Source organism: Ambystoma mexicanum, chromosome 4p (assembly GCF_040938575.1).
Source record: "Ambystoma mexicanum isolate Mex_15411 chromosome 4p, UKY_AmexF1_1, whole genome shotgun sequence".
NCBI lineage: Eukaryota > Metazoa > Chordata > Amphibia > Caudata > Ambystomatidae > Ambystoma > Ambystoma mexicanum.
In genome coordinates this window covers 924,907,575-924,979,663 of record NC_090927.1, presented here as the reverse complement: position 1 = coordinate 924,979,663, position 72,089 = coordinate 924,907,575, and positions in this window count along the sequence as shown.

Below are 72,089 nucleotides of genomic sequence, written 5' to 3'. Positions count from 1 at the left end.
TGCTATCTCTAATGCATGGCGCAGGCAACACAATTGGCTCAGTGGGATTAGAATGCAATTGGGCACTCTTAGTAATGCATAAAACAGGCAACCCAATAGGCTCAATAAAAGCACAACGCAATTGGGCACTATCTCTATTGCATGGAACAGGCAACACAATTGGCTCAATAGAAGCACAATGCAATTGGGCACTATCTCTAATGCATGGAACAGGCAACATAATTGGCTCAATGGAAACAGAAAGCAATTGAGCACAATCTCTGATGCATGGAACAAGCAACACAATTGGCTCAATAGAAGCAGAATGCAATTGGGCACTATCAGTAATGCATGGAGCAGGCAACACAATTGGCTCCTTGTGATTAGAATGCAATTGAGCACTATTAGTTATGCATAAAACAGGCAATAGAAATGCCTCAGTAGAAGCAGAATGCAATTAGGCACTATCTATAATGCATGGAATAGGCAACATAATTGGCTCAATGGAAACTAAATGCAATTGAGCACTATCTCTAATGCATGGAACAGGTAACATAATTGGCTCCATGGGAGGAGAATGCAACTGGGCAATATCTCTAGTGCATGGAACAGGCAACATAAGTGGCTCAATGGAAACAGAATTCAATTGAGCATTATCTCTAATGCATGGAAAGGCAACACAATTTGCTCAATAGAAGCATAATGCAACAGGGCACTATCTCTAATGCATGGAGCAAATAACACAATGGGCTCAGTGGGAGTAGAATGCAATTGGGCACTATCTCTAATGCATGGAAAAGGCAACACAATTGGCTCAATAGAACCAGAAAGCAATTAATCACTATCTCTAACGCTTGGAACAGGCAACACAATTGGCTGAGTGGGATTAGAATGCAATCGGGCACTATTAATAATGCATAAAACAGGCAACACAATTGGCTCAATAGAAGCAGAATGCAATAGGGCACTATCTCTAATGCATGGCGCAGGCAACACAATTGGCTCAATAGAAGCAGAATGCAATTGGGCAATTTCTCTAATGCATGGAACAGGCAACAAACTTGGCTCAATGGGACTAGAATACAATTGGGGACTGTCTCTAATGCATGGAACAGGCAACACAATTGGCTCAATAGAAACAGAATGCAATAGGGCACTATCTCAAATGCATGGCGCAGGCAACACAATTGGATCAATAGAAGCAGAATGCAATCAAGCACTATCTCTAATGCATAGAACAGGTAACGCAATTGGCTGAATGGGAGCAGAATGCAACTGGGCAATATCTCTAGTGCATGGAACAGGCAACATAATTGGCTCAATAGAAGCAGAATGCAATAGGGAACTCTCTCTAATGCATGTAACAGGCAACACAATTGGCTCAATGGGAGCAAAATGCAATTGGGCACTATCAGTAATGCAGGGAGCAGGCAACACAATTGGCTCAGTGGGAGCAGAATGCAATTGGGCACTATCTCTAATGCATGGAACAGGCAACACAATTGGCTCAGTGGGAGTACATTGCAATTGGACACTCTCTCTAATGCATGGAAAAGGCAACACAATTGGCTCAATAGAAGCAGAAAGCAATTGTGAACTATATCTAATGCATGAAACAGTCAACATAATTGGCTCAATGGAAGCGAAATGCAACTGGGCGCTATCTCTAATGCATGGAACAGGGAACACAATTGGCTCAATGGAAGCAGAATGCAACTGGGTGCTATCTCTAATGCATGGCGCAGGCAACACAATTGGCTCAATAGAAGCACAATGCAATTGGGCACTATCTCTAATGCATGGAACAGGCAACATAATTGGCTCAATGGAAACAGAAAGCAATTGAGCACAATCTCTGATGCATGGAACAAGCAACACAATTGGCTCAATAGAAGCAGAATGCAATTGGGCACTATCAGTAATGCATGGAGCAGGCAACACAATTGGCTCCGTGTGATTAGAATGCAATTGAACACTATTAGTTATGCATAAAACAGGCAATAGAAATGCCTCAATAGAAGCAGAATGCAATTAGGCACTATCTATAATGCATGGAATAGGCAACATAATTGGCTCAATGGAAACTAAATGCAATTGAGCACTATCTCTAATGCATGGAACAGGTAACATAATTGGCTCCATGGGAGGAGAATGCAACTGGGCAATATCTCTAGTGCATGGAACAGGCAACATATTTGGCACAAAGGAAACAGAATGCAATTGAGCACTATCTCTAATGAGTGGAACATGCAATACAATTGGCTCAACAGAAGCAGAATGCAATAGGGAACTCTCTCTAATGCATGGAACAGGCAACACAATTGGCTCAATGGGAGCAAAATGCAATTGGGCACTATCAGTAATGCAGGGAGCAGGCAACACAATTGGCTCAGTGGGAGCAGAATGCAATTGGGCACTATCTCTAATGCATGGAACAGGCAACACAATTGGGTCAGTGGAAGTCGATTGCAATTGGACACTCTCTCTAATGCATGGAAAAGGCAACACAATTGGCTCAATAGAAGCAGAAAGCAACTGGGTGCTATCTCTAATGCATGGCGCCGGCAACACAATTGGCTCAGTGGGATTAGAATGCAATTGGGCACTATTAGTAATGCATAAAACAGGCAACCCAATAGGCTCAATAAAAGCACAACGCAATTGGGGACTATCTCTAATGCATGGAATAGACAACACAATTGGCTCAATAGAAGCACAATGCAATTGGGCACTATCTCTAATGCATGGAACAGGCAACATAATTGGCTCAATGGAAACAGAATGCAATTGGGCACTATCAGTAATGCATGGAGCAGGCAACACAATTGTCTCAATGGGAGCAGAATACAACTGGGCAATATCTCTAGTACATGGAACAGGCAACATAATTGGCTCAATTGAAACAGAATGCAATTGAGCATTATCTCTAATGCATGGAACAGACAACACAATTGGCTCAATAGAAGCAGAATGCAACAGGGCACTACCTCTAATGCATGAAGCAAATAACACAATTGGCTCAGTGGGAGTAGAAATCAATTGGGCACTATCTCTAATGCATGGAACAGGCAACACAATTGGCTCAATAGAACCAGAAAGCAATTGATCCCTATCTCTAACGCTTGGAACAGGCAACACAATTGGCTCAGTGGGATAAGAATGCCATTGGGCACTATTAATAATGCATAAAACAGGCAACACAATTGGCTCAATAGAAGCAGAATGCAATTGGGCACTTTCTCTAATGCAGGGAACAGGCAACATACTTGGCTCAATGGGAGCAGAATGCAATTGGGCACTATCTCTAATGTATGGAACAGGCAACACAATTGGGTCAGTGGAAGTCGATTGCAATTGGACACTCTCTCTAATGCATGAAACAGGGAACACAATTGGCTCAATGGAAGCAGAATGCAACTGGGTGCTATCTCTAATGCATGGCGCAGGCAACACAATTGGCTCAGTGGGATTAGAATGCAATTGGGCACTCTTAGTAATGCATAAAACAGGCAACCCAATAGGCTCAATAAAAGCACAACGCAATTGGGCACTATCTCTATTGCATGGAACAGGCAACACAATTGGCTCAATAGAAGCACAATGCAATTGGGCACTATCTCTAATGCATGGAACAGGCAACATAATTGGCTCAATGGAAACAGAAAGCAATTGAGCACAATCTCTGATGCATGGAACAAGCAACACAATTGGCTCAATAGAAGCAGAATGCAATTGGGCACTATCAGTAATGCATGGAGCAGGCAACACAATTGTCTCAATGGGAGCAGAATACAACTGGGCAAAATCTCTAGTACATGGAACAGGCAACATAATTGGCTCAATTGAAACAGAATGCAATTGAGCATTATCTCTAATGCATGGAACAGACAGCACAATTGGCTCAATAGAAGCAGAATGCAACAGGGCACTACCTCTAATGCATGAAGCAAATAACACAATTGGCTCAGTGGGAGTAGAATGCAATTGGGCACTATCTCTTATGCATGGAACAGGCAACACAATTGGCTCAATAGAACCAGAAAGCAATTGATCACTATCTCTAACGCTTGGAACAGGCAACACAATTGGCTCAGTGGAATAAGAATGCCATTGGGCACTATTAATAATGCATAAAACAGGCAACACAATTGGCTCAATAGAAGCAGAATGCAATTGGGCACTTTCTCTAATGCATGGAACAGGCAACATACTTGGCTCAATGGGAGCAGAATGCAATTGGGCACTGTCTCTAATGCATGGAACAGGCAACACAATTGGCTCAATAGAAGCAGAATGCAATTGGTCACTATCAGTAATGCAAGGAACAGCCAACAAAATTTACTCAGTGGGATTAGAATGCAATTGGTCACTATTAGTTATGCATAAAACAGGCAACACAAATGTCTCAATAGTAGCACAATGCAATTGCGCACTATCTCTAATGCATGGAACAGGCAACACAATTGGCTCAATAGAAGCAGAATGCAATTGGGCACTATCTATAATGCATGGAACAGGCAACATAATTGGCTCAATGGAAACAGAAAGCAATTGAGCACTTTATCTAATGCATGGAACAGGTAACACAATTGGCTCAATGGGAGCAGAATGCAACTGGGCAATATCTCTAGTGCATGGAACAGGCAACATAATTGGCGAAAAGGAAACAGAATGCAATTGAGCACTATCTCTAATGCGTGGAACATGCAACACAATTGGCTCAATAGAAGCAGAATGCAATAGGGAACTCTCTCTAATGCATGGAACAGGCAATACAATTAGCTCAATGGGAGCAAAATGCAATTGTGCACTATCAGTAATGCAGGGAGCAGGGAACACAATTGGCTCAGTGGGATCAGAATGCAATTGGGCACTATCAGTAATGCATGGAGAAGGCAACACGATTGGCTCAATGGAAGCAGAATGCAATTGGGCACTATCTATAATGCATGGAACAGGCAACACAAATTGGTCAGTGGGAGTAGATTGCAATTGGACACTCTCTCTAATGCATGGAAAAGGCAACACAATTGGCTCAATAGAAGCAGAACGCAATTGTGAACTATCTCTAATACATGAAACAGGGAACATAATTGGCTCAATGGAAGCAAAATGCAACTGGGCGCTATCTCTAATGCATGGAACAGGCAGCACAATTGGCTCAGTGGGATTAGAATGCAATTGGGCACTATTAGTAATGCATAAAACAGGCAACCCAATTGGCTCAATAGAAGCACAATGCAATTGGGCACTATCTATAATGCATGGAACAGGCATCGCAATTGGCTCAATAGAAGCACAATGCAATTTGGCACTATCTCTAATGCATGGAACAGGCAACATAATTGGCTCAATGGAAACAGAAAGCAATTGAGCACCATCACTGATGCATGGAACAAGCAAAACAATTGGCTCAATCGAAGCAGAATGCAAGTGGGCACTATCAGTAATGCATGGAGCAGGCAACACAATTGTCTCAATGGGAGCAGAATGCAACTAGGCACTATCTCTAGTACATGGAAAAGGCAACATAAGTGGCTCAATGGAAACAGAATGCAATTGAGCATTATCTCTAATGCAAGGAAAGGCAACACAATTTGCTCAATAGAAGCATAATTCAACAGGGCACTATCTCTAATGCATAGAACAAATAACACAATGGGCTCAGTGGGAGTAGAATGCAATTGGGCACTATCTCTAATGCATGGAAAAGGCAACACAATTGGCTCAATAGAACCAGAAAGCAATTGATCACTATCTCTAAGGCTTGCAACAGGTAACACAATTGGCTGAGTGGGATTAGAATGCAATCGGGCACTGTCTCTAATGCATGGAACAGGCAACACAATTGGCTCAATAGAAGCAGAATGCAATAGGGCACTATCTCTAATGCATGGCGCAGGCAACACAATTGGCTCAATAGAAGCAGAATGCAATTGGGCAATTTCTCTAATGCATGGAACAGGCAACAAACTTGGCTCAATGGGACTAGAATACAATTGGGGACTGTCTCTAATGCATGGAACAGGCAACACAATTGGCTCAATAGAAACAGAATGCAATAGGGCACTATCTCTAATGCATAGAACAGGTAATGCAATTGGCTGAATGGGAGCAGAATGCAACTGGGCAATATCTCTAGTGCATGGAACAGGCAACATAATTGGCTCAATAGAAGCAGAATGCAATAGGGAACTCTCTCTAATGCATGTAACAGGCAACACAATTGGCTCAATGGGAGCAAAATGCAATTGGGCACTATCAGTAATGCAGGGAGCAGGCACCACAATTGGCTCAGTGGGAGCAGAATGCAATTGGGCACTATCAGTAATGCATGGAGCAGGCAACACAATTGGCTCAATGGGAGCAGAATGCAATGGGCACTATCTCTAATGCATGGAACAGGCAACACAATTGGCTCAGTGGGAGTACATTGCAATTGGACACTCTCTCTAATGCATGGAAAAGGCAACACAATTGGCTCAATAGAAGCAGAAAGCAATTGTGAACTATCTCTAATGCATGAAACAGTCAACATAATTGGCTCAATGGAAGCGAAATGCAACTGGGCGCTATCTCTAATGCATGGAACAGGCAGCACAATTGGCTCAGTGGGATTGGAATGCAATTGGGTACTATTAGTAATGCATAAAACAGGCAACACAATTGGCCCAATAAAAGCACAATGCAATTGGGCACTATCTCTAATGCATGAAATAGGCAACGCAATGGGCTCAATAGAAGCACAATGCAATTGGGCACTATCTCTAATGCATGGAACAGGCAACATAATTGGCTCAATGGAAACAGAAAGCAATTGAGCACAATCTCTGATGCATGGAACAAGCAACACAATTGGCTCAATAGAAGCAGAATGCAATTGGGCACTATCAGTAATGCATGGAGCAGGCAACACAGTTGTCTCAATGGGAGCAGAATACAACTGGGCAATATCTCTAGTACATGGAACAGGCAACATAATTGGCTCAATTGAAACAGAATGCAATTGAGCATTATCTCTAATGCATGGAACAGACAACACAATTGGCTAAATAGAAGCAGAATGCAACAGGGCACTACCTCTAAAGCATGAAGCAAATAACACAATTGGTTCAGTGGGAGTAGAATGCAATTGGGCACTATCTCTAATGCATGGAACAGGCAACACAATTGGCTCAATAGAACCAGAATGCAATTGATCACTATGTCTAACGCTTGGAACAGGCAACACAATTGGCTCAGTGGGATAAGAATGCCATTGGGCACTATTAATAATGCATAAAACAGGCAACACAATTGGCTCAATAGAAGCAGAATGCAATTGTGCACTTTCTCTAATGCATGGAACAGGCAACATACTTGGCTCAATGGGAGCAGATTGCAATTGGGCACTATCTCTAATGCATGGAACAGGCAACACAATTGGGTCAGTGGAAGTCGATTGCAATTGGACACTCTCTCTAATGCATGAAACAGGGAACGCAATTGGCTCAATGGAAGCAGAATGCAACTGGGTGCTATCTCTAATGCATGGCGCAGGCAACACAATTGGCTCAGTGGGATTAGAATGCAATTGGGCACTATTAGTAATGCATAAAACAGGCAACCCAATAGGCTCAATAAAAGCACAACGCAATTGGGCACTATCTCTAATGCATGGAACAGGCAACACAATTGGCTCAATAGAAGCACAATGCAATTGGGCACTATCTCTAATGCATGGAACAGGCAACATAATTGGCTCAATGGAAACAGAAAGCAATTGAGCACAATCTCTGATGCATGGAACAAGCAACACAATTGGCTCAATAGAAGCAGAATGCAATTGGGCACTATCAGTAATGCATGGAGCAGGCAACACAATTGTCTCAATGGGAGCAGAATACAACTGGGCAATATCTCTAGTACATGGAACAGGCAACATAATTGGCTCAATTGAAACAGAATGCAATTGAGCATTATCTCTAATGCATGGAACAGACAACACAATTGGCTCAATAGAAGCAGAATGCAACAGGGCACTACCTCTAATGCATGAAGCAAATAACACAATTGGCTCAGTGGGAGTAGAATGCAATTGGGCACTATCTCTAATGCATGGAACAGGCAACACAATTGGCTCAATAGAACCAGAAAGCAATTGATCACTATCTCTAACGCTTGGAACAGGCAACACAATTGGCTCAGTGGGATAAGAATGCCATTGGGCACTATTAATAATGCATAAAACAGGCAACACAGTTGGCTCAATAGAAGCAGAATGCAATTGGGCACTTTCTCTAATGCATGGAACAGGCAACATACTTGGCTCAATGGGAGCAGAATGCAATTGGGCACTGTCTCTAATGCATGGAACAGGAAACACAATTGGCTCAATAGAAGCAGAATGCAATTGGTCACTATCAGTAATGCAAGGAACAGCCAACACAATTGACTCAGTGGGATTAGAATGCAATTGGTCACTATTAGTTATGCATAAAACAGGCAACACAAATGTCTCAATAGTAGCACAATGCAATTGCGCACTATCTCTAATGCATGGAACAGGCAACACAATTGGCTCAATAGAAGCAGAATGCAATTGGGCACTATCTATAATGCATGGAACAGGCAACATAATTGGCTCAATGGAAACAGAAAGCAATTGAGCACTTTATCTAATGCATGGAACAGGTAACACAATTGGCTCAATGGGAGCAGAATGCAACTGGGCAATATCTCTAGTGCATGGAACAGGCAACATAATTGGCGCAAAGGAAACAGAATGCAATTGAGCACTATCTCTAATGCGTGGAACATGCAACATACTTGGCTCAATGGGAGCAGAATGCAATTGGGCACTATCTCTAATGCATGGAACAGGCAACACAATTGGGTCAGTGGAAGTCGATTGCAATTGGACACTCTCTCTAATGCATGAAACAGGGAACGCAATTGGCTCAATGGAAGCAGAATGCAACTGGGTGCTATCTCTAATGCATGGCGCAGGCAACACAATTGGCTCAGTGGGATTAGAATGCAATTGGGCACTATTAGTAATGCATAAAACAGGCAACCCAATAGGCTCAATAAAAGCACAACGCAATTGGGCACTATCTCTAATGCATGGAACAGGCAACACAATTGGCTCAATAGAAGCACAATGCAATTGGGCACTATCTCTAATGCATGGAACAGGCAACATAATTGGCTCAATGGAAACAGAAAGCAATTGAGCACAATCTCTGATGCATGGAACAAGCAACACAATTGGCTCAATAGAAGCAGAATGCAATTGGGCACTATCAGTAATGCATGGAGCAGGCAACACAATTGTCTCAATGGGAGCAGAATACAACTGGGCAATATCTCTAGTACATGGAACAGGCAACATAATTGGCTCAATTGAAACAGAATGCAATTGAGCATTATCTCTAATGCATGGAACAGACAACACAATTGGCTCAATAGAAGCAGAATGCAACAGGGCACTACCTCTAATGCATGAAGCAAATAACACAATTGGCTCAGTGGGAGTAGAATGCAATTGGGCACTATCTCTAATGCATGGAACAGGCAACACAATTGGCTCAATAGAATCAGAAAGCAATTGATCACTATCTCTAACGCTTGGAACAGGCAACACAATTGGCTCAGTGGGATAAGAATGCCATTGGGCACTATTAATAATGCATAAAACAGGCAACACAATTGGCTCAATAGAAGCAGAATGCAATTGGGCACTGTCTCTAATGCATGGAACAGGCAACACAATTGGCTCAATAGAAGCAGAATGCAATTGGTCACTATCAGTAATGCAAGTAACAGCCAAAACAATTGACTCAGTGGGATTAGAATGCAATTGGTCACTATTAGTTATGCATAAAACAGGCAACACAAATGTCTCAATAGTAGCACAATGCAATTGCGCACTATCTCTAATGCATGGAACAGGCAACACAATTGGCTCAATAGAAGCAGAATGCAATTGGGCACTATCTATAATGCATGGAACAGGCAACATAATTGGCTCAATGGAAACAGAAAGCAATTGAGCACTTTATCTAATGCATGGAACAGGTAACACAATTGGCTCAATGGGAGCAGAATGCAACTGGGCAATATCTCTAGTGCATGGAACAGGCAACATAATTGGCGCAAAGGAAACAGAATGCAATTGAGCACTATCTCTAATGCGTGGAACATGCAACACAATTGGCTCAATAGAAGCAGAATGCAATAGGGAACTCTCTCTAATGCATGGAACAGGCAATACAATTAGCTCAAAGGGAGCAAAATGCAATTGGGCACTATCAGTAATGCAGGGAACAGGGAACACAATTGGCTCAGTGGGATCAGAATGCAATTGGGCACTATCAGTAATGCATGGAGAAGGCAACACGATTGGCTCAATGGGAGCAGAATGCAATTGGGCACTCTCTATAATGCATGGAACAGGCAACACAAATTGGTCAGTGGGAGTAGATTGCAATTGGACACTCTCTCTAATGCATGGAAAAGGCAACACAATTGGCACAATAGAAGCAGAACGCAATTGTGAACTATCTCTAATACATGAAACAGGGAACATAATTGGGTCAATGGAAGCAAAATGCAACTGGGCGCTATCTCTAATGCCTGGAACAGGCAGCACAATTGGCTCAGTGGGATTAGAATGCAATTGGGCACTATTAGTAATGCATACAACAGGCAACCCAATTGGCTCAGTAGAAGCACAATGCAATTGGACACTATCTATAATGCATGGAACAGGCATGGCAATTGGCTCAATAGAAGCACAATGCAATTGGGCACTATCTCTAATGCATGGAACAGGCAACATAATTGGCTCAATGGAAACAGAAAGCAATTGAGCACCATCTCTGATGCATGGAACAAGCAACACAATTGGCTCAATCGAAGCAGAATGCAAGTGGGCACTATCAGTAATGCATGGAGCAGGCAACACAATTGTCTCAATGGGAGCAGAATGCAACTAGGCACTATCTCTAGTACATGGAAAAGGCAACATAAGTGGCTCAATGGAAACAGAATTCAATTGAGCATTATCTCTAATGCATGGAAAGGCAACACAATTTGCTCAATAGAAGCATAATGCAACAGGGCACTATCTCTAATGCATGGAGCAAATAACACAATGGGCTCAGTGGGAGTAGAATGCAATTGGGCACTATCTCTAATGCATGGAAAAGGCAACACAATTGGCTCAATAGAACCAGAAAGCAATTAATCACTATCTCTAACGCTTGGAACAGGCAACACAATTGGCTGAGTGGGATTAGAATGCAATCGGGCACTATTAATAATGCATAAAACAGGCAACACAATTGGCTCAATAGAAGCAGAATGCAATAGGGCACTATCTCTAATGCATGGCGCAGGCAACACAATTGGCTCAATAGAAGCAGAATGCAATTGGGCAATTTCTCTAATGCATGGAACAGGCAACAAACTTGGCTCAATGGGAGTAGAATACAATTGGGGACTGTCTCTAATGCATGGAACAGGCAACACAATTGGCTCAATAGAAACAGAATGCAATAGGGCACTATCTCAAATGCATGGCGCAGGCAACACAATTGGATCAATAGAAGCAGAATGCAATCAAGCACTATCTCTAATGCATAGAACAGGTAACGCAATTGGCTGAATGGGAGCAGAATGCAACTGGGCAATATCTCTAGTGCATGGAACAGGCAACATAATTGGCTCAATAGAAGCAGAATGCAATAGGGAACTCTCTCTAATGCATGTAACAGGCAACACAATTGGCTCAATGGGAGCAAAATGCAATTGGTCACTATCAGTAATGCAAGGAGCAGGCAACACAATTGGCTCAGTGGGAGCAGAATGCAATTGGGCACTATCAGTAATGCATGGAGCAGGCAACACAATTGGCTCAATGGGAGCAGAATGCAATTGGGCACTATCTCTAATGCATGGAACAGGCAACACAATTGGCTCAGTGGGAGTACATTGCAATTGGACACTCTCTCTAATGCATGGAAAAGGCAACACAATTGGCTCAATAGAAGCAGAAAGCAATTGTGAACTATCTCTAATGCATGAAACAGTCAACATAATTGGCTCAATGGAAGCGAAATGCAACTGGGCGCTATCTCTAATGCATGGAACAGGGAACACAATTGGCTCAATGGAAGCAGAATGCAACTGGGTGCTATCTCTAATGCATGGCGCAGGCAACACAATTGGCTCAATAGAAGCACAATGCAATTGGGCACTATCTCTAATGCATGGAACAGGCAACATAATTGGCTCAATAGAAGCAGAATGCAATAGGGAACTCTCTCTAATGCATGTAACAGGCAACACAATTGGCTCAATGGGAGCAAAATGCAATTGGGCACTATCAGTAATGCAGGGAGCAGGCAACACAATTGGCTCAGTGGGAGCAGAATGCAATTGGGCACTATCTCTAATGCATGGAACAGGCAACACAATTGGCTCAGTGGGAGTACATTGCAATTGGACACTCTCTCTAATGCATGGAAAAGGCAACACAATTGGCTCAATAGAAGCAGAAAGCAATTGTGAACTATATCTAATGCATGAAACAGTCAACATAATTGGCTCAATGGAAGCGAAATGCAACTGGGCGCTATCTCTAATGCATGGAACAGGGAACACAATTGGCTCAATGGAAGCAGAATGCAACTGGGTGCTATCTCTAATGCATGGCGCAGGCAACACAATTGGCTCAATAGAAGCACAATGCAATTGGGCACTATCTCTAATGCATGGAACAGGCAACATAATTGGCTCAATGGAAACAGAAAGCAATTGAGCACAATCTCTGATGCATGGAACAAGCAACACAATTGGCTCAATAGAAGCAGAATGCAATTGGGCACTATCAGTAATGCATGGAGCAGGCAACACAATTGGCTCCGTGTGATTAGAATGCAATTGAACACTATTAGTTATGCATAAAACAGGCAATAGAAATGCCTCAATAGAAGCAGAATGCAATTAGGCACTATCTATAATGCATGGAATAGGCAACATAATTGGCTCAATGGAAACTAAATGCAATTGAGCACTATCTCTAATGCATGGAACAGGTAACATAATTGGCTCCATGGGAGGAGAATGCAACTGGGCAATATCTCTAGTGCATGGAACAGGCAACATATTTGGCACAAAGGAAACAGAATGCAATTGAGCACTATCTCTAATGAGTGGAACATGCAATACAATTGGCTCAACAGAAGCAGAATGCAATAGGGAACTCTCTCTAATGCATGGAACAGGCAACACAATTGGCTCAATGGGAGCAAAATGCAATTGGGCACTATCAGTAATGCAGGGAGCAGGCAACACAATTGGCTCAGTGGGAGCAGAATGCAATTGGGCACTATCTCTAATGCATGGAACAGGCAACACAATTGGGTCAGTGGAAGTCGATTGCAATTGGACACTCTCTCTAATGCATGGAAAAGGCAACACAATTGGCTCAATAGAAGCAGAAAGCAACTGGGTGCTATCTCTAATGCATGGCGCCGGCAACACAATTGGCTCAGTGGGATTAGAATGCAATTGGGCACTATTAGTAATGCATAAAACAGGCAACCCAATAGGCTCAATAAAAGCACAACGCAATTGGGGACTATCTCTAATGCATGGAATAGGCAACACAATTGGCTCAATAGAAGCACAATGCAATTGGGCACTATCTCTAATGCATGGAACAGGCAACATAATTGGCTCAATGGAAACAGAATGCAATTGGGCACTATCAGTAATGCATGGAGCAGGCAACACAATTGTCTCAATGGGAGCAGAATACAACTGGGCAATATCTCTAGTACATGGAACAGGCAACATAATTGGCTCAATTGAAACAGAATGCAATTGAGCATTATCTCTAATGCATGGAACAGACAACACAATTGGCTCAATAGAAGCAGAATGCAACAGGGCACTACCTCTAATGCATGAAGCAAATAACACAATTGGCTCAGTGGGAGTAGAAATCAATTGGGCACTATCTCTAATGCATGGAACAGGCAACACAATTGGCTCAATAGAACCAGAAAGCAATTGATCCCTATCTCTAACGCTTGGAACAGGCAACACAATTGGCTCAGTGGGATAAGAATGCCATTGGGCACTATTAATAATGCATAAAACAGGCAACACAATTGGCTCAATAGAAGCAGAATGCAATTGGGCACTTTCTCTAATGCAGGGAACAGGCAACATACTTGGCTCAATGGGAGCAGAATGCAATTGGGCACTATCTCTAATGTATGGAACAGGCAACACAATTGGGTCAGTGGAAGTCGATTGCAATTGGACACTCTCTCTAATGCATGAAACAGGGAACACAATTGGCTCAATGGAAGCAGAATGCAACTGGGTGCTATCTCTAATGCATGGCGCAGGCAACACAATTGGCTCAGTGGGATTAGAATGCAATTGGGCACTCTTAGTAATGCATAAAACAGGCAACCCAATAGGCTCAATAAAAGCACAACGCAATTGGGCACTATCTCTATTGCATGGAACAGGCAACACAATTGGCTCAATAGAAGCACAATGCAATTGGGCACTATCTCTAATGCATGGAACAGGCAACATAATTGGCTCAATGGAAACAGAAAGCAATTGAGCACAATCTCTGATGCATGGAACAAGCAACACAATTGGCTCAATAGAAGCAGAATGCAATTGGGCACTATCAGTAATGCATGGAGCAGGCAACACAATTGGCTCCTTGTGATTAGAATGCAATTGAGCACTATTAGTTATGCATAAAACAGGCAATAGAAATGCCTCAGTAGAAGCAGAATGCAATTAGGCACTATCTATAATGCATGGAATAGGCAACATAATTGGCTCAATGGAAACTAAATGCAATTGAGCACTATCTCTAATGCATGGAACAGGTAACATAATTGGCTCCATGGGAGGAGAATGCAACTGGGCAATATCTCTAGTGCATGGAACAGGCAACATAAGTGGCTCAATGGAAACAGAATTCAATTGAGCATTATCTCTAATGCATGGAAAGGCAACACAATTTGCTCAATAGAAGCATAATGCAACAGGGCACTATCTCTAATGCATGGAGCAAATAACACAATGGGCTCAGTGGGAGTAGAATGCAATTGGGCACTATCTCTAATGCATGGAAAAGGCAACACAATTGGCTCAATAGAACCAGAAAGCAATTAATCACTATCTCTAACGCTTGGAACAGGCAACACAATTGGCTGAGTGGGATTAGAATGCAATCGGGCACTATTAATAATGCATAAAACAGGCAACACAATTGGCTCAATAGAAGCAGAATGCAATAGGGCACTATCTCTAATGCATGGCGCAGGCAACACAATTGGCTCAATAGAAGCAGAATGCAATTGGGCAATTTCTCTAATGCATGGAACAGGCAACAAACTTGGCTCAATGGGACTAGAATACAATTGGGGACTGTCTCTAATGCATGGAACAGGCAACACAATTGGCTCAATAGAAACAGAATGCAATAGGGCACTATCTCAAATGCATGGCGCAGGCAACACAATTGGATCAATAGAAGCAGAATGCAATCAAGCACTATCTCTAATGCATAGAACAGGTAACGCAATTGGCTGAATGGGAGCAGAATGCAACTGGGCAATATCTCTAGTGCATGGAACAGGCAACATAATTGGCTCAATAGAAGCAGAATGCAATAGGGAACTCTCTCTAATGCATGTAACAGGCAACACAATTGGCTCAATGGGAGCAAAATGCAATTGGGCACTATCAGTAATGCAGGGAGCAGGCAACACAATTGGCTCAGTGGGAGCAGAATGCAATTGGGCACTATCTCTAATGCATGGAACAGGCAACACAATTGGCTCAGTGGGAGTACATTGCAATTGGACACTCTCTCTAATGCATGGAAAAGGCAACACAATTGGCTCAATAGAAGCAGAAAGCAATTGTGAACTATATCTAATGCATGAAACAGTCAACATAATTGGCTCAATGGAAGCGAAATGCAACTGGGCGCTATCTCTAATGCATGGAACAGGGAACACAATTGGCTCAATGGAAGCAGAATGCAACTGGGTGCTATCTCTAATGCATGGCGCAGGCAACACAATTGGCTCAATAGAAGCACAATGCAATTGGGCACTATCTCTAATGCATGGAACAGGCAACATAATTGGCTCAATGGAAACAGAAAGCAATTGAGCACAATCTCTGATGCATGGAACAAGCAACACAATTGGCTCAATAGAAGCAGAATGCAATTGGGCACTATCAGTAATGCATGGAGCAGGCAACACAATTGGCTCCGTGTGATTAGAATGCAATTGAACACTATTAGTTATGCATAAAACAGGCAATAGAAATGCCTCAATAGAAGCAGAATGCAATTAGGCACTATCTATAATGCATGGAATAGGCAACATAATTGGCTCAATGGAAACTAAATGCAATTGAGCACTATCTCTAATGCATGGAACAGGTAACATAATTGGCTCCATGGGAGGAGAATGCAACTGGGCAATATCTCTAGTGCATGGAACAGGCAACATATTTGGCACAAAGGAAACAGAATGCAATTGAGCACTATCTCTAATGAGTGGAACATGCAATACAATTGGCTCAACAGAAGCAGAATGCAATAGGGAACTCTCTCTAATGCATGGAACAGGCAACACAATTGGCTCAATGGGAGCAAAATGCAATTGGGCACTATCAGTAATGCAGGGAGCAGGCAACACAATTGGCTCAGTGGGAGCAGAATGCAATTGGGCACTATCTCTAATGCATGGAACAGGCAACACAATTGGGTCAGTGGAAGTCGATTGCAATTGGACACTCTCTCTAATGCATGGAAAAGGCAACACAATTGGCTCAATAGAAGCAGAAAGCAACTGGGTGCTATCTCTAATGCATGGCGCCGGCAACACAATTGGCTCAGTGGGATTAGAATGCAATTGGGCACTATTAGTAATGCATAAAACAGGCAACCCAATAGGCTCAATAAAAGCACAACGCAATTGGGGACTATCTCTAATGCATGGAATAGACAACACAATTGGCTCAATAGAAGCACAATGCAATTGGGCACTATCTCTAATGCATGGAACAGGCAACATAATTGGCTCAATGGAAACAGAATGCAATTGGGCACTATCAGTAATGCATGGAGCAGGCAACACAATTGTCTCAATGGGAGCAGAATACAACTGGGCAATATCTCTAGTACATGGAACAGGCAACATAATTGGCTCAATTGAAACAGAATGCAATTGAGCATTATCTCTAATGCATGGAACAGACAACACAATTGGCTCAATAGAAGCAGAATGCAACAGGGCACTACCTCTAATGCATGAAGCAAATAACACAATTGGCTCAGTGGGAGTAGAAATCAATTGGGCACTATCTCTAATGCATGGAACAGGCAACACAATTGGCTCAATAGAACCAGAAAGCAATTGATCCCTATCTCTAACGCTTGGAACAGGCAACACAATTGGCTCAGTGGGATAAGAATGCCATTGGGCACTATTAATAATGCATAAAACAGGCAACACAATTGGCTCAATAGAAGCAGAATGCAATTGGGCACTTTCTCTAATGCAGGGAACAGGCAACATACTTGGCTCAATGGGAGCAGAATGCAATTGGGCACTATCTCTAATGTATGGAACAGGCAACACAATTGGGTCAGTGGAAGTCGATTGCAATTGGACACTCTCTCTAATGCATGAAACAGGGAACACAATTGGCTCAATGGAAGCAGAATGCAACTGGGTGCTATCTCTAATGCATGGCGCAGGCAACACAATTGGCTCAGTGGGATTAGAATGCAATTGGGCACTCTTAGTAATGCATAAAACAGGCAACCCAATAGGCTCAATAAAAGCACAACGCAATTGGGCACTATCTCTATTGCATGGAACAGGCAACACAATTGGCTCAATAGAAGCACAATGCAATTGGGCACTATCTCTAATGCATGGAACAGGCAACATAATTGGCTCAATGGAAACAGAAAGCAATTGAGCACAATCTCTGATGCATGGAACAAGCAACACAATTGGCTCAATAGAAGCAGAATGCAATTGGGCACTATCAGTAATGCATGGAGCAGGCAACACAATTGTCTCAATGGGAGCAGAAAACAACTGGGCAAAATCTCTAGTACATGGAACAGGCAACATAATTGGCTCAATTGAAACAGAATGCAATTGAGCATTATCTCTAATGCATGGAACAGACAGCACAATTGGCTCAATAGAAGCAGAATGCAACAGGGCACTACCTCTAATGCATGAAGCAAATAACACAATTGGCTCAGTGGGAGTAGAATGCAATTGGGCACTATCTCTTATGCATGGAACAGGCAACACAATTGGCTCAATAGAACCAGAAAGCAATTGATCACTATCTCTAACGCTTGGAACAGGCAACACAATTGGCTCAGTGGAATAAGAATGCCATTGGGCACTATTAATAATGCATAAAACAGGCAACACAATTGGCTCAATAGAGGCAGAATGCAATTGGGCACTTTCTCTAATGCATGGAACAGGCAACATACTTGGCTCAATGGGAGCAGAATGCAATTGGGCACTGTCTCTAATGCATGGAACAGGCAACACAATTGGCTCAATAGAAGCAGAATGCAATTGGTCACTATCAGTAATGCAAGGAACAGCCAACAAAATTTACTCAGTGGGATTAGAATGCAATTGGTCACTATTAGTTATGCATAAAACAGGCAACACAAATGTCTCAATAGTAGCACAATGCAATTGCGCACTATCTCTAATGCATGGAACAGGCAACACAATTGGCTCAATAGAAGCAGAATGCAATTGGGCACTATCTATAATGCATGGAACAGGCAACATAATTGGCTCAATGGAAACAGAAAGCAATTGAGCACTTTATCTAATGCATGGAACAGGTAACACAATTGGCTCAATGGGAGCAGAATGCAACTGGGCAATATCTCTAGTGCATGGAACAGGCAACATAATTGGCGAAAAGGAAACAGAATGCAATTGAGCACTATCTCTAATGCGTGGAACATGCAACACAATTGGCTCAATAGAAGCAGAATGCAATAGGGAACTCTCTCTAATGCATGGAACAGGCAATACAATTAGCTCAATGGGAGCAAAATGCAATTGTGCACTATCAGTAATGCAGGGAGCAGGGAACACAATTGGCTCAGTGGGATCAGAATGCAATTGGGCACTATCAGTAATGCATGGAGAAGGCAACACGATTGGCTCAATGGAAGCAGAATGCAATTGGGCACTATCTATAATGCATGGAACAGGCAACACAAATTGGTCAGTGGGAGTAGATTGCAATTGGACACTCTCTCTAATGCATGGAAAAGGCAACACAATTGGCTCAATAGAAGCAGAACGCAATTGTGAACTATCTCTAATACATGAAACAGGGAACATAATTGGCTCAATGGAAGCAAAATGCAACTGGGCGCTATCTCTAATGCATGGAACAGGCAGCACAATTGGCTCAGTGGGATTAGAATGCAATTGGGCACTATTAGTAATGCATAAAACAGGCAACCCAATTGGCTCAATAGAAGCACAATGCAATTGGGCACTATCTATAATGCATGGAACAGGCATCGCAATTGGCTCAATAGAAGCACAATGCAATTTGGCACTATCTCTAATGCATGGAACAGGCAACATAATTGGCTCAATGGAAACAGAAAGCAATTGAGCACCATCACTGATGCATGGAACAAGCAAAACAATTGGCTCAATCGAAGCAGAATGCAAGTGGGCACTATCAGTAATGCATGGAGCAGGCAACACAATTGTCTCAATGGGAGCAGAATGCAACTAGGCACTATCTCTAGTACATGGAAAAGGCAACATAAGTGGCTCAATGGAAACAGAATGCAATTGAGCATTATCTCTAATGCAAGGAAAGGCAACACAATTTGCTCAATAGAAGCATAATTCAACAGGGCACTATCTCTAATGCATAGAACAAATAACACAATGGGCTCAGTGGGAGTAGAATGCAATTGGGCACTATCTCTAATGCATGGAAAAGGCAACACAATTGGCTCAATAGAACCAGAAAGCAATTGATCACTATCTCTAAGGCTTGCAACAGGTAACACAATTGGCTGAGTGGGATTAGAATGCAATCGGGCACTGTCTCTAATGCATGGAACAGGCAACACAATTGGCTCAATAGAAGCAGAATGCAATAGGGCACTATCTCTAATGCATGGCGCAGGCAACACAATTGGCTCAATAGAAGCAGAATGCAATTGGGCAATTTCTCTAATGCATGGAACAGGCAACAAACTTGGCTCAATGGGACTAGAATACAATTGGGGACTGTCTCTAATGCATGGAACAGGCAACACAATTGGCTCAATAGAAACAGAATGCAATAGGGCACTATCTCTAATGCATAGAACAGGTAATGCAATTGGCTGAATGGGAGCAGAATGCAACTGGGCAATATCTCTAGTGCATGGAACAGGCAACATAATTGGCTCAATAGAAGCAGAATGCAATAGGGAACTCTCTCTAATGCATGTAACAGGCAACACAATTGGCTCAATGGGAGCAAAATGCAATTGGGCACTATCAGTAATGCAGGGAGCAGGCACCACAATTGGCTCCGTGGGAGCAGAATGCAATTGGGCACTATCAGTAATGCATGGAGCAGGCAACACAATTGGCTCAATGGGAGCAGAATGCAATTGGGCACTATCTCTAATGCATGGAACAGGCAACACAATTGGCTCAGTGGGAGTACATTGCAATTGGACACTCTCTCTAATGCATGGAAAAGGCAACACAATTGGCTCAATAGAAGCAGAAAGCAATTGTGAACTATCTCTAATGCATGAAACAGTCAACATAATTGGCTCAATGGAAGCGAAATGCAACTGGGCGCTATCTCTAATGCATGGAACAGGCAGCACAATTGGCTCAGTGGGATTGGAATGCAATTGGGTACTATTAGTAATGCATAAAACAGGCAACACAATTGGCCCAATAAAAGCACAATGCAATTGGGCACTATCTCTAATGCATGAAATAGGCAACGCAATGGGCTCAATAGAAGCACAATGCAATTGGGCACTATCTCTAATGCATGGAACAGGCAACATAATTGGCTCAATGGAAACAGAAAGCAATTGAGCACAATCTCTGATGCATGGAACAAGCAACACAATTGGCTCAATAGAAGCAGAATGCAATTGGGCACTATCAGTAATGCATGGAGCAGGCAACACAGTTGTCTCAATGGGAGCAGAATACAACTGGGCAATATCTCTAGTACATGGAACAGGCAACATAATTGGCTCAATTGAAACAGAATGCAATTGAGCATTATCTCTAATGCATGGAACAGACAACACAATTGGCTAAATAGAAGCAGAATGCAACAGGGCACTACCTCTAAAGCATGAAGCAAATAACACAATTGGTTCAGTGGGAGTAGAATGCAATTGGGCACTATCTCTAATGCATGGAACAGGCAACACAATTGGCTCAATAGAACCAGAATGCAATTGATCACTATGTCTAACGCTTGGAACAGGCAACACAATTGGCTCAGTGGGATAAGAATGCCATTGGGCACTATTAATAATGCATAAAACAGGCAACACAATTGGCTCAATAGAAGCAGAATGCAATTGTGCACTTTCTCTAATGCATGGAACAGGCAACATACTTGGCTCAATGGGAGCAGATTGCAATTGGGCACTATCTCTAATGCATGGAACAGGCAACACAATTGGGTCAGTGGAAGTCGATTGCAATTGGACACTCTCTCTAATGCATGAAACAGGGAACGCAATTGGCTCAATGGAAGCAGAATGCAACTGGGTGCTATCTCTAATGCATGGCGCAGGCAACACAATTGGCTCAGTGGGATTAGAATGCAATTGGGCACTATTAGTAATGCATAAAACAGGCAACCCAATAGGCTCAATAAAAGCACAACGCAATTGGGCACTATCTCTAATGCATGGAACAGGCAACACAATTGGCTCAATAGAAGCACAATGCAATTGGGCACTATCTCTAATGCATGGAACAGGCAACATAATTGGCTCAATGGAAACAGAAAGCAATTGAGCACAATCTCTGATGCATGGAACAAGCAACACAATTGGCTCAATAGAAGCAGAATGCAATTGGGCACTATCAGTAATGCATGGAGCAGGCAACACAATTGTCTCAATGGGAGCAGAATACAACTGGGCAATATCTCTAGTACATGGAACAGGCAACATAATTGGCTCAATTGAAACAGAATGCAATTGAGCATTATCTCTAATGCATGGAACAGACAACACAATTGGCTCAATAGAAGCAGAATGCAACAGGGCACTACCTCTAATGCATGAAGCAAATAACACAATTGGCTCAGTGGGAGTAGAATGCAATTGGGCACTATCTCTAATGCATGGAACAGGCAACACAATTGGCTCAATAGAACCAGAAAGCAATTGATCACTATCTCTAACGCTTGGAACAGGCAACACAATTGGCTCAGTGGGATAAGAATGCCATTGGGCACTATTAATAATGCATAAAACAGGCAACACAGTTGGCTCAATAGAAGCAGAATGCAATTGGGCACTTTCTCTAATGCATGGAACAGGCAACATACTTGGCTCAATGGGAGCAGAATGCAATTGGGCACTGTCTCTAATGCATGGAACAGGAAACACAATTGGCTCAATAGAAGCAGAATGCAATTGGTCACTATCAGTAATGCAAGGAACAGCCAACACAATTGACTCAGTGGGATTAGAATGCAATTGGTCACTATTAGTTATGCATAAAACAGGCAACACAAATGTCTCAATAGTAGCACAATGCAATTGCGCACTATCTCTAATGCATGGAACAGGCAACACAATTGGCTCAATAGAAGCAGAATGCAATTGGGCACTATCTATAATGCATGGAACAGGCAACATAATTGGCTCAATGGAAACAGAAAGCAATTGAGCACTTTATCTAATGCATGGAACAGGTAACACAATTGGCTCAATGGGAGCAGAATGCAACTGGGCAATATCTCTAGTGCATGGAACAGGCAACATAATTGGCGCAAAGGAAACAGAATGCAATTGAGCACTATCTCTAATGCGTGGAACATGCAACATACTTGGCTCAATGGGAGCAGAATGCAATTGGGCACTATCTCTAATGCATGGAACAGGCAACACAATTGGGTCAGTGGAAGTCGATTGCAATTGGACACTCTCTCTAATGCATGAAACAGGGAACGCAATTGGCTCAATAAAAGCACAACGCAATTGGGCACTATCTCTAATGCATGGAACAGGCAACACAATTGGCTCAATAGAAGCACAATGCAATTGGGCACTATCTCTAATGCATGGAACAGGCAACATAATTGGCTCAATGGAAACAGAAAGCAATTGAGCACAATCTCTGATGCATGGAACAAGCAACACAATTGGCTCAATAGAAGCAGAATGCAATTGGGCACTATCAGTAATGCATGGAGCAGGCAACACAATTGTCTCAATGGGAGCAGAATACAACTGGGCAATATCTCTAGTACATGGAACAGGCAACATAATTGGCTCAATTGAAACAGAATGCAATTGAGCATTATCTCTAATGCATGGAACAGACAACACAATTGGCTCAATAGAAGCAGAATGCAACAGGGCACTACCTCTAATGCATGAAGCAAATAACACAATTGGCTCAGTGGGAGTAGAATGCAATTGGGCACTATCTCTAATGCATGGAACAGGCAACACAATTGGCTCAATAGAATCAGAAAGCAATTGATCACTATCTCTAACGCTTGGAACAGGCAACACAATTGGCTCAGTGGGATAAGAATGCCATTGGGCACTATTAATAATGCATAAAACAGGCAACACAATTGGCTCAATAGAAGCAGAATGCAATTGGGCACTGTCTCTAATGCATGGAACAGGCAACACAATTGGCTCAATAGAAGCAGAATGCAATTGGTCACTATCAGTAATGCAAGGAACAGCCAAAACAATTGACTCAGTGGGATTAGAATGCAATTGGTCACTATTAGTTATGCATAAAACAGGCAACACAAATGTCTCAATAGTAGCACAATGCAATTGCGCACTATCTCTAATGCATGGAACAGGCAACACAATTGGCTCAATAGAAGCAGAATGCAATTGGGCACTATCTATAATGCATGGAACAGGCAACATAATTGGCTCAATGGAAACAGAAAGCAATTGAGCACTTTATCTAATGCATTGAACAGGTAACACAATTGGCTCAATAGAAGCAGAATGCAATAGGGAACTCTCTCTAATGCATGGAACAGGCAATACAATTAGCTCAAAGGGAGCAAAATGCAATTGGGCACTATCAGTAATGCAGGGAACAGGGAACACAATTGGCTCAGTGGGATCAGAATGCAATTGGGCACTATCAGTAATGCATGGAGAAGGCAACACGATTGGCTCAATGGGAGCAGAATGCAATTGGGCACTCTCTATAATGCATGGAACAGGCAACACAAATTGGTCAGTGGGAGTAGATTGCAATTGGACACTCTCTCTAATGCATGGAAAAGGCAACACAATTGGCACAATAGAAGCAGAACGCAATTGTGAACTATCTCTAATACATGAAACAGGGAACATAATTGGGTCAATGGAAGCAAAATGCAACTGGGCGCTATCTCTAATGCCTGGAACAGGCAGCACAATTGGCTCAGTGGGATTAGAATGCAATTGGGCACTATTAGTAATGCATACAACAGGCAACCCAATTGGCTCAGTAGAAGCACAATGCAATTGGACACTATCTATAATGCATGGAACAGGCATGGCAATTGGCTCAATAGAAGCACAATGCAATTGGGCACTATCTCTAATGCATGGAACAGGCAACATAATTGGCTCAATGGAAACAGAAAGCAATTGAGCACCATCTCTGATGCATGGAACAAGCAACACAATTGGCTCAATCGAAGCAGAATGCAAGTGGGCACTATCAGTAATGCATGGAGCAGGCAACACAATTGTCTCAATGGGAGCAGAATGCAACTAGGCACTATCTCTAGTACATGGAAAAGGCAACATAAGTGGCTCAATGGAAACAGAATTCAATTGAGCATTATCTCTAATGCATGGAAAGGCAACACAATTTGCTCAATAGAAGCATAATGCAACAGGGCACTATCTCTAATGCGTGGAGCAAATAACACAATGGGCTCAGTGGGAGTAGAATGCAATTGGGCACTATCTCTAATGCATGGAAAAGGCAACACAATTGGCTCAATAGAACCAGAAAGCAATTAATCACTATCTCTAACGCTTGGAACAGGCAACACAATTGGCTGAGTGGGATTAGAATGCAATCGGGCACTATTAATAATGCATAAAACAGGCAACACAATTGGCTCAATAGAAGCAGAATGCAATAGGGCACTATCTCTAATGCATGGCGCAGGCAACACAATTGGCTCAATAGAAGCAGAATGCAATTGGGCAATTTCTCTAATGCATGGAACAGGCAACAAACTTGGCTCAATGGGACTAGAATACAATTGGGGACTGTCTCTAATGCATGGAACAGGCAACACAATTGGCTCAATAGAAACAGAATGCAATAGGGCACTATCTCAAATGCATGGCGCAGGCAACACAATTTGATCAATAGAAGCAGAATGCAATCAAGCACTATCTCTAATGCATAGAACAGGTAACGCAATTGGCTGAATGGGAGCAGAATGCAACTGGGCAATATCTCTAGTGCATGGAACAGGCAACATAATTGGCTCAATAGAAGCAGAATGCAATAGGGAACTCTCTCTAATGCATGTAACAGGCAACACAATTGGCTCAATGGGAGCAAAATGCAATTGGTCACTATCAGTAATGCAAGGAGCAGGCAACACAATTGGCTCAGTGGGAGCAGAATGCAATTGGGCACTATCAGTAATGCATGGAGCAGGCAACACAATTGGCTCAATGGGAGCAGAATGCAATTGGGCACTATCTCTAATGCATGGAACAGGCAACACAATTGGCTCAGTGGGAGTACATTGCAATTGGACACTCTCTCTAATGCATGGAAAAGGCAACACAATTGGCTCAATAGAAGCAGAAAGCAATTGTGAACTATCTCTAATGCATGAAACAGTCAACATAATTGGCTCAATGGAAGCGAAATGCAACTGGGCGCTATCTCTAATGCATGGAACAGGGAACACAATTGGCTCAATGGAAGCAGAATGCAACTGGGTGCTATCTCTAATGCATGGCGCAGGCAACACAATTGGCTCAATAGAAGCACAATGCAATTGGGCACTATCTCTAATGCATGGAACAGGCAACATAATTGGCTCAATGGAAACAGAAAGCAATTGAGCACAATCTCTGATGCATGGAACAAGCAACACAATTGGCTCAATAGAAGCAGAATGCAATTGGGCACTATCAGTAATGCATGGAGCAGGCAACACAATTGGCTCCGTGTGATTAGAATGCAATTGAGCACTATTAGTTATGCATAAAACAGGCAATAGAAATGCCTCAGTAGAAGCAGAATGCAATTAGGCACTATCTATAATGCATGGAATAGGCAACATAATTGGCTCAATGGAAACTAAATGCAATTGAGCACTATCTCTAATGCATGGAACAGGTAACATAATTGGCTCCATGGGAGGAGAATGCAACTGGGCAATATCTCTAGTGCATGGAACAGGCAACATAAGTGGCTCAATGGAAACAGAATTCAATTGAGCATTATCTCTAATGCATGGAAAGGCAACACAATTTGCTCAATAGAAGCATAATGCAACAGGGCACTATCTCTAATGCATGGAGCAAATAACACAATGGGCTCAGTGGGAGTAGAATGCAATTGGGCACTATCTCTAATGCATGGAAAAGGCAACACAATTGGCTCAATAGAACCAGAAAGCAATTAATCACTATCTCTAACGCTTGGAACAGGCAACACAATTGGCTGAGTGGGATTAGAATGCAATCGGGCACTATTAATAATGCATAAAACAGGCAACACAATTGGCTCAATAGAAGCAGAATGCAATAGGGCACTATCTCTAATGCATGGCGCAGGCAACACAATTGGCTCAATAGAAGCAGAATGCAATTGGGCAATTTCTCTAATGCATGGAACAGGCAACAAACTTGGCTCAATGGGACTAGAATACAATTGGGGACTGTCTCTAATGCATGGAACAGGCAACACAATTGGCTCAATAGAAACAGAATGCAATAGGGCACTATCTCAAATGCATGGCGCAAGGAACACAATTGGATCAATAGAAGCAGAATGCAATCAAGCACTATCTCTAATGCATAGAACAGGTAACGCAATTGGCTGAATGGGAGCAGAATGCAACTGGGCAATATCTCTAGTGCATGGAACAGGCAACATAATTGGCTCAATAGAAGCAGAATGCAATAGGGAACTCTCTCTAATGCATGTAACAGGCAACACAATTGGCTCAATGGGAGCAAAATGCAATTGGGCACTATCAGTAATGCAGGGAGCAGGCAACACAATTGGCTCAGTGGGAGCAGAATGCAATTGGGCACTATCAGTAATGCATGGAGCAGGCAACACAATTGGCTCAATGGGAGCAGAATGCAATTCGGCACTATCTCTAATGCATGGAACAGGCAACACAATTGGCTCAGTGGGAGTACATTGCAATTGGACACTCTCTCTAATGCATGGAAAAGGCAACACAATTGGCTCAATAGAAGCAGAAAGCAATTGTGAACTATCTCTAATGCATGAAACAGTCAACATAATTGGCTCAATGGAAGCGAAATGCAACTGGGCGCTATCTCTAATGCATGGAACAGGGAACACAATTGGCTCAATGGAAGCAGAATGCAACTGGGTGCTATCTCTAATGCATGGCGCAGGCAACACAATTGGCTCAATAGAAGCACAATGCAATTGGGCACTATCTCTAATGCATGGAACAGGCAACATAATTGGCTCAATGGAAACAGAAAGCAATTGAGCACAATCTCTGATGCATGGAACAAGCAACACAATTGGCTCAATAGAAGCAGAATGCAATTGGGCACTATCAGTAATGCATGGAGCAGGCAACACAATTGGCTCCGTGTGATTAGAATGCAATTGAACACTATTAGTTATGCATAAAACAGGCAATAGAAATGCCTCAATAGAAGCAGAATGCAATTAGGCACTATCTATAATGCATGGAATAGGCAACATAATTGGCTCATTGGAAACTAAATGCAATTGAGCACTATCTCTAATGCATGGAACAGGTAACATAATTGGCTCCATGGGAGGAGAATGCAACTGGGCAATATCTCTAGTGCATGGAACAGGCAACATATTTGGCACAAAGGAAACAGAATGCAATTGAGCACTATCTCTAATGAGTGGAACATGCAACACAATTGGCTCAACAGAAGCAGAATGCAATAGGGAACTCTCTCTAATGCATGGAACAGGCAACACAATTGGCTCAATGGGAGCAAAATGCAATTGGGCACTATCAGTAATGCAGGGAGCAGGCAACACAATTGGCTCAGTGGGAGCAGAATGCAATTGGGCACTATCTCTAATGCATGGAACAGGCAACACAATTGGGTCAGTGGAAGTCGATTGCAATTGGACACTCTCTCTAATGCATGGAAAAGGCAACACAATTGGCTCAATAGAAGCAGAAAGCAACTGGGTGCTATCTCTAATGCATGGCGCCGGCAACACAATTGGCTCAGTGGGATTAGAATGCAATTGGGCACTATTAGTAATGCATAAAACAGGCAACCCAATAGGCTCAATAAAAGCACAACGCAATTGGGCACTATCTCTAATGCATGGAATAGGCAACACAATTGGCTCAATAGAAGCACAATGCAATTGGGCACTATCTCTAATGCATGGAACAGGCAACATAATTGGCTCAATGGAAACAGAATGCAATTGGGCACTATCAGTAATGCATGGAGCAGGCAACACAATTGTCTCAATGGGAGCAGAATACAACTGGGCAATATCTCTAGTACATGGAACAGGCAACATAATTGGCTCGATTGAAACAGAATGCAATTGAGCATTATCTCTAATGCATGGAACAGACAACACAATTGGCTCAATAGAAGCAGAATGCAACAGGGCACTACCTCTAATGCATGAAGCAAATAACACAATTGGCTCAGTGGGAGTAGAAATCAATTGGGCACTATCTCTAATGCATGGAACAGGCAACACAATTGGCTCAATAGAACCAGAAAGCAATTGATCCCTATCTCTAACGCTTGGAACAGGCAACACAATTGGCTCAGTGGGATAAGAATGCCATTGGGCACTATTAATAATGCATAAAACAGGCAACACAATTGGCTCAATAGAAGCAGAATGCAATTGGGCACTTTCTCTAATGCAGGGAACAGGCAACATACTTGGCTCAATGGGAGCAGAATGCAATTGGGCACTATCTCTAATGTATGGAACAGGCAACACAATTGGGTCAGTGGAAGTCGATTGCAATTGGACACTCTCTCTAATGCATGAAACAGGGAACACAATTGGCTCAATGGAAGCAGAATGCAACTGGGTGCTATCTCTAATGCATGGCGCAGGCAACACAATTGGCTCAGTGGGATTAGAATGCAATTGGGCACTCTTAGTAATGCATAAAACAGGCAACCCAATAGGCTCAATAAAAGCACAACGCAATTGGGCACTATCTCTATTGCATGGAACAGGCAACACAATTGGCTCAATAGAAGCACAATGCAATTGGGCACTATCTCTAATGCATGGAACAGGCAACATAATTGGCTCAATGGAAACAGAAAGCAATTGAGCACAATCTCTGATGCATGGAACAAGCAACACAATTGGCTCAATAGAAGCAGAATGCAATTGGGCACTATCAGTAATGCATGGAGCAGGCAACACAATTGTCTCAATGGGAGCAGAATACAACTGGGCAAAATCTCTAGTACATGGAACAGGCAACATAATTGGCTCAATTGAAACAGAATGCAATTGAGCATTATCTCTAATGCATGGAACAGACAGCACAATTGGCTCAATAGAAGCAGAATGCAACAGGGCACTACCTCTAATGCATGAAGCAAATAACACAATTGGCTCAGTGGGAGTAGAATGCAATTGGGCACTATCTCTTATGCATGGAACAGGCAACACAATTGGCTCAATAGAACCAGAAAGCAATTGATCACTATCTCTAACGCTTGGAACAGGCAACACAATTGGCTCAGTGGAATAAGAATGCCATTGGGCACTATTAATAATGCATAAAACAGGCAACACAATTGGCTCAATAGAAGCAGAATGCAATTGGGCACTTTCTCTAATGCATGGAACAGGCAACATACTTGGCTCAATGGGAGCAGAATGCAATTGGGCACTGTCTCTAATGCATGGAACAGGCAACACAATTGGCTCAATAGAAGCAGAATGCAATTGGTCACTATCAGTAATGCAAGGAACAGCCAACAAAATTTACTCAGTGGGATTAGAATGCAATTGGTCACTATTAGTTATGCATAAAACAGGCAACACAAATGTCTCAATAGTAGCACAATGCAATTGCGCACTATCTCTAATGCATGGAACAGGCAACACAATTGGCTCAATAGAAGCAGAATGCAATTGGGCACTATCTATAATGCATGGAACAGGCAACATAATTGGCTCAATGGAAACAGAAAGCAATTGAGCACTTTATCTAATGCATGGAACAGGTAACACAATTGGCTCAATGGGAGCAGAATGCAACTGGGCAATATCTCTAGTGCATGGAACAGGCAACATAATTGGCGAAAAGGAAACAGAATGCAATTGAGCACTATCTCTAATGCGTGGAACATGCAACACAATTGGCTCAATAGAAGCAGAATGCAATAGGGAACTCTCTCTAATGCATGGAACAGGCAATACAATTAGCTCAATGGGAGCAAAATGCAATTGGGCACTATCAGTAATGCAGGGAGCAGGGAACACAATTGGCTCAGTGGGATCAGAATGCAATTGGGCACTATCAGTAATGCATGGAGAAGGCAACACGATTGGCTCAATGGAAGCAGAATGCAATTGGGCACGATCTATAATGCATGGAACAGGCAACACAAATTGGTCAGTGCGAGTATATTGCAATTGGACACTCTCTCTAATGCATGGAAAAGGCAACACAATTGGCTCAATAGAAGCAGAACGCAATTGTGAACTATCTCTAATACATGAAACAGGGAACATAATTGGCTCAATGGAAGCAAAATGCAACTGGGCGCTATCTCTAATGCATGGAACAGGCAGCACAATTGGCTCAGTGGGATTAGAATGCAATTGGGCACTATTAGTAATGCATAAAACAGGCAACCCAATTGGCTCAATAGAAGCACAATGCAATTGGGCACTATCTATAATGCATGGAACAGGCATCGCAATTGGCTCAATAGAAGCACAATGCAATTTGGCACTATCTCTAATGCATGGAACAGGCAACATAATTGGCTCAATGGAAACAGAAAGCAATTGAGCACCATCTCTGATGCATGGAACAAGCAATACAATTGGCTCAATCGAAGCAGAATGCAAGTGGGCACTATCAGTAATGCATGGAGCAGGCAACACAATTGTCTCAATGGGAGCAGAATGCAACTAGGCACTATCTCTAGTACATGGAAAAGGCAACATAAGTGGCTCAATGGAAACAGAATGCAATTGAGCATTATCTCTAATGCAAGGAAAGGCAACACAATTTGCTCAATAGAAGCATAATGCAACAGGGCACTATCTCTAATGCATGGAACAAATAACACAATGGGCTCAGTGGGAGTAGAATGCAATTGGGCACTATCTCTAATGCATGGAAAAGGCAACACAATTGGCTCAATAGAACCAGAAAGCAATTGATCACTATCTCTAAGGCTTGCAACAGGTAACACAATTGGCTGAGTGGGATTAGAATGCAATCGGGCACTGTCTCTAATGCATGGAACAGGCAACACAATTGGCTCAATAGAAGCAGAATGCAATAGGGCACTATCTCTAATGCATGGCGCAGGCAACACAATTGGCTCAATAGAAGCAGAATGCAATTGGGCAATTTCTCTAATGCATGGAACAGGCAACAAACTTTGCTCAATGGGACTAGAATACAATTGGGGACTGTCTCTAATGCATGGAACAGGCAACACAATTGGCTCAATAGAAACAGAATGCAATAGGGCACTATCTCTAATGCATAGAACAGGTAATGCAATTGGCTGAATGGGAGCAGAATGCAACTGGGCAATATCTCTAGTGCATGGAACAGGCAACATAATTGGCTCAATAGAAGCAGAATGCAATAGGGAACTCTCTCTAATGCATGTAACAGGCAACACAATTGGCTCAATGGGAGCAAAATGCAATTGGGCACTATCAGTAATGCAGGGAGCAGGCACCACAATTGGCTCAGTGGGAGCAGAATGCAATTGGGCACTATCAGTAATGCATGGAGCAGGCAACACAATTGGCTCAATGGGAGCAGAATGCAATTGGGCACTATCTCTAATGCATGGAACAGGCAACACAATTGGCTCAGTGGGAGTACATTGCAATTGGACACTCTCTCTAATGCATGGAAAAGGCAACACAATTGGCTCAATAGAAGCAGAAAGCAATTGTGAACTATCTCTAATGCATGAAACAGTCAACATAATTGGCTCAATGGAAGCGAAATGCAACTGGGCGCTATCTCTAATGCATGGAACAGGCAGCACAATTGGCTCAGTGGGATTGGAATGCAATTGGGTACTATTAGTAATGCATAAAACAGGCAACACAATTGGCCCAATAGAAGCACAATGCAATTGGGCACTATCTCTAATGCATGAAATAGGCAACGCAATGGGCTCAATAGAAGCACAATGCAATTGGGCACTATCTCTAATGCATGGAACAGGCAACATAATTGGCTCAATGGAAACCGAATGCAATTGAGCACTATCTCTGAAGCATGGAACAAGCAACACAACTGGCTCAATAGAAGCAGAATGCAATTGAGCACTATCAGTAATGCATGGAGCAGGCAACACAATTGTCTCAATGGGAGCAGAATGTAATTGGGCACTATCTCTAGTGCATGGACCAGGCAACATAATTGGCTCAATGGAAGCAGAATGCAATTGGGAACTATCGGTAATGCGTGGAGCAGGCAAAACAATTGGCTCAATGGGAGCTGAATGCAATTGGACAAAATCAGAAATGCATGGAATAGGCAACACAATTGTCTCAATAGAAGCAGAATGCAGTAGGGCACTATCATTAATGCATGCAACAGGCAACACAATTGGCTCAATAAAAGTAGAATGCAGTAGGGCACTATCTCTAATGCATGGCGCAGGCAACACAATTGGCTCAATAGAAGCAGAATGCGATTGGGCACTATCAGTAATGCAAGGAACAGGCAACACAATCGGCTCAGTGGGATTAGAATGCAATTGGGCACTATTAGTTATGCATAAAACAGGCAACACAAATGGCTCAATAGTAGCAGAATGCAATTGGGCACTATCTATAATGCATGGAACAGGCTTCATAATTGGCTCAATGGAAACAGAATGCAATTGAGCACTATCTCTAATGCATATAACAGGTAACACAATTGGCTCAATGGGAGCAGAATGCAAATGGGTAATATCTCTAGTGCATTGAACAGGCAAGATAATTGCTCAATGGAAACAGGATGCAATTGAGCCCTACCTCCAATGCATGGTACAGGCAACACAATTGTCTCAATGGGAGCAAAATGCAATTGGGCACTATCAGTAATGCAGGGAGCAGGCAACACAATTGGCTCAGTGGGAGCAGAATGCAATTGGGCACTATCAGTAATGCATGGAGCAGGCAACACAATTGGCTCAATGGGAACAGAATGCAGTTGGGCACTATCTCTAATGCATGGAACAGGCAACACAATTGGCTCAGTGGGAGTAGATTGCAATTGGACACTCTCTCTAATGCATGTAAAAGGCAACACAATTGGCTCAATAGAAGCAGAAAGCAATTGTGAACTATCTCTAATGCATGAAACAGGCAACATAATTGGCTCAATGGAAGCAAAATGCAACTGCGTGCTATCTCTAATGCATGGAACAGGCAGCACAATTGGCTCAGTGGGATTAGAATGCAATTGGGCACTATTAGTTCTGCATAAAACAGGCAACACAAATGGCTCAATAGTAGCACAATACAATTGCGCACTATCTCTAATGCATGCAACAGGCAACACAATTGGCTCAATAGAAGCAGAATGCAATTGGGCACTATCTATAATGCATGGAACAGGCTTCATAATTGGCTCAATAGAAACAGAATACAATTGAGCACTATCTCTAATGCATATAACAGGTAACACAATTGGCTCAATGGGAGCAGAATGCAACTGGGTAATATCTCTAGTGCATGGAACAGGCAACATAATTGGTGCAAAGGAAACAGAATGCAATTGAGCACTATCTCTAATGTGTGGAACATGCAACACAATTGGCTCAATAGAAGCAGAAAGCAATAGGGAACTCTCTCTAATGCATGCACAATGGCAACACAATTGTCTCAATGGGAGCAAAATGCAATTGGGCACTATCAGTAATACAGGGAGCAGGCAACACAATTGGCTCAGTGGGAGCAGAATGCAATTGGGCACTATCAGTAATGCAAGGAGCAGGAACCATAATTGGCTCAATGGGAACAGAATGCAGTTGGGCACTACCGCTAATGCATGGAACAGGCAACACAATTGGCTCAGTGGGAGTAGATTGCAATTTGACACTCTCTCTAATGCATGGAAAAGCAACACAATTGGCTCAATAGAAGCAGAAAGCAATTGGGCACTATCTCTAATGCATGAAACAGTGAACACAATTGGCTCAATGGAAGCAGAATGCCACTGGGTGCTACCTCATGGGATGCATGGAACAGGCAACACAATTGGCTCAGTGGGATTAGAATGCAATTGGGCACTATTAGTAATGCATACATCAGGCAACCCAATTGCCTCAATAGAAGCACAATGCAATTGGGCACTATCTCTAATGCATGGAACAGGCATCGCAATTAGCTCAATAGAAGCACAATGCAATTGGGCACTATCTCTAATGCATGGAACAGGCAACATAATTGCCTTAATGGAAACAGAAAGCTATTGAGCACTATCTCTGATGCATGGAACAAGCAACACAATTGGTTCAATAGAATCAGAATGCAATTGGGTACTATCAGTAATGCATGGAGCAGGCAACACAATTGTCTCAATGGGAGCAGAATGCAACTGGGCACTATCTCTAGTACATGGAACAGGCAACATAATTGCCTCTATTGAAACAGAATGCAATTGAGCATTATCTCTAATGCATGGAACAGGCAACACAATTGGCTCAATAGAAGCAGAATGCAACAGGGCACTACCTCTAATGCATGGAGCAAATAACACAATTGGCTCAGTGGGAGTAGAATGCAATTGGGCACATCTCTAATGCATGGAACAGACAACACAATTGGCTCAATAGAACCAGAAAGCAATTGTTCACTATCTCTAAGGCTTGGAACAGGCAACACAATTAGCTCGGTTGGATTAGAATGCAATTGGGCACTATCTATAATGCATGGAACAGGTAACACAATTGGCTCAATGGGAGCAGAATGCAACTGGGCAATATCTCTAGTGCATGGAACAGGCAACATAATTGGCGCAAAGGAAACAGAATGCAATTGAGCACTATCTTTAATGCGTGGAACATGCAACAGAATTGTCTCAATAGAAGCAGAATCCAATAGGGAACTCTCTCTAATGCATGGAACAGGCAACACAATTGGGTCAGTGGGAGTAGATTGCAATTGAACACTCTCTAATGCATGGAAAAGGCAACACAATTGGCTCAATAGAAGCAGAAAACAATTGTGAACTATCTCTAATGCATGAAACAGGGAACATAATTGGCTCAATGGAAGCAAAATGCAACTGGGCGCTATCTCTAATGCATGGAACAGGCAACACAATTGGCTCAGTGGGATTAGAGTGATATTGGGCACTATTAGTACTGCATAAAACAGGCAACACAATTGGCTCAATAGAAGCACAATGCAATTGGGCACTATCTCTAATGCATGGAACAGGCAACGCAATTGGCTCAATAGAAGCACAATGCAATTGGGCACTATCTCTAATGCATGGAACGGGCAACATAAATGGCTCAATGGAAACAGAAAGCAATTGAGCACTATCTCAGATGCATGGAACAAGCAACACAATTAGCTCAATAGAAGCAGAATGCAATTGGGCACTATCAGTAATGCATGGAGCAGGCAACACAATTGTCTCAATGGAAGCAGAATGCAATTGGGCACTATCTCTAATGCATGAAACAGGCAACACAATTGGCTCAGTGGGAGTAGATTGCAATTGGACACTATCTCTAATGCATGGAACAGGCAACACAATTGGCTCAGTGGGATTAGAATGCAATTGGGCACTTTTCGTAATGCATAAAACAGGCAACCCAATTGGCTCAATGGAAGCACAATGCAATTGGGTACTATCTCTAATGCATGGAACAGGCAACGCAATTGGCTCAAAAGAAGCACAATGCAATTGGGCACAGTCTTGAATGCATGGAACAGGCAACATAATTGGCTCAATGGAAACAGAAAGCAATTGAGCACTATCTCTGATGCATGGCACAAGCAACACAATTGGCTCAATAGAAGCAGAATGCAATTGGGCACTATCAGTAATGCATGGAGCAGGCAACACAATTGTCTCAATGGGAGTAGAATACAACTGGGCACTATCTCTAGTACATGGAACAGGCAACATAATTGGCTCAATTGAAACAGAATGCAATTGAGCATTATCTGTAATGCATGGAACAGGCAACACAATTGGCTCAATAGAAGCAGAATGCAACAGGGCACTACCTCTAATGCATGGAGGAAATAACACAATTGGCTCAGTGGGAGTAGAATGCAATTGGGCACTATCTCTAATGCATGGAACAGGCAAAACAATTGGCTCAATAGAACCAGAAAGCAATTGATCACTATCTCTAAGGCTTGGAACAGTCAACACAATTGGCTCAGTGGGATTAGAATGCCATTGGGCACTATTAATAATGCATAAAACAGGCAACACAATTGGCTCAACAGAAGCAGAATGCAAATAGGCACTAATGCATGGAACCGGCAACACACTTGGCTCAATGGGAGCAGAATGCAATTGGGCACTATCTCTAATGCATGGAACAGGCAAAACAATTGGCTCAATAGAACCAGAAAGCAATTGATCACTATCTCTAAGGCTTGGAACAGTCAACACAATTGGCTCAGTGGGATTAGAATGCCATTGGGCACTATTAATAATGCATAAAACAGGCAACACAATTGGCTCAACAGAAGCAGAATGCAAATAGGCACTAATGCATGGAACCGGCAACACACTTGGCTCAATGGGAGCAGAATGCAATTGGGCACTGTCTCTATTGCATGGAACAGGCAACACAATTGGCTCAATAGAAGCAGAATGCAATTGGGCACTATCAGTAATGCAAGGAACAGGCAACACAATTGGCTCAGTGGGATTAGAATGCAAATGGGCACTATTAGTTATGCATAAAACAGGCAACACAAATGTCTCAATAGTAGCACAATGCAATTGAGCACTATCTCTAATGCATGGAACAGGCAATACAATTGGCTCAATGGAAACAGAATGCAATTGAGCACTATCTCTAATGCATGGAACAGGTAACACAATTGGCTCAATGGGAGCAGAATGCAAATGGGCAATATCTCTAGTGCATGGAACAGGCAATATAATTGGCGCAAAAGAAACAGAATGCAATTGAGCACTATCTCTAATCCGTGGAACATGCAACACAATTGGCTCAATAGAAGCAGAATGTAATAGGGAACTCTCTCTAATGCATGGAACAGGCAACACAATTGGCTCAATGGGAGCAAAATGCAATTGGGCACTATCAGTAATGCAGGGAGCAGGCAACACAATTGGCTCAGTGGGAGCAGAATGCAATTGGGCACTATCAGTAATGCATGGAACAGGCAACACAATTGGCTCAATGGGAGCAAAATGCAATTGGGCACTATCAGTAATGCAGGGAGCAGGCAACACAATTGGCTGAATGGGAGCAGAATACAATTGGGCACTATCTCTAATGCAAGGAACAGGCAGCACAATTGGGTCAGTGGGAGAAGATTGCAATTGGACACTCTCTCTAATGCATGGAAAAGGCTACACAATTGGCTCAATAGAAGCAGAAAGCAATTGTGAACTATCTCCAATGCATGAAACAGGGAATAGAATTGGCTCAATGGAAGCAAAATGCAACTGGGCGCTATCTCTAATGCATGGAACAGGCAGCACAATTGGCTCAGTGGGATTAGAATGCAATTGGGCAGTATTAGTAATGCATAAAACAGGCAACACAATTGGCTCATTAGAAGCACAATGCAATTGGGCCCTATCTCTAATGCATGGAACAGGCAACGCAATTGGCTCAATAGAAGCACAATGCAATTGGGCACTATCTCTAATGCATGGAACAGGCAACATAATTGGCTCAATGGAAACAGAATGCAATTGAGCACTATCTCTGATACATGGAACAAGCAACACAATTGGCTCAATAGAATCAGAATGCAATTGGGCACTATCAGTAATACATGGAGCAGGCAACACAATTGTCTCAATGGGAGCAGTATGTAATTGAGCACTATCTCTAGTGCATGGACCAGGCAACATAATTGGCTCAATGGAAACAGAATGCAATTGAGCATTATCTCTAATGCATGGAACAGGCAACACAATTGGTTCAATAGAAGCAGAATGAAATAGATCACTACCTCTAATGCATGGAACAGACAACACAGTTGGCTCAATAGAAGCAGAATGCAATTGGGCACTATTAGTAACACATGGAGCAGGCAACACAATTGGCTCAATGGGAGCAGAATGCAATTGGGCACTATCAGTAATGCATGGAGCAGGCAACACAAATGGCTCAATGGGGGCAAAATCAGTAATCCATGAAGCAGGCAACACAATTGGCTCAATGGGAGCAGAATGCAACTGGGCACTATCAGTAATGCATGGAGCAGGCAACACAATTGCCTCAATGGGAGCAGAATGTAATTGGGCACTATCTCTAGTACATGGAACAGGCAACATAATTGGCTCAATGGAAACAGAATGTAATTGAGCATTATCTCTAATGCATGGAACAGGCAACACAATTTGCTCAATAGAAGCAGGATGCAACAGGGCACTACCTCCAATGATTGTAGCAAATAACACAATTGGCTCAGTGGGAGTAGAATGCAATTGGGAACTATCTCTAATGCATGGAACAGGCAACACAATTGGCTCAATATAACCAGAAAGCAATTGATCACTATCTCTAAGGCTAGGAACAGGCAACACAATTGGCTCAGTGGGATTAGAATACCATTGCACACTATTAATAATGCATAAAACAGGCAACACAATTGGCTCAATAGAAGCAGAATGCAATTGTGAACTATCTCCAATGCATGAAACAGGGAATAGAATTGGCTCAATGGAAGCAAAATGCAACTGGGCGCTATCTCTAATGCATGGAACAGGCAGCACAATTGGCTCAGTGGGATTAGAATGCAATTGGGCAGTATTAGTAATGCATAAAACAGGCAACACAATTGGCTCATTAGAAGCACAATGCAATTGGGCCCTATCTCTAATGCATGGAACAGGCAACGCAATTGGCTCAATAGAAGCACAATGCAATTGGGCACTATCTCTAATCCGTGGAACATGCAACACAATTGGCTCAATAGAAGCAGAATGTAATAGGGAACTCTCTCTAATGCATGGAACAGGCAACACAATTGGCTCAATGGGAGCAAAATGAAATTGGGCACTATCAGTAATGCAGGGAGCAGGCAACACAATTGGCTCAGTGGGAGCAGAATACCATTGCACACTATTAATAATGCATAAAACAGGCAACACAATTGGCTCAATAGAAGCAGAATGCAATTGTGAACTATCTCCAATGCATGAAACAGGGAATAGAATTGGCTCAATGGAAGCAAAATGCAACTGGGCGCTATCTCTAATGCATGGAACAGGCAGCACAATTGGCTCAGTGGGATTAGAATGCAATTAGGCAGTATTAGTAATGCATAAAACAGGTAACACAATTGGCTCAATGGGAGCAGAATGCAAATGGGCAATATCTCTAGTGCATGGAACAGGCAATATAATTGGCGCAAAAGAAACAGAATGCAATTGAGCACTATCTCTAATCCGTGGAACATGCAACACAATTGGCTCAATAGAAGCAGAATGTAATAGGGAACTCTCTCTAATGCATGGAACAGGCAACACAATTGGCTCAGTGGGAGCAAAATGCAATTGGGCACTATCAGTAATGCAGGGAGCAGGCAACACAATTGGCTCAGTGGGAGCAGAATGCAATTGGGCACTATCAGTAATGCATGGAACAGGCAACACAATTGGCTCAATGGGAGCAAAATGCAATTGGGCACTATCAGTAATGCAGGGAGCAGGCAACACAATTGGCTGAATGGGAGCAGAATACAATTGGTCACTATCTCTAATGCAAGGAACAGGCAGCACAATTGGGTCAGTGGGAGTAGATTGCAATTGGACACTCTCTCTAATGCATGGAAAAGGCTACACAATTGGCTCAATAGAAGCAGAAAGCAATTGTGAACTATCTCCAATGCATGAAACAGGGAATAGAATTGGCTCAATGGAAGCAAAATGCAACTGGGCGCTATCTCTAATGCATGGAACAGGCAGCACAATTGGCTCAGTGGGATTAGAATGCAATTGGGCAGTATTAGTAATGCATAAAACAGGCAACACAATTGGCTCATTAGAAGCACAATGCAATTGGGCCCTATCTCTAATGCATGGAACAGGCAACGCAATTGGCTCAATAGAAGCACAATGCAATTGGGCACTATCTCTAATGCATGGAACAGGCAACATAATTGGCTCAATGGAAACAGAATGCAATTGAGCACTATCTCTGATACATGGAACAAGCAACACAATTGGCTCAATAGAATCAGAATGCAATTGGGCACTATCAGTAATACATGGAGCAGGCAACACAATTGTCTCAATGGGAGCAGTATGTAATTGAGCACTATCTCTAGTGCATGGACCAGGCAACATAATTGGCTCAATGGAAACAGAATGCAATTGAGCATTATCTCTAATGCATGGAACAGGCAACACAATTGGTTCAATAGAAGCAGAATGAAATAGATCACTACCTCTAATGCATGGAACAGACAACACAGTTGGCTCAATAGAAGCAGAATGCAATTGGGCACTATTAGTAACACATGGAGCAGGCAACACAATTGGCTCAATGGGAGCAGAATGCAATTGGGCACTATCAGTAATGCATGGAGCAGGCAACACAAATGGCTCAATGGGGGCAAAATCAGTAATCCATGAAGCAGGCAACACAATTGGCTCAATGGGAGCAGAATGCAACTGGGCACTATCAGTAATGCATGGAGCAGGCAACACAATTGCCTCAATGGGAGCAGAATGTAATTGGGCACTATCTCTAGTACATGGAACAGGCAACATAATTGGCTCAATGGAAACAGAATGTAATTGAGCATTATCTCTAATGCATGGAACAGGCAACACAATTTGCTCAATAGAAGCAGGATGCAACAGGGCACTACCTCCAATGCATGGAGCAAATAACACAATTGGCTCAGTGGGAGTAGAATGCAATTGGGAACTATCTCTAATGCATGGAACAGGCAACACAATTGGCTCAATATAACCAGAAAGCAATTGATCACTATCTCTAAGGCTAGGAACAGGCAACACAATTGGCTCAGTGGGATTAGAATACCATTGCACACTATTAATAATGCATAAAACAGGCAACACAATTGGCTCAATAGAAGCAGAATGCAATTGTGAACTATCTCCAATGCATGAAACAGGGAATAGAATTGGCTCAATGGAAGCAAAATGCAACTGGGCGCTATCTCTAATGCATGGAACAGGCAGCACAATTGGCTCAGTGGGATTAGAATGCAATTGGGCAGTATTAGTAATGCATAAAACAGGCAACACAATTGGCTCATTAGAAGCACAATGCCATTGGGCCCTATCTCTAATGCATGGAACAGGCAACGCAATTGGCTCAATAGAAGCACAATGCAATTGGGCACTATCTCTAATGCATGGAACAGGCAACATAATTGGCTCAATGGAAACAGAATGCAATTGAGCACTATCTCTGATACATGGAACAAGCAACACAATTGGCTCAATAGAATCAGAATGCAATTGGGCACTATCAGTAATACATGGAGCAGGCAACACAATTGTCTCAATGGGAGCAGTATGTAATTGAGCACTATCTCTAGTGCATGGACCAGGCAACATAATTGGCTCAATGGAAACAGAATGCAATTGAGCATTATCTCTAATGCATGGAACAGGCAACACAATTGGTTCAATAGAAGCAGAATGAAATAGATCACTACCTCTAATGCATGGAACAGACAACACAGTTGGCTCAATAGAAGCAGAATGCAATTGGGCACTATTATTAAACATGGAGCAGGCAACACAATTGGCTCAATGGGAGCAGAATGCAATTGGGCACTATCAGTAATGCATGGAGCAGGCAACACAAATGGCTCAATGGGGGCAAAATCAGTAATCCATGAAGCAGGCAACACAATTGGCTCAATGGGAGCAGAATGCAACTGGGCACTATCAGTAATGCATGGAGCAGGCAACACAATTGCCTCAATGGGAGCAGAATGTAATTGGGCACTATCTCTAGTACATGGAACAGGCAACATAATTGGCTCAATGGAAACAGAATGTAATTGAGCATTATCTCTAATGCATGGAACAGGCAACACAATTTGCTCAATAGAAGCAGGATGCAACAGGGCACTACCTCCAATGCATGGAGCAAATAACACAATTGGCTCAGTGGGAGTAGAATGCAATTGGGAACTATCTCTAATGAATGTAACAGGCAACACACTTGGCTCAATGGGAGCAGAATGCAATTGGGCACTATCTCTAATGCATTGAACAGGCAACACAATTGGCTCAATAGAAGCAGAAGGCAATAGGGCACTATTTCTAATGCATGGCGCAGGCAACACAATTGGCTCAATAGAAGCAGAATGCAATTGGGCACTATCAGTAATGCAAGGAACGGGAAACACAATTGGCTCAGTGGGATTAGAATGCAGTTGGGCACTATTAGTTATGCATAAAACAGTCAACACAAATGGCTCAATAGTAGCACAATGCAATTGTGCAATATATCTAATGCATGGAACAGGCAACACAATTGGCTCAATAGAAGCAAAATGCAATTGGGTACTATCTATAATGCATGGAAAAGGCAACATACTTGTCTCAATGGAAACAGAATGCAATTGAGGACTATCTCTAATGCAAGGAACAGGTAACACAATTGGCTCAGTGGGAGAAGTATGTAACTGGGCAATATCTCTAGTGCATGGAACAGGCAACATAATTGGCGCAAAGGATACAGAATGCAATTTAGCACTAGCTCTAATGCGTGGAACATGCAACACAATTGGCTCAATAGAAGCAGAATGCAATAGCGAATGCTCTCTAATGCATGGAACAGGCAACACAATTGGCCCAACGGGAGCAAAATGCAATTGGGAACTATCAGGAATGCAGGGAGCAGGCAACACAATTGGCTCAGTGGGAGTAGATTGCAATTGGACATTCTCTATAATGCATGGAACAGGCAACACAATTGGCTCAGTGGGAGTAGATTGCAATTTGACACTATCTCTAATGCATGGAAAAGGCAACACAATTGGATCAATAGAAGCAGAAAGCAATTGTGCACTACCTCTAATGCATGAAACAGGCAACACAATTGGCTCAATGGAAGCAGAATGCAATTGGGCTCTATCTCTACTGCATGGAACAGGCAACACAATTGGCTCAAAAGAAGCAGAATGCAATTGGGCACTATCAGTAATGCATGGAACAGACAAGATAATTGGCTCAATGGAAACATAATGCAATTGAGTACTATCTCTAATGCATGGAACATGCAACACAATTGGCTCAATGGGAGCAAAGTGCAATTGGGCACTATCAGTAATGCATGGATCAGGCAACACAATTGGCTCAATGGGAGCAGAATGCAGTTGGGCACTATAAGTAATGTTGGAGCAGGCAACACAATTGGCTCAATGGGAGCAGGATGCAATTGAGCACTATCTCAAATGCATGGAACAGCCAACACGATCGGCTCAGTGGGAGTAGATTGCAATTAAGCACTATCTCTAATGCATGGAAAAGGCAACACAATTGGCTCAATAGAAGCAGAAAGTGATTGGGCACTATCTCTAATGCATGGAACAGGCAACACAATTGGCTCATTAGAAGCAGAATGCAATAGGGCACTATCTCTAATGCATGGCGCAGGCAACACAATGGCTCAATAGAAGCAGAATGCAATTGGGCACTATCAGTAATGCATGGCGCAGGCAACACAATTGGCTCAATAGAAGCAGAATGCAATTGGGCACTATCAGTAATGCATGGTGCAGGCAACACAATTGGCTGAATAGAAGCAGAATGCAATTGGGCACTATCAGTAATGCATGGAACAGGCAACACAATTGGCTCAGTGGGAATACAATGCAATTGGGCACTATTAGTTATGCATAAAACAGTCAACACAAATGGCTCAATAGTAGCACAATTCTATTGCGCAATATCTCTAATGCATGGAACAGGCAACACAATTGGCTCAATAGAAGCAAAATGCAATTGGGCACTATCTCTAGTGCATGGAACAGGCAACATAATTGGCGCAAAGGAAACAGAATGCAATTGAGCACTATCTCTAATGCGTGGAACATGCAACATAATTGGCTCAATGGGAGCAAAATCCAATAGGGAATGCTCTCTAATGCATGGAACAGGCAACACAATTTGCTCAATGGGAGCAAAGTGCAATTGGGCACTATCAGTAATGCATGGAGCAGACAACACAATTGGCTCAATGGGAGCAGAATGCAGTTGGGCACTATCAGTAATGCATGGAGCAGGCAACACAATTGGCTCAATGGGAGCAGAATGCAATTGGGCACTATCTCAAATGCATGAAACAGCCAACACGATTGGCTCAGTGGGAGAAGATTGCAATTAAGCACTATCTCTAATGCATGGAAAAGGCAACACAATTGGCTCAATAGAAGCAGAAAGTGATTGGGCACTATCTCTAATGCATGGAAAAGGCAACACAATTAGCTCAATAGAAGCAGAATACAATAGGGCACTATCAGTAATGCATGGCGCAGGCAACACAATTGGCTCAATACAGGCAAAATGCAATTGGGCACTACCTATAATGCATGGAACAGGCAACATAATTGGCTCAATGGAAACAGAATGCAATTGAGCACTATCTCTAATGCATGGAACAGGTAACACAATTGGCTCTATGGGAGCAGAATGCAACTGGCCATTATCTCTAGTGCATGGAACAGGCTACAGAATTAGCACTATGGACACAGAATGCAATGGAGCACTATCTCTAATGTGTGGAACAGGCAACACAATTGGCTCAATAGAAGCAGAATGCAATAGGGCACTATCTCTAATGCGCGGAACAGGCAACACAAATGGGTTAAAGGGAGCAACATGAAATTGGGCACTATCAGTAATGCATGGAGCAGGCAACACAATTGGCTCAATGGGAGCAGAATGCAATTGAGCACTATCAGTAATGCATGGAGCAGGCAACACAATTAGCTCCATGGGAGCAGAATGTAATTGGGCACTATCTCTAGTGCATGGAACAGGCAAAACAATTGGCTCAGTGGGTGTAGATTGCAATTTGATACTATCTCTAATGCATGGAACAGGCAACACAATTGGATCAATAGAAGCAGAATGCAATTGGGCACTATCAGTAATGCATGGAGCAGGCAACACAATTGGCTCAATGGGAGCAGAATGCAATTGGGCACTGTCTCTAATGCATGGAACAGGCAACACAATTGGCTCAATAGAAGCAGAATGCAATTGGGCACTATCAGTAATGCAAGGAACAGGCAACACAATTGGCTCAGTGGGATTATAATGCAAATGGGCACTATTAGTTCTGCATAAAACAGGCAACACAAATGTCTCAATAGTAGCACAATGCAATTTCGCACTATCTCTAATGCATGGAACAGGCAACATAATCGGCTCAATGGAAACAGAATGCAATTGAGCACTATCTCTAATGCATGGAACAGGTAACACAATTGGCTCAATGGGATCAGAATGCAAATGGGCAATATCTCTAGTGCCTGGAACAGGCAACATAATTGGTGGAAAGGAAACAGAATGCAATTGAGCACTATCTCTAATGCGTGGAACATGCAACACAATTGACTCAATGAAAGCAGAATGCAATAGGGAACTCTCTCTAATGCATGGAACAGGCAACACAATTGGCTCAATGGGAGCAAAATGCAATTGGGCACTATCAGTAATGCAGGGAGCAGGCAACACAATTGCCTCAGTGGGAGCAGAATGCAATTGGGCACTATCAGTAATGCATGCAACAGGCAACACAATTGGCTCAATGGGAGCAAAATGCAATTGGGCACTATCAATAATGCAGGGAGCAGGCAACACAATTGGCTGAATGGGAGCAGAATGCAATTGGGCACTATCTCTAATGCATGGAACAGGCAACACAATTGGGTCAGTGGGAATAGATTGCAATTGGACACTCTCTCTAATGCATGGAAAAGGCAACACAATTGGCTCAATAGAAGCAGAAAGCAATTGTGAACTATCTCTAATGCATGAAACAGGGAATATAATTGGCTCAATGGAAGTAAAATGCAACTGGGCGCTATCTCTAATGCATGGAACAGACAACAAAGTTGGCTCAATAGAAGCAGAATGCAATTGGTCACTAAATGTAACGCATGGAGCAGGCAACACAATTGGATCAATGGGAGCAGAATGCAATTGGGCACTATCAGCAATCCATGGAGCAGGCAACACAATTGGCTCAATGGGAGCAGAATGAAACTGGGCACTATCAGTAATGCATGGGGCAGGCAGCACAATTGCCTCAACAGGAGTAGAATGTAATTGGGCACTATCTCTAGTACATGGAACATGCAACATAATTGGCTCAATGGAAACAGAATGTAATTGAGCATTATCTCTAATGCATGGAACAGGCAACACAATTGGCTCAATAGAAGCAGAATACAACAGGGCACTACCTCTAATGCATGGAGCAAATAACACAATTGGCTCAGTGGGAGTAGAATGCAATTGGGAACTATCTCTAATGCATGGAACAGGCAACACAAGTGGCTCAATATAACCAGAAAGCAATTGATCACTATCTCTAAGGCTAGGAACAGGCAACACAATTGGCTCAGTGGGATTAGAATGTCATTGCGCACTATTAATAATGCATAACACAGGCAACACAATTGGCTCAATAGTAGCAGAATGCAATTGGGCACTATCAGTAATGCAAGGAACAGGCAACACAATTGGCTCAGTGGGATTAGAATGCAATTGGGCACTATTAGTTATGCATAAAACAGTCAACACAAATGGCTCAATAGTAGCACAATGCAATTGCGCACTATCTCTAATGCATGGAACAGGCAACACAATTGGCTCAATACAAGCAAAATGCAATTGGGCACTATCTATAATGAATGGAAAAGGCAACATAATTGTCTCAATGGAAACAGAATGCAATTGAGCACTATCTCTAATGCAAGGAACAGGTAACACAATTGCCTCAGTGGGAGAAGTATGTAACTGGGCAATATCTCTAGTGCATGGAACAGGCAACATAATTGGCACAAAGGAAACAGAATGCAATTTAGCACTAGCTCTAATGCGTGGAACATGCAACACAATTGGCTCAATAGAAGCAGAATGCAATAGGGAATGCTCTCTAAAGCATGGAACAGGCAACACAATTGGCTCAATGGGAGCAAAATGCAATGGGCACTATCAGTAATGCAGGGAGCAGGCAGCACAATTGGCTCAGTGGAAGCAGAATGCAACTGGGCTCTATTTCTAAAGCATAGAACAGGCAACACAATTGGCTCAAAAGAAGCAGAATGCAATTGGGCACTATCAGTAATGCATGGAGCAGGTACCAGAATTGTCTCAATGGGAGCAGAATGTAATTGGGCACTATCTCTAATGCGTGGAACATGCAACACAATTGGCTCAATAGAAGCAGAATGCAATAGGGAATGCTCTCTAATGCATGGAACAGGCAACACAATTGGCTCAATGGGAGCAAAATGCAATGGGCACTATCAGTAATGCAGGGAGCAGGCAGCAAAATTGGCTCAGTGGAAGCAGAATGCAACTGGGCTCTATTTCTAAAGCATAGAACAGGCAACACAATTGGCTCAAAAGAAGCAGAATGCAATTGGGCACTATCAGTAATGCATGGAGCAGGTACCAGAATTGTCTCAATGGGAGCAGAATGTAATTGGGCACTATCTCTAATGCATGGAACAGGTAACACAATTGGCTCAATGGGAGCAAAATGCAATGGGCACTATCAGTAATGCAGGGAGCAGGCAGCACAATTGGCTCAGTGGAAGCAGAATGCAACTGGGCTCTATTTCTAAAGCATAGAACAGGCAACACAATTGGCTCAAAAGAAGCAGAATGCAATTGGGCACTATCAGTAATGCATGGAGCAGGTACCAGAATTGTCTCAATGGGAGCAGAATGTAATTGGGCACTATCTCTAATGCATGGAACAGGTAACACAATTTGCTCAATGAGAGAAAAGTGCAATTGGGCACTATCAGTAATGCATGAAGCAGGCAACACAATTGGCTCAATGGGAGCAGAATGCAGTTGGGCACTATAAGTAATGTTGGAGCAGGGAACACAATTGGCTCAATGGGAGCAGGATGCAATTGGGCACAATCTCAAATGCATGGAACAGCCAACACGATTGGCTCAGTGGGAGTAGATTGCAATTAAGCACTATCTCTAATGCCTGGAAAAGGCAACACAATTGGCTCAATAGAAGCAGAATGCAATAGGGCACCATATCTAGTGCATGGAACAGGCTACAGAATTGGCACTATGGACACAGAATGCAATGGAGCACTATCTCTAATGTGTGGAACAGGCAACACAATTGGCTCAATAGAAGCAGAATGCAATAGGGCACTATCACTATTGCGTGGAACAGGCAACACAAATGGCTTAAAGGGAGCAACATGCAATTGGGCACTATCAGTAATGCATGGAGCAGGCAACACAATTAGCTCAATGGGAGCAGAATGCAATTGGGCACTATCAGTAATGCATGGAGCAGGCAACACAATTAGCTCAATGGGAGCAGAATGTAATTGGGCACTATCTCTAGTGCATGGAACAGGCAAAACAATTGGCTCAGTGGGTGTAGATTGCAATTTGATACTATCTCTAATGCATGAAACAGGCAACACAATTGGATCAATAGAAGCAGAATGCAATTGGGCACTATCAGTAATGCATGGAGCAGGCAACACACTTGGCTCAATGGGAGCAGAATGCAATTGGGCGCTGTCTCTAATGCATGGAACAGGCAACACAATTGGCTCTATGGAAGCAGAATGCAACTGGGCTCTATCTCTAATGCATGGAACAGGCAACACAATTGGATCAATAGAAGCAGAATGCAATTGGGCACTATCAGTAATGCATGGAGCAGGCAACACACTTGGCTCAATGGGAGCAGAATGCAATTGGGCGCTGTCTCTAATGCATGGAACAGGCAACACAATTGGCTCAATAGAAGCAGAATGCAATTGGGCACTATCAGTAATGCAAGGAACAGGCAACACAATTGGCTCAGTGGGAGCAGAATGCAATTGGGCACTATCAGTAATGCAGGGAGCAGGCAACACAATTGGCTGAATGGGAGTAGAATGCAATTGGGCACTATCAGTAATGCAGGGAGCAGGCAACACAATTGGCTGAATGGGAGTAGAATGCAATTGGGCACTATCTCCAATGCATGGAACAGGCAACACAATTGGGTCAGTGGGAGTAGATTGCAATTGGACACTATCTCTAATGCATGGAAAAGGCAACACAATTGGCTCAATAGAAGCAGAAAGCAATTGTGAACTATCTCTAATGCATTAAACAGGGAATATAATTGGCTCAATGGAAGCAAAATGCAACTGGGCGCTATTTCTAATGCATGGAACAGGCAGCACAATTGGCTCAGTGGGATTAGAATGCAATTGGGCACTATTAGTAATGCATAAAACATGCAACACAATTGGCTCAATAGAAGCACAATGCAATTGGGCACTATCTCTAATGCATGCAACAGCAACGCAATTGGCTCAATAGAAGCACAATGCAATTGGGCACTATCTCTTATGCATGGAACAGGCAACATTATTGGCTCAATGGAAACAGAATGCAATTGAGCACTATCTCTGATGCATGGAACAAGCAACACAACTGGCTCAATAGAATCAGAATGCAATTGGGCACTATCAGTAATGCATGGAGCAGGCAACACAATTGTCACAATGGGAGCAGTATGTAATTGAGCACTATCTCTAGTGCATTGACCATGCAACATAATTGGCTCAATGGAAACAGAATGCAATTGAGCACTATCTCTAATGCTTGGAACAGGCAACACAATTGGTTCAATAGAAGCAGAAAGACATAGGGCACTACCTCTAATGCATGGAACAGACAACACAGTTGGCTCAATAGAAGCAGAATGCAATTGGGCACTATTAGTAATGCATGGAGCAGGCAACACAATTGGATCAATGGGAGCAGAATACAATTGGGCACTATCAGTAATGCATGGAGCAAATAACACAATTGGCTCAGTAGGAGTAGAATGCAATTGGGCACTATCTCTAATGCATGGAACAGGCAACACAATTGGCTCAATAGAACCAGAAAGTAATTGATCACTATCTCTAATGCTTGGAACAGGCAACACAATTGACTCAGTGGGATTAGAATGCCATTGGGCACTGTTAATAATACATATAACAGGCAACACAATTGGCTCAGTGGGATTAGAATGCAATTGGGCACTATTAGCTATGCATAAAACAGGCAACACAAATGGCTCAGTAGTAGCACAATGCAATTGGGCACTATCTATAATCTATGGAACAGGCAACATAATTGGCTCAATGGAAACAGAATGCAATTGAGCACTATCTCTAATGCATGGAACGGGTAACACAATTGGCTCAATAGAAGCAGAAGGCAATTGGGCACTATCAGTAATGCATGGAGCAGGCAACACAAATGGCTCAATGGGGCAAAATGCAATTGGGCACTATCATTAATACATGGAGCAGGCAACACAATTGGCTCAATGGGAGCAGAATGCAACTGGGCACTATCAGTAATGCATGGAGCAGGCAACACAATTGCCTCAATGGGAGCAGAATGTAATAGGGCACTATCTCTAGTACATGGAACAGGCAACATAATTGGCTCAATGGAAACAGAATGTAATTGAGCATTATCTCTAATGCATGGAAGAGGCAACACAATTGGCTCAATAGAAGCAGAAAGCAACAGGCACTACCTCTAATACATGGAGCAAATAACACAATTGGCTCAGTGGGAGGAGAATGCAATTGGGAACTATCTCTAATGCATGGAACAGGCAACACAATTGGCTCAATATAACCAGAAAGCAATTGATCACTATCTCTAAGGCTAGGAACAGGCAACACAATTGGCTCAGTGGGATTAGAATGCCATTGTGCACTATTAATAATGCATAAAACAGGCAACACAATTGGCTCAATAGAAGCAGAATGCAATTGGGCACATTCTCTAATGCATGGAACAGGCAACACACTTGGCTCAATGGGAGCAGAATGCAATTGGGCACTATCTCTAATGCATGGCGCAGGTAACACAATTGGCTCAATAGAAACAGAATGCAATTGGGCACTATCAGTAATGCAAGGAACAGGCAACACAATTGGCTCAGTGGGAATAGAATGCAATTGGGCACTATTAGTTATGCATAAAACAGTCAACACAAATGGCTCAATAGTGGCACAATTCAATTGAGCAATATCTCTAATGCATGGAACAGGCAACACAATTGACTCAATAGAAGCAAAATGCAATTGGGCACTATCTATAATGCATGGAAAAGGCAACATAATTGTCTCAATGGAAACAGAATGCAATTGAGCACTATCTCTAATGCAAGGAACAGGTAACACAATTGGCTCAGTCGGAGAAGTATGTAACTGGGCAGTATCTCTAGTGCATGGAACAAGCAACCTAATTGGCGCAAAGGAAACAGAATGCAATTTAGCACTAGCTCTAATGCGTGGAACATGCAACACAATTGGCTCAATAGAAGCAGAATGCAATAGGGAATGTTCTCTAATGCATGGAACAGGCAAAACAATTGGCTCAATGGGAGCAAAATGCAATTGGGCACTATCAGTAATGCAGGGAGCAGGCAACACAATTGGCTCAGTGGGACCAGAATGCAAATGGGCACTATCAGTAATGCATGGAGCAGGCAACACAATTGGCTCAATGGGAGCAGACTGCAATTGGCCACTATCTCTAATGCATGGAACAGACAACACAATTGGCTCAGTGGGAGTAGATTTCAATTTGACACTATCTCTAATGCATGGAAAAGGCAACACAATTGGATCAATAGAAGCAGAAAGCAATTGTGCACTATCTCTAATGCATGAAACAGGCAACACAATTGGCTCAATGGAAGCAGAATGCAACTGGGATCTATCTCCAATGCATGGAACAGGCAACACAATTGGCTCAATGGGAGCAAAATGCAATTGGGCACTATCCTTAATGCAGGGAGCAGGCAACACAATTGGCTCAATGGGAGCAGAATGTAATTGGGCACTATCTCTAATGCATGGAACAGGCAACACAATTGGCTCAATGGGAGCAAAGTGCAATTGGGCACTATCAGTAATGCATGGAGCAGGCAACACAATTGGCTCAATGGGAGCAGAATGCAGTTGGGCACTATACGTAATGTTGGAGCAGGCAACACAATTGGCTCAATGGGTGCAGGATGCAATTCGGCACTATCCCAAATGCATGGAACAGCCAACACGATTGGCTCAGTGGGAGTAGATTGCAATTAAGTACTATCTCTAATGCATGGAAAAGGCAACACAATTGGCTCAATAGAAGCAGAAAGTGATTGGGCACTATCTCTAATGCATGGAACAGGCAACACAATTGGCTCAATAGAAGCAGAATGCAATAGGGCACTATCTCTAATGCATGGCGCAGGCAACACAATTGCTCAATAGAAGCAGAATGCAATTGGGCACTTTCAGTAATGCATGGCGCAGGCAACACAATTGGCTCAATAGAAGCAGAATGCAATTGGGCACTATCAGTAATGCATGGAACGGGCAACACAATTGGCTCAGTTGGATTAAAATGCAATTGGGCACTATTAGTTATGCATAAAACAGTCAACACAAATGGCTCAATAGAAGCACAATTCTATTGCGCAATATCTCTAATGCATGGAACAGGCAACACAATTGGCTCAATAGAAGCAAAATGCAATTGGGCACTATCTATAATGTATGGAAAAGGCAACATAATTGTCTCAGTGGAAACAGAATGCAATTGAGCACTATCTCTAATGCAAGGAACCGGTAACACAATTGGCTCAGTGGGAGAAGTTTGTAACTGGACAATATCTCTAGTGCATGGAACAGGCAACATAATTGGCGCAAAGGAAACAGAATGCAATTGAGCACTATCTCTAATGCGTGGAACATGCAACACAATTGGCTCAATAGAAGCAGAATGCAATAGGGAATGCTCTCTAATGCATGGAAGAGGAAAAACTATTGGCTCAATGGGAGCAAAATGCAATTGGGCACTATCAGTAATGCAGCGCGCAGGCAACACAATTGGCTCAGTGGGAGCGGAATGCAAATTGGCACTATCAGTAATGCATGGAGCAGGCAACACAATTGGCTCAATGGGAGCAGAATGCAATTGGGCACTATCTCTAATGCATGGAACAGACAACACAATTGGCTCAGTGGGAGTAGATTGCAATTTGACACTATCTCTAATGCATGGAAAAGGCAACACAATTGGATCAATAGAAGCAGAAAGCAATTGTGCACTACCTCTAATGCATGAAACAGGCAATACAATTGGCTCAATGGAAGCAGAATGCAACTGGGCTCTATCTCTAATGCATGGAACAGGCAACACAATTGGCTCAATAGAAGCAGAATGCAATTGGGCACTATCAGTAATGCATGGTGCAGGCACCAGAATTGGCTCAATGGGAGCAGAATGTAACTGGGCACTATCTCTAATGCATGGAACAGACAAGATAATTGGCTCAATGGAAACATAATGCAATTGAGCACTATCTCTAACGCATGGAACAGGCAACACAATTGGCTCAATGGGAGCAAAGTGCAATTGGGCACTATCAGTAATGCATGGAGCAGGCAACACAATTGGCTCAATGGGAGCAGAATGCAGTTGGGCACTATCAGTAATGCATGAAGCAGGCAACACAATTGGCTCAATGGGAGCAGAATGCAATTGGGCACTATCAGTAATGCATGGTGCAGGCACCAGAATTGGCTCAATGGGAGCAGAATGTAACTGGGCAATATCTCTAATGCATGGAACAGACAAGATAATTGGCTCAATGGAAACATAATGCAATTAAACACTATCTCTAATGCATGGAAAAGGCAACACAATTGGCTCAATAGAAGCAGAAAGTGATTGGGCACTATCCCTAATGCATGGAACAGGCAACACAATTGGCTCAATAGAAGCAGAATGCAATAGGGCACTATCTCTAATGCATGGCACAGGCAACACAATTGCTCAATAGAAGCAGAATGCAATTGGGCACTATCAGTAATGCATGGCGCAGGCAACACAATTGGCTCAATAGAAGCAGAATGCAATTGGGCACTATCAGTAATGCATGGAACAGGCAACACAATTGGCTCAGTGGGAATAGAATGCAATTGGGCACTATTAGTTATGCATAAAACAGTCAACACAAATGGCTCAATAGTAGCACAATTCAATTGCGCAATATCTCTAATGCATGGAACAGGCAACACAATTGGCTCAATAGAAGCAAAATGCAATTGGGCACTATCTATAATGCATGGAAAAGGCAACATAATTGTCTCAATGGAAACAGAATGCAATTGAGCACTATCTCTAATGCAAGGAACAGGTAACATAATTGGCTCAGTGGGAGAAGTATGTAACTGGGCAATATCTCTAGTGCATGGAACAGGCAACATAATTGGCGCAAAGGAAACAGAATGCAATTTAGCACTAGCTCTAATGCGTGGAACATGCAACACACTTTGCTCAATAGAAGCAGAATGCAATAGGGAATGCTCTCTAATGCATGGAACAGGCAACACAATTGGCTCAATGGGAGCAAAATGCAATGGGCACTATCAGTAATGCAGGGAGCAGGCAACACAATTGGCTCAGTGGGAGCAGAATGCAAATTGGCACTATCAGTAATGCATGGAGCAGGCAATACAATTGGCTCAATGGGGGCAGAATGCAATTGGGCACTATCTCTAATGCAAGGAACAGACAACATAATTGGCTCAGTGGGAATAGATTGCAATTTGACACTATCACTAATGCATGGAAAAGGCAACACAATTGGATCAATAAATGCAGAAAGCAATTGTGCACTATCTCTAATGCATGAAACAGGCAACACAATTGGCTCAATGGAAGCAGCATGCAACTGGGCTCTATGTCTAATGCATGGAACAGGCAACACAATTGGCTCAAAAGAAGCAGAATGCAATTGGGCACTATCAGTAATGCATGGAGCAGGCACCAGAATTGTCTCAATGGGAGCAGAATGTAATTGAGCACTATCTCTAATGCATGGAACAGGCAACACAATTGGCTCAATGGGAGAAAAGTGCAATTGGGCACTATCAGTAATGCATGGAGTAGGCAACACAATTGGCTCAATGGGAGCAGAATGCAGTTGGGCACTATAAGTCATGTTGGAGCAGGCAACACAATTGGCTCAATGGGAGCAGGATGCAATTGGGCACTATCTCAAATGCATGGAACAGCCAACACGATTGGCTCAGTGGGAGTAGATTGCAATTAAGCACTATCTCTAATGCATGGAAAAGGCAACACAATTGGCTCAATAGAAGCAGAAAGTTTTTGGGCACTATCTCTAATGCATGGAACAGGCAACACAATTGGCTCAATAGAAGCCAAATGTAATTGGGCACTATCAGTAATGCATGGCGCAGGCAACACAATTGGCTCAATAGAAACAGAATGCAATTGGGCACTATCAGTAATGCATGGAACAGGAAACACAATTGGCTCAGTGGGGATAAAATACAATTTGGCACTATTAGTTATGCATAAAACAGTCAACACAAATGGCTCAATAGAAGCACAATTCTATTGTGCAATATCTCTAATGCATGGAACAGGCAACACAATTGGCTCAATAGAAGCAAAATGCAATTGGGCACTATCTATAATGTATGGAAAAGGCAACATAATTGTCTCAATGGAAACAGAATGCAACTGAGCACTATCTCTAATGCAAGGAACAGGTAACACAATTGGCTCAGTGGGAGAAGTTTGTAACTGGGCAATATCTCTAGTGCATGGAACAGGCAACATAATTGGCGCAAAGGAAACCGATTGCAATTGTGCACTATCTCTAATGCGTGGAACATGCAACACAATTGGCTCAATAGGAGAAGAATGCAATAGGGAATGCTCTCTAATGCATGGAACAGGCAACACAATTGGCTCAATGGGAGCAAAATGCAATTGGGCACCATCAGTAATGCAGGGAGCAGGCAACACAATTGGCTCAGTGGGAGCGGAATGCAAATGGGCACTATCAGTAATGCATGGAGCAGGCAACGCAATTGGCTCAATGGGAGCAGAATGCAATTGGGCACTATCTCTAATGCATGGAACAGACAACACAATTGGCTCAGTGGGAGTAGATTGCAATTTGACACTATCACTAATGCATGGAAAAGGCAACACAATTGGATCAATAAATGCAGAAAGCAATTGTGCACTATCTCTAATGCATGAAACAGGCAACACAATTGGCTCAATGGAAGCAGCATGCAACTGGGCTCTATGTCTAATGCATGGAACAGGCAACACAATTGGCTCAAAAGAAGCAGAATGCAATTGGGCACTATCAGTAATGCATGGAGCAGGCACCAGAATTGTCTCAATGGGAGCAGAATGTAATTGAGCACTATCTCTAATGCATGGAACAGGCAACACAATTGGCTCAATGGGAGCAAAGTGCAATTGGGCACTATCAGTAATGCATGGAGTAGGCAACACAATTGGCTCAATGGGAGCAGAATGCAGTTGGGCACTATAAGTCATGTTGGAGCAGGCAACACAATTGGCTCAATGGGAGCAGGATGCAGTTGGGCACTATCTCAAATGCATGGAACAGCCAACACGATTGGCTCAGTGGGAGTAGATTGCAATTAAGCACTATCTCTAATGCATGGAAAAGGCAACACAATTGGCTCAATAGAAGCAGAAAGTTTTTGGGCACTATCTCTAATGCATGGAACAGGCAACACAATTGGCTCAATAGAAGCCAAATGTAATTGGGCACTATCAGTAATGCATGGCGCAGGCAACACAATTGGCTCAATAGAAACAGAATGCAATTGGGCACTATCAGTAATGCATGGAACAGGAAACACAATTGGCTCAGTGGGGATAAAATACAATTTGGCACTATTAGTTATGCATAAAACAGTCAACACAAATGGCTCAATAGAAGCACAATTCTATTGTGCAATATCTCTAATGCATGGAACAGGCAACACAATTGGCTCAATAGAAGCAAAATGCAATTGGGCACTATCTATAATGTATGGAAAAGGCAACATAATTGTCTCAATGGAAACAGAATGCAACTGAGCACTATCTCTAATGCAAGGAACAGGTAACACAATTGGCTCAGTGGGAGAAGTTTGTAACTGGGCAATATCTCTAGTGCATGGAACAGGCAACATAATTGGCGCAAAGGAAACCGATTGCAATTGTGCACTATCTCTAATGCGTGGAACATGCAACACAATTGGCTCAATAGGAGAAGAATGCAATAGGGAATGCTCTCTAATGCATGGAACAGGCAACACAATTGGCTCAATGGGAGCAAAATGCAATTGGGCACCATCAGTAATGCAGGGAGCAGGCAACACAATTGGCTCAGTGGGAGCGGAATGCAAATGGGCACTATCAGTAATGCATGGAGCAGGCAACGCAATTGGCTCAATGGGAGCAGAATGCAATTGGGCACTATCTCTAATGCATGGAACAGACAACACAATTGGCTCAGTGGGAGTAGATTGCAATTTGACACTATCACTAATGCATGGAAAAGGCAACACAACTGGATCAATAGAAGCAGACAGCAATTGTGCACTACCTCTAATGCATGAAACAGGCAACACAATTGGCTCAATGGAAGCAGAATGCAACTGGGCTCTATCTCTAATGCATGGAAGAGGCAAAACAATTGGCTCAATAGAAGCATAATGCAATTGGGCACTATCAGTAATGCATGGTGCAGGCACCAGAATTGTCTCAATGGGAGCAGAATGTAATTGGGCACTATCTCTAATCCATGGAACAGACAAGATAATTGGCTCAATGGAAACATAATGCAATTGAGCACTATCTCTAATGCATGGAACAGGCAACACAATTGGCTCAATGGGGGCAAAGTGCAATTGGGCACTATCAGTAATGCATGGAGCAGGCAACACAATTGGCTCAATGGGAGCAGAATGCAGTTGGGCACTATCAGTAATGCATGGAGCAGGCAACACAATTGGCTCAATGGGAGCAGAATGCAATTGGGCACTATCTCAAATGCATGGAACAGCCAACACAATTGGCTCAATGGGAGCAGAATGCAATTGGGCACTATCTCTAATGCATGGAAAAGGCAACACAATTGGCTCAATAGAAGCAGAAAGTGATTGGGCACTATCTCTAATGCATGGAACAGGCACCACAATTGGCTCAATAGAAGCAGAATGCAATAGGGCACTATCTCTAATGCATGGCGCAGGCAACACAAATGCTCAATAGAAGCAGAATGCAAATGGGCACTATCAGTAATGCATGGCGCAGGCAACACAATTGGCTCAATAGAAGCAGAATACAATTGGGCACTGTCAGTAATACATGGAACAGGCAACACAATTGGCTCAGTGGGAATAGAATGCAATTGGACACTATTAGTTATGCATAAAACAGGCAACACAAATGGCTCAATAGTAGCACAATGCAATTGCGCACTATCTCTAATGCATGGAACAGGCAACACAATTGGCTCAATACAAGCAAAATTCAATTGGGCACTACCTATAATGCATGGAACAGGCAACATAATTGGCTCAATGGAAACAGAATGCAATTGAGCACTATCTCTAATGCATGGAACAGGTAACACAATTGGCTCTATGGGAGCAGAATGCAACTGGCCACTATCTCTAGTGCATGGAACAGGCTACAGAATTAGCACTATGGACACAGAATGCAATCGAGCACTATCTCTAATGTTTGGAACAGGCAACACAATTGGCTCAATAGAAGCAGAATGCAATAGGGCACTATCTCTAATGCGCGGAACAGGCAACACAAATGGCTTAAAGGGAGCAACATGCAATTGGGCACTATCAGTAATGCTTGGAGCAGGCAACACAATTGGCTCAATGGGAGCAGAATGCAATTGGACACTATCAGTAATGCATGGAGCAGGCAACATAATTAGCTCAATTTGAGCAGAATATAATTGGGCACTATCTCTAGTGCATGGATGTCACGCCCCGATGTATTTTGAACACACCTCACAAAACACACTCCCCCCTGAAGACTTGCCAGCAAGGATTGGGACAAGGTCAACGACGCAGAGTTTTGCCATCTCAACACTGGTTTCCATTCAATCGATGGCAGTTGCCATGGAGACGCGCTACGAGCATTCTACAGCGTCTCCGTTGCCGGCAACTAAAAGCTCCTCCTCAACGTGCTCGATCACGTGACGGTTGACGGAGTCATGTGATCACCAGTCAGCGTTTAAAAGGGACGCGCTGACTACCTTCGACGCTTCACAGCTGATCCTGTTGGGCGTACTACGGATTTCGAACTAGTTGTGCTACTGGACCTCGGATCGAACTTTGGACTCTGATTTGGCTTTTTCCCTCTCGGTATAGTTGTTTTGGAACTTTGCCTCTACTGGATTTGACCATTTTTCTGTCCCTGGATTGCTATCGGATTATCCCTTGTCATGAACTATGTTCTTGGACCACTCTGATTGATCTACGTTCCTGTCTTCCACGTCAGGTGGTGATTTAATCCATCCCGTCATCCTTGCTGGCTGCTTCTGACACATTTCCTTTATTAAGTCCTGACCAACTTCGCAGGGTAAGCCTTGTTCCAGATTTATTATAGTCACCTGCAAACTTGGGGTTCTTTGTTTTGACCTAATCACGTGTTTTCCTTACAGCGGTCATCAGGGGCACCTTCCGGCATCTACAGGCATTCCTTGTTGCGACTGACGAAGATCACCACCTGTGGCCTCAAAGATCGCTCGGTGCAGTAACTTTCCTATCTGCCCGAGTGGTACTTGGGGACAGAGGTTCCATCGGCTACACGACCAGCAAGTCTTGACAGACTGTGAAGCCCTTTTTTTGGTCGTTCAGACGATGGAACCTACTGCCGGGGACCCTGTGGCTGCTTTAATGCAAGCTGTTGCATCCCTTAGAACCGAAGTAGCGGCTGCTACTACCGCGATACATCATCGTTTAGACAATATCCAAAGTACCCGCAACCCTCTACCGGCAGATGCTGAATTCGGGGATTTGGCAACACCCCCACCAGTTCCCACTATACCTGCTACCCCACCTACTCCTGTGGTGTTACCTACACAGTTTCCATTGGCACCTCCAGAGAAATTTCAGGGTGATCCTAGAAAATATCGCACTTTCATTAATCAGTGCAAACTTCATTTTCTTTGCCGACCACTAGTGTTCCATGATTCCACTACAAAGGCAGCCTTTTTGTTATCCCATTTGACCGGGGTTGCAGCTACCTGGGCTAATCCTTTTCTTGAGAATAACCATCCAGCCCTTTATGATTTTGATCTTTTGGTAAGTGAATTGGCCAAAGTTTTTGACACCAGGTACAAAGCCCAGTCTCGGGATCTGGAGCTCTTGGAATTATCTCAGGGCAGACAAACCTTAATAGAATACATCACACGCTTTAATCAATTATCAGCTGAGACTTCATGGCCCGAAAATAAGAAAGCTGTAGTATTTTACAAAGGTTTGTGTAACACTATGAAGGACGCCCTTTCTGTAATACCTTCCCTTCCTGAGGCATATCCTGAACTAGCAGATTTAGTTCTTCAAGTAGACGCTCGAAAGACAGAACGTCGGGCGGAATCTGGCTTCTCAGGCAAATCCTTACCTTCTCCACCGGATAGTACAAGTGAACCCATGCAAATAGGTGGTCTACGAAGTCCCATCACTCAGACCGAAAGGGAGCGTCGGAGAACCGACAATGCATGCTTCTACTGTGGACTCAGTGCTCATTTTGTCAAAGAATGCCCAAGACGCCCAAAAAACAAATCCTCGGGTTTTCAGAAAGCTCGTCCTTGAATATGGGGGACAAGACGAGCTTGATTCATAACCCCAGAGTTCCTACTTTTGGCCCAATAAGACCAGTGGTCGTTCAGGCAGTTCTTCAGCCTGATAGGGATTGTTCACACACAGTACATATAGTAATTGATTCAGGGGCCACTGGTTGTTTTATTGATATACCTTTGGCCAAAACATTGAACCTTCCTTTAATAACCAAGGCACATCCCGAACCAGTTCAAACAGTGGACGGTTCCTCTCTCGCTTCTGGTCCAATTAAACAACAAACTGCCCAGATGGACGTAGTAATTCAGGGAAACCATAAAGAACAATTGTCTTTTGATTTGATATCCACACCACAGTTTGGAATAATCCTAGGTCTTCCCTGGTTGAAAAAACATAATCCCCTCATAGACTGGGGTACAGGACAAGTTTCGTTTGAATCGGATATTTGCCAACATTTTTGTCTATCGGAAGGTGAAGCAAACAATCCTGCAAGAGCACTTGGGGCCCTACATTTAGCTCCTGATGAGGAGAACGGTACATTTGAAACAGCTCATACAGTGGGCGCCACATTGTCAGGGGTACCCCCAGAATATCATGACTTTCATTCGGTATTTGATAAAACATCAGCGGAGATACTGCCTCCTCACAGACCGTATGATTGTTCTATTGAACTAGTCGATGGGGCATCGCTCCCCAAGGGACGCATATATTCATTATCACCATCTGAAGAAACGTCCCTTAAAGAATATATACATCATGCACTACAGTTAGGACATATCAGGCCTTCCTCATCACCCGTTGCCAGTCCCATTTTCTTTGTTCCTAAAAAAGAAGGCGATCTCCGTCCCTGTATAGACTATAGACGCCTGAATGCAATCACCATTAAGAATCGTTATCCTATTCCACTCATCTCTACCTTGTTGGACAAGTTAACCAAGGCCTCCATCTATACCAAGTTGGACCTCAGGGGAGCATATAATTTGGTTCGTATGCGACCAGGAGATGAGTGGAAGACTGCATTCTGTTCTCGCCAAGGACTATATGAATACTTGGTGATGCCTTTTGGCCTTTGTAATGCCCCAGCCATTTTCCAATGACTGGTAAATGATATATTCAGTGATATTCTGGATGTTTATGTCGTAGCGTATTTGGACGACATATTGATATTCTCTCAAACGTTAGCTGAACATGTCATTCATGTTAGAGAAGTACTCACAAGACTTAAGAAGAATTCCCTTTACGCTAAACCCGAGAAATGTCTGTTTCATACAGCCGAAGTCGAGTTTCTGGGTTTTCATATTTCACCGGGGGGATTAACAATGAATCAATCCAAAGTTCGAGCCATCACAAATTGGCCAGTACCTGTTAATCTGAAACAACTGCAATCTTTCCTAGGGTTCGCAAACTTTTATCGAAGATTCATTGCGAATTTTTCCTCCATGGTCGCACCATTAACTGCACTGACCAGTCCGTCAGTACCGTTTCTCTGGACTGATGCACATCAAACAGCTTTTGACTCCCTTAAAACCTCGTTCACCACGGCCCCAGTTCTGCAGCACCCAGACCCAGAGCTTCCGTATATAGTAGAAGCAGATGCTTCTTCCTTTGCTTTAGGGGCCGTTCTATCCCAGCCTTGTCCTACTACCGGAGCATTACACCCGGTGGCCTATCATTCCAGGAAATTCACACCTACTGAAATTCATTATACGATCACTGAAAAGGAACTATTGGCCATTAGAGACGCATTGTTGGTATGGAGACACCATCTTTTGGGAGCAAGACATCAGGCTATCGTCTACACAGACCATAAAAATTTACAAGATCTAGCATCCCTGAAATGTGTCAATAGTAGGCAAGTTCGTTGGCACCTCTTTTTCTCTGCATACGATTTCATCGTCAAACACAGACCTGGTTTGTCTCATGGTAAAGCTGATGCTTTGTCCCGTTCACCTGGGGGGATACCTCTCCCTTCATATCCTGATACTCTGCTAGGGAAAGGCCATATTGTTTGTACCTGTACTCCATCTCCTCCTATGTTAAAGGTCATACGCCAATGGGTTATACAACATCCTCAAGTATTGGATGATTGGGATACCGTTATGCAGGATGGATTGCCTTTCGTTCAAGGAAAATTGTTTCTCCCTACCAGTGACTCTCGTAACCAAGCCTTAGAATGGTCACATAATGCTCCAATCAATGGTCATCCAGGTCAGCGACGTACTCTAGACTTGTTGAAACGCTGGTGTTGGTGGCCATCGATGCGACGAGATGTGGAGACATACGTCAACACCTGTTCTATATGTGCACAATGCAAGACCCGGAAAGGTCGTCCATTAGGGTTGTTACATCCTTTGCCCATACCCCCGAAACCATGGCATACAGTATCCATGGACCTGATAACTGATCTACCGCGAGTACGAGGCTATGACACAATTTGGGTGGTTGTTGATTCATATACAAAAATGGCCCGTTTCCTACCATGTAAAGGCATTCCTACTGCTCCCTCATTAGCCCGTATGTTTTTTGAATCAGTTTTTTGTCTGTTCGGGTTACCGAATGTCATTGTATCAGACAGGGGATCCCAATTCACCTCACGCTTCTGGTTGGCCCTTACCAAACTGCTAGGTATAGATGCTCGTTTTTCATCGGCATATCATCCCGAAAGCGATGGGCAAACTGAGAGAGTTAACCAGGTCCTGGAGCAGTTTTTGAGGTGTCTAACTTTGCAATTCCAGAACACCTGGTTAGACTCTCTTCACTTTGCAGAATTTGCCTACAACAACGCCCTGCATTCGGCCACTGGTTTTTCTCCGTTTTTTTCACTCTATGGCCAACATCCTCGTACTTTGCCCTTTCCTGACTTGAATCCTGTCAATGTCCCTGTATCAAGTATCAGTACCCCTGCGGCAAATGATTGTGTCAGAGATCTCGCATCCGTTCATGCACAAACCCTTGTCCATCTCCAAGAGGCCCAGGCGTCTATGAGTGCTGCCGCTAACAAAAAAAGAAAAGAGGCCCCGTCATATAAACCAGGCGAACGGGTTTGGTTGTCTACACGGCATCTCCACATACCAGGGTGTCGTAAACTGCTGCCTCGTTTCGTCGGCCCGTATAAAGTTTCTAAAGTTCTGAACCCGGTGGTCTATAGACTAGCCGTCCCCACTTCTTGGAAGTTACACCCCGTTTTTCACACTTCTCTCCTTAAACCTTGTACTGTTGATACACGCATTTCTTCTGCCCCTGGCCCTGTTACTGTGGTTTCTCAGGAGGATTATGAAGTGAGCTCTATTCTGGGATCCCGGATAGTCAGGGGAAAGTTACAGTATTTGGTAGACTGGTTGGGTTACGGTCCTGAGGAGAGGTCCTGGGTCCCGTCCTCTGATGTCCATGCCCCGTTATTGGTGTCTAGGTTCCATCGGGAAAACCCTTCCAGCCCACGGGGTCGTGGGCCTTTGAGGGGGGGCTCTGTCACGCCCCGATGTATTTTGAACACACCTCACAAAACACACTCCCCCCTGAAGACTTGCCAGCAAGGATTGGGACAAGGTCAACGACGCAGAGTTTTGCCATCTCAACACTGGTTTCCATTCAATCGATGGCAGTTGCCATGGTGACGCGCTACGAGCATTCTACAGCGTCTCCGTTGCCGGCAACTAAAAGCTCCTCCTCAACGTGCTCGATCACGTGACGGTTGACGGAGTCATGTGATCACCAGTCAGCGTTTAAAAGGGACGCGCTGACTACCTTCGACGCTTCACAGCTGATCCTGTTGGGCGTACTACGGATTTCGAACTAGTTGTGCTACTGGACCTCGGATCGAACTTTGGACTCTGATTTGGCTTTTTCCCTCTCGGTATAGTTGTTTTGGAACTTTGCCTCTACTGGATTTGACCATTTTTCTGTCCCTGGATTGCTATCGGATTATCCCTTGTCATGAACTATGTTCTTGGACCACTCTGATTGATCTACGTTCCTGTCTTCCACGTCAGGTGGTGATTTAATCCATCCCGTCATCCTTGCTGGCTGCTTCTGACACATTTCCTTTATTAAGTCCTGACCAACTTCGCAGGGTAAGCCTTGTTCCAGATTTATTATAGTCACCTGCAAACTTGGGGTTCTTTGTTTTGACCTAATCACGTGTTTTCCTTACAGCGGTCATCAGGGGCACCTTCCGGCATCTACAGGCATTCCTTGTTGCGACTGACGAAGATCACCACCTGTGGCCTCAAAGATCGCTCGGTGCAGTAACTTTCCTATCTGCCCGAGTGGTACTTGGGGACAGAGGTTCCATCGGCTACACGACCAGCAAGTCTTGACAATGGAACAGGCAAAACAATTGGCTCAGTGGGTGTAGATTGCAATTTGATACTATCTCTAATGCATGAAACAGGCAACACAATTGGCTCAATGGAGGCAGAATGCAAATGAGCACTATCTGTAATGCATGGAACAGGCACCACATTAGGATCAATAGAAGCAGAATGCAATTGGGCACTATCAGTAATGCATGGAGCAGGCAACACACTTGGCTCAATGGGAGCAGAATGCAATTGGGCACTGTCTCTAATGCATGGAACAGGCAACACAATTGGCTCAATAGAAGCAGATTGCAATTGGGCACTATCAGTAATGCAAGGAACAGGCAACACAATTGGCTCAGTGGGATTAGAATGCAAATGGGCACTATTAGTTATGCATAAAACAGGCAACACAAATGTCTCAATAGTAGCACAATGCAATTGCGCACTATCTCTAATGCATGGAACAGACAACACAATTGCCTCAAAAGAAGCAGAATGCAATTGGGCACTATCTATATTGCATGGAATAGGCAATATAATTGGCTCAATGGAAACAGAATGCAATTGAGCACTATCTCTAATGCATGGAACAGGTAACACAATTGGCTCAATGGGAGCAGAATGCAAATGGGCAATATCTCTAATGCGTGGAACATGCAACACAATTGGCTCAATAGAAGCAGAATGCAATAGGGAACTCTCTCTAATGCATGGAGCAGGCAACACAATTGGCTCAATGGGAGCAAAATGCAATTGGGCACTATCAGTAATGCAGGGAGCAGGCAAGACAATTGCCTCAGTGGGAGCAGAATGCAATTGGGCACTATCAGTAATGCATGGAACAGGCAACACAATTGGCTCAATGGGAGCAAAATGCAATTGGGCACTATCAGTAATGCAGGGAGCAGGCAACACAATTGGCTGAATGGGAGCAGAATGCAATTGGGCACTATCAGTAATGCATGGAACAGGCAACACAATTGGCTCAATGGGAGCAAAATGCAATTGGGCACTATCAGTAATGCAGGGAGCAGGCAACACAATTGGCTGAATGGGAGCAGAATGCAATTGGACACTCTCTCTAATGAATGGAAAAGGTAACACAATTGGCTCAATAGAAGCAGAAAGCAATTGTGAACTATCTCTAATGCATGAAACAGGGAATATAATTGGCTCAATGGAAGCAAAATGCAACTGGGCGCTATCTCTAATGCATGGAACAGGCAGCACAATTGGCTCAGTGGGATTAGAATGCAATTGGTCACTATTAGTAATGCATAAAACAGGCAACACAATTGGCTCAATAGGCACTATCTCTAATGCATGGAACAGGCAACGCAATTGGCTCAATAGAAGCACAATGCAATTGGGCACTATCTCTAATGCATAGAACAGGCAACATAATTGGCTCAATGGAAACAGAATGCAATTGAGCACTATCTCTGATGCATGGAACAAGCAACACAACTGGCTCAATAGAATCAGAATGCAATAGGGAACTCTCTCTAATGCATGGAACAGGCAACACAATTGGCTCAATGGGAGCAAAATGCAATTGGGCACTATCAGTAATGCAGGGAGCAGGCAACACAATTGGCTGAATGGGAGCAGAATGCAATTGGGCACTATCAGTAATGCATGGAACAGGCAACACAATTGGCTCAATGGGAGCAAAATGCAATTGGGCACTATCAGTAATGCAGGGAGCAGGCAACACAATTGGCTGAATGGGAGCAGAATGCAATTGGACACTCTCTCTAATGAATGGAAAAGGTAACACAATTGGCTCAATAGAAGCAGAAAGCAATTGTGAACTATCTCTAATGCATGAAACAGGGAATATAATTGGCTCAATGGAAGCAAAATGCAACTGGGCGCTATCTCTAATGCATGGAACAGGCAGCACAATTGGCTCAGTGGGATTAGAATGCAATTGGTCACTATTAGTAATGCATAAAACAGGCAACACAATTGGCTCAATAGGCACTATCTCTAATGCATGGAACAGGCAACGCAATTGGCTCAATAGAAGAACAATGCAATTGGGCACTATCTCTAATGCATGGAACAGGCAACATAATTGGCTCAATGGAAACAGAATGCAATTGAGCACTATCTCTGATGCATGGAACAAGCAACACAACTGGCTCAATAGAATCAGAATGCAATTTGGCACTATCAGTAATGCATGGAGCAGGCAACACAATTGTCTCAATGGGAGCAGTATGTAATTGAGCACTATATCTAGTGCATGGACCAGGCAACATAATTGGCTCAATGGAAACAGAATGCAATTGAGCACTATTTCTAATGCATGGAACAGGCAACACAATTGGTTCAATAGAAGCAGAATGCAATTGGGCACTATCAGTGATCCATGGAGCAGGCAACACAATTGGCTCAATGGGAGCAGAATGCAACTGGGCACTATCAGTAATGCATGGAGCAGGCAACACAATTGCCTCAATGGGAGCAGAATGTAATTGTACACTATCTCTAGTACATGGAACATGCAACATAATTGGCTCAATGGAAACAGAATGTAATTGAGCATTATCTCTAATGCATGGAACAGGCAACACAATTGGCTCAATAGAAGCAGAATGCAACAGGGCACTACCTCTAATGCATGGAGCAAATAACACAATTGGCTCAGTGGGAGTAGAATGCAATTGGGAACTATCTCTAATGCATGGAACAGGCAACACAATTGGCTCAATATAACCAGAAAGCAATTGATCACTATCTCTAAGGCTAGGAACAGGCAACACAATTGGCTCAGTGGGATTAGAATGCAATTCGTACTATTAATAATGCATAACACAGGCAACACAATTGGCTCAATAGAAGCAGAATGCAATTGGGCACGTTCTCTAATGCATGGAACAGGCAACACACTTGGCTCAATAGAAGCAGAATGCATTTGGGCACGTTCTCTAATGCATGGAACAGGCAACACAATTGGCTCAATAGAAGCAGAATGCAACAGGTCACTATCTCTAATGCATTGTGCAGGCAACACAATTGGCTCAATAGAAGCAGAATGCAATTGGGCACTATCAGTAATGCAAGGAACAGGCAACACAATTGGCTCAGTGGGATTAGAATTCAATTGGGCACTATTAGTTATGCATAAAACAGTCAATACAAATGGCTCAATAGTAGCACAATTCAATTGCGCAATATCTCTAATGCATGGCACAGGCAACACAATTGGCTCAATAGAAGTAAAATGCAATTGGGCACCATCTATAATGAATGGAAAAGGCAACATAATTGTCTCAATGGAAACAGAATGCAATTAAGCACTATCTCTAATGCAAAGAACAGGTAACACAATTGGCTCAGTGGGAGAAGTATGTAACTGGGGAATTTCTCTAGTGCATGGAACAGGCAACATAATTGGCACAAAGGAAACAGAATGCAATTTAGCACTAGCTGTAATGCGTGAACATGCAACACAATTGGCTCAATAGAAGCAGAATGCAATAGGGAATGCTCTCTAATGCATGGAACAGGCAACACAATTGGCTCAATGGGAGCAAAATGCAATGGACACTATCGGTAATGCAGGGAGCAGGCAACACAATTGGCTCAGTAGGAGCAGAATGCAAATGGGCAATATCAGTAATGCATGGAGCAGACAACACAATTGGCTCAATGGGAGCAGAATGCAATTGGGCACTATCTCTAATGCATGGAACAGACAACACAATTGGCTCAGTGGGAGTAGATTGCAATTTGACACTCTCTAATGCATGGAAAAAGCAACACAATTGGATCAATAGAAGCAGAAAGCAATTGTTCACTACCTCTAATGCATGAAACAGGCAACACAATTGGCTCAATGGAAGCAGAATGCAACTGGGCTCTATCTCTAATGCATGGAACAGGCAACACAATTGGCTCAAAAGAAGCAGAATGAATGCAGTTGGGCACTATCAATAATGCATGGAGCAGACACCAGAATTGTCTCAATGGGAGAAGAATGTAATTGGGCACTATCTCTAATGCATGGAACAGACAAGATAATTGGCTCAATGGAAACATAATGCAATTGAGCACTATCTCTAATGCATGGAACAGGCAACATAATTGGCTCAATGGGAGAAAAGTGGAATTGGGCACTATCAGTAATGCATGGAGCAGGCAACACAATTGGCTCAATGGGAGCAGAATGCAGTTGGGCACTATAAGTAATGTTGGAGCAGGCAACACAATTGGCTAAATGGGAGCAGGATGCAATTGGGCACTATATCAAATGCATGGAACAGCCAACACGATTGGCTCAGTGGGAGTAGATTGCAATTAAGCACTATCTCTAATGCATGGAAAAGGCAAAACAATTGGCTCAATAGAAGCAGAAAGTGATTGGGCACTATCTCTAATGCATGGAACAGGCAACACAATTGGCTCAATAGAAGTAGAATGCAATAGGGCACTATCTCTAATGCATGGCGCGGGCAACACAATTGCTCAATAGAAGCAGAATGCAATTGGGCACTATCAGTAATGCATGGCGCAGGCAACACAATTGGCTCAATAAAAGCAGAATGCAATTTGGCACTATCAGTAATGCATGGAGCAGGCAACACAATTGTCTCAATGGGAGCAGTATGTAATTGAGCACTATATCTAGTGCATGGACCAGGCAACATAATTGGCTCAATGGAAACAGAATGCAATTGAGCACTATTTCTAATGCATGGAACAGGCAACACAATTGGTTCAATAGAAGCAGAATGCAATTGGGCACTATCAGTGATCCATGGAGCAGGCAACACAATTGGCTCAATGGGAGCAGAATGCAACTGGGCACTATCAGTAATGCATGGAGCAGGCAACACAATTGCCTCAATGGGAGCAGAATGTAATTGGGCACTATCTCTAGTACATGGAACATGCAACATAATTGGCTCAATGGAAACAGAATGTAATTGAGCATTATCTCTAATGCATGGAACAGGCAACACAATTGGCTCAATAGAAGCAGAATGCAACAGGGCACTACCTCTAATGCATGGAGCAAATAACACAATTGGCTCAGTGGGAGTAGAATGCAATTGGGAACTATCTCTAATGCATGGAACAGGCAACACAATTGGCTCAATATAACCAGAAAGCAATTGATCACTATCTCTAAGGCTAGGAACAGGCAACACAATTGGCTCAGTAAGATTAGAATGCCATTGCGTACTATTAATAATGCATAACACAGGCAACACAATTGGCTCAATAGAAGCAGAATGCAATTGGGCACGTTCTCTAATGCATGGAACAGGCAACACACTTGGCTCAATTGAAGCAGAATGCAATTGGGCACGTTCTCTAATGCATGGAACAGGCAACACAATTGGCTCAATAGAAGCAGAATGCAATAGGTCACTATCTCTAATGCATGGTGCAGGCAACACAATTGGCTCAATAGAAGCAGAATGCAATTGGGCACTATTAGTTATGCATAAAACATTCAATACAAATGGCTCAATAGTAGCACAATTCAATTGCGCAATATCTCTAATGCATGGCACAGGCAACACAATTGGCTCAATAGAAGTAAAATGCAATTGGGCACTATCTATAATGAATGGAAAAGGCAACATAATTGTCTCAATGGAAACAGAATGCAATTAAGCACTATCTCTAATGCAAAGAACAGGTAACACAATTGGCTCAGTGGGAGAAGTATGTAACTGGGGAATTTCTCTAGTGCATGGAACAGGCAACATAATTGGCACAAAGGAAACAGAATGCAATTTAGCACTAGCTGTAATGCGTGGAACATGCACCACAATTGGCTCAATAGAAGCAGAATGCAATAGGGAATGCTCTCTAATGCATGGAACAGGCAACACAATTGGCTCAATGGGAGCAAAATGCAATGGACACTATCGGTAATGCAGGGAGCAGGCAACACAATTGGCTC